Here is a 72,089-nt window from a genome sequence, read left to right on the forward strand (position 1 = left end):
CAGGCTTCCATGTCCTCGGCATCTGTTTTGGAGTTTATACAACACAGAATAACACCTGGTAGAACATAGTGATGAAATGCCTTGCAGGTCACACCAGCAGCATCACGGCAGCCACGTGAGCTCGAGAAGAGCCCCACAGATCTGACAGAGTTCATTGTGCATCTCATGAACACAGCTGGCTTGTATAAGACTGATCCTGTTATAAATAAAATCTCACTGTGCTCCCGTGACGATGCTCATTATTTCACCTGAGTGAACGCGAGTTCAGCGGACTCTACGGGATGTAGATCTTGTCATCTTGTGACTCTCGGCTTCTGGGTCACTGCCGTCCAACAGCTGAGTGTCTGACGAGCCTGCAGGAGTAACATGCAGCGAACATCATCATCAGTAGACTCAACCTCAGTAACATCTTTCTGCCTCATCATCATCCCTCCCTTCACACACCTTGGAGACCTCTTGTCTAGGGCGTTCCTTCGATTTACGCCCAACCAGCGTCTGAACGCAGACCACCTCCTCATCCACAGAGTTTTGTGATGATCACAGCTTGAACAAGGAAGCAAATGTTGGAGAACAGCGTGAGGAGAAAGAAAGAGAGGAGCAGCAAACCTGGGCACACATTTTGTTCGATTACCGAATTATTTTGCTATGTAGTGAATGTCTTGACACCCTTTTAATAATAAGCAGTTGCACATAAATCATCATCAATAATAAGGAGAAGACGTCTGTTCTCACACTATGTAACTTGTGGGCTCCGGGTCGGGAGAAGTACGTAACGCTTTACGGCACTAAGTCACACAGCAGCAACTATTTCACTGATTCTGGTGAAACTGGATCATATTTTAGGAGGAAATGTTTTCCTGGTTTTCCCTCTGATGTCCTCCGGCTGCTCGCCTCAACTCTCTGTGATTTACAGAGTTTATGATGGACAGTGAAGTAAACTGCTGACAGCTGTAGCTGCTGTTAGCTCAGTTTGTTAGCCGGGCTGTGAGCTCAGAGCACAGGGGGAGTGAAGAAGAAGAGGTTTACAGGCCCGGAGTGAACCCAGTGTCCGTGCCAGAACTGGAGCAGGGTTTAGAGGCCAATGTAACCGGGTTAGCAGCCTCTATGGACTAATGGCAGAGGAGAAGAGAGGAAGAGGACTGACGGAGGAGGAATAAGGAAGAGAAAAGAGAGAGTGTGAGCTGAGGCTGAAAGACAGGACGCTGAGCTGGGCTGACTGCTGTTGGACTAGTCAGTGATATCAGCTGTTGTTGACTTTAATTCAGGTATTTTCATCATTATTGTGAAAAATGAAAGCAGGCTCGTTAAATAGTTTTTATTGGGTGTTGGGTGAACAAACCAACCAACCAATCACCAAACACTCAGCACGTTCCCCTTGCTGCTGTCTTGCACAGAATTTGTTTATAACACATTTATCATTTAATGAATCAAACACATAAATCTCAGTGAAGACATTAACATTTTATTTATTCGATTTAAAACATGTTTTACATCTTTATGACGTGATTAGCATGCAGTTTATATATTTACATTTCAAAATGTAGATCACTTCAATAACTGGAGTCGTTTTCCATTCACTAGTTAGTCCCTGTTTATTTTCAGTTTGAAGTTTTGAAGCCAGGCTTATCTAAAATCGACAGACGCCTCACACTGTGAATATTTCACCACGTTTGTCTCTCACATTCCCAATCCCACCCGCGCCCCCTTTGTCTCCTCATACAGGAATGGGGCGTCCGTCATGCTGTTACTTTCCTTCCAGAAACACCTTTTAGTGGAGAAACAGAAGTTATGTCAGGAATTACAGACACCAAACACCTGAGTGAGCAGGCAGAGGTGAATGACCCAAGGTTTTTATATGAGTTTATACAGTTTACACCCTCTGTGATCGCCTGTCTGTGCGTTGTCGGGGGACGTTTACTGGTCTGACCTGCCGCGCTGTCCTCGTACTGGTCAAACTGTGTGTTGTGAATTATTGGACACGGCCTCTCATCCTCAGCTCGGCACACTGCCCGGTAAATCCTCCATCACCTGCGCTGCCACTGGGACCCGTCTAGGGCGTAAGGACACTCGGGTCCTCGGGGCAGGTCGACCTGTTAGTCGTCTCCCAGGCAACTGAGAAAATGAAACAAGTAGATGGAGAATGACGTGAAAAGCAAATTCAGATACGCAGTACAAAGACAAACAGATGAAATACGTTAAGATAGAACCATAGACTATATGTCTACCTCTACTGTCTCCTGTCTAATCTAAACTGTCAAAGTCGTGGATCCGCCCCTGGAAATTCAAGCCTGGTTGCTCAAACGAGCCCCTGATACACACCCACTGTCAATCAAAGCGTCACGCTCTTAATCCGCATAACTTTAAGCCTTAATATAATGTGAACAGGTGAGTTTATATAAATTCACCCTCAGTACAGTTTGTCATGAACGGGGAAATTAGCTACAGAGACCAAAACTGTTTTTTGTACCAGGCTGTAAACATGTTTATTTCTGCTGTGAAGTTGGACATTTGGACATGGGGACTTATAGAGACTGACTCACTTCTGGAGCCAGCCTCATGGACGTTAGAGGAACTGCAGTTTTTTAACACTTGTGCACTGGTTTCACTTCACAGCCACAAAGGTTGCCATTTGGATAGAGCAAAATATAGATCGATATAAGACAATTTAACATTTTTAACCACTGACAAGACGGTTAGGTGAACAGTTTCAAAATAGCTGCTGCAGGAGAACAGATATTAAAACATCTGGACAGAAGATGATAAATGCAGAATGCATGCCAGTCTTTATATATCCATAAGAACCCACAGGCCTCTGTGTGCATGTACAATACACATGTACACATATATAAGTGTATATAAAGCACACTCAAAACATTTCTGCTACAGCTGGACTGACACCAGCTGTTTTGCCACTGACAGTAAAAGAAACGTGCACACGCGGTCTGTTTTGCAAATGTGGTTTCAGTAGACCCGGCTGGCCTTCGTATCCAGATCTCCAACCGACCCTGTCAGGAACAATGAGTTATGTTTGTTCTGCTACATTGAGTGCGCGCTGCTTCACAACGGAGGCAGCCAAGCAGCTAAAAATTTTAAACCTCGTCTAACTTCACCTGTTCATCACTCAGTGCGGCTTCTTCAACAAAATAACTCTGATATCTGATACAGAAATGAACATATGGATGTCACGCAAACACCACATGCAATGAACACGGCCGCTGTTGTAGATGTTTATTAGTTGTTTGCTGGTTTTGCACTCACGTTGTTTGCCTGCGGGGCCACAGAGTGATGTCTCCCTACTTTCTTTCCCAGGAAGGTCAGTGCATATCCATTCTCAGCCCGTACATTGTGAATATGAGTGGTGGATGCTCTTTGGTGAGCAAATATATGCAACTGGGTCAAAATCTGCAAAGAACAGAGAGTTCAAATTTTTAAAACCATGACATGCTAATTTTCAATTTATATGCAACTGAAAAAACCCAGTAATACTCAATCTATGATAAACTCTTGTTCAACCCTCAAACTATTTGCAGATGTCAAGAAGCTCAACAGCACATTCACTCAGGGAGCGTAATCCTTTTGTCAGCCTCTCTCCAAGCTGCTTCAAGCTTCTGAACAGGAAAAACCCAACGTTTGTTCTTTGAAATTTCCTGATTCATGCCGTCAGAGCACAATCTGGCACGAATTGGCACCATGCCAGTTCTTTTACAAACAAAGTGACTTGAATGGACTGAAATCTGCATGACACGCAGTGAAACTGACCTACACGATCTAAAATATCAAAATATACACATGGACATCATTAAACAGTGTTACTTTCAAGAGTCCATGACAAGACAACATGTTAAAATGAATACCTGGTCTGGGAGCAGTTCAGATCCGTCCGGTATGATTCAGTGCAGCTTGTGTGCTGCTGTGCTGACCAGCACGCGTCAGTCCTGATCTCTAAGGGGAACCAAACTCTCAACAGTCTTTAAATATTAAACCTGCAGAGATGGAGTTTCATTAGTTACTGGCTTAAACCCCACAGAGCTCGCTGCTGGTAAAAAGATGCCCCAAACAGTCCTCAGGTTTCTCGTGTGTAAGATAGAGATTGTAATAGATGCTCTTTCACACTCACTTCATTCTTGTATTTGTTTTCCGGGAGACCCCACACATCCCCACACTGGGTCACCTACATCCAGGTGAAGCACTGAGGAGTGCGGCCTTTGTGGAGGTTGTGTTTGTGATGAAGACAACATCATATGACATATTTACTGAAGCGCAGTCTCCATGTACCTCCTAAAAAAGAAGTGTTTACAGTAGCCAATAGCAAGTAGCGTTACTCCCCACTGCTATGCATTGACTAGCGCTATGAGCTAATGTCAGCCTCTACCTTCCAGACACAAACTGCAGGCCGGGACCATGAGGACTCAGATGCGAGTTTAGGCTGAGAGTAGCTTTATTCAGGTCTTCTCAGAACCCTCGAAAGAGTGAGGCTCTAAAAATAGGCCTAAACTAAGAGAAACAAAAAATCACTCAGAGGAGGAAAAAACTCTGAACTAAGTTTATCAAAGATTAACAAAATCAAAATCATCACAACGAGGAGAAAACCAAAAGGCTATGAAAACATTAACTAAGGACGCTCCTACCGATGGCTGACAAAACACTAGGCTAAAACACAGTGAGAAAACAAAGGGCTCACTAAGAATGATACAATACAACAAAAAAATCACTCTTGCGAGGAAGGAAACAAAAGAACACTAGAGCTATAAAGCTATGGCTGAGGCTATGAAATTACAACAAAAAATCACTCTTGCGAGGAAGAAACAAAAGATCACTAGAGCAAAAGCTATGGCTGTGGCCTAAGGAATAAGGCTTTGGTGAACGCTGCATGAGACGAAACACTTCGGCACGGGACAAAGGGAGACGCAGACAATATATACACCAGGTAATGGGGAACAGGGGGAAACAATCAGGGCGGGGAAGACAGTCAGACCGGTGACACATGAGGAAGGGCAAGTGACCTGAAACGAGAGGAGAGTTATCTTTCAAAATAAAACAGGAAGTGACAAGACAAGACAAAAACCCAGCTTGACCTCACCACGGTGTGACACACACAACTTCCGAAACCATTGGTTTCCGAGGTGGTTCTCTTGACGGGTTAAGCTCCTGGCATGTACCACCTTGGTAGTGTAACATTTTTCCCTGTTGGTCTCAAAGGCTGTGCTCAAACCTGGTCCAGTCTGGCTGCTGAGCCCAGTTCTGTTCTTCTAGCAGCAGATTCAGTTAGAAGCAGTTAATTAGTGTTTAGTTACTTTAGACATTGTATAAAATATGATCCAGTTTCAAAGTCTGGTTACTTTAGACATTGTATAAAATATGATCCAGTTTCAAAGTCTGGGTCGTTAAGGTCACCTGTGGGTCGTTGAGGTCACCTCTGGGTCGTTGAGGTCACCTGTGGGTCGTTAAGGTCACCTGTGGGTCGCTGAGGACACCTGTGGGTCGTTAAGGTCACCTGTGGGTCGTTAAGGTCACCTGTGGGTCGTTAAGGTCACCTGTGGGTCGCTGAGGACCTTGTGTGGGTCGTTAAGGTCACCTGTGGGTCGTGAGAGTCACCGGTGGTTTCGTTGAGGACACCTGTGGGTCGTTGAGGTCACCTGTGGGTCGTGGGTCGTTGAGGTCACCTGTGGGTCGTTGAGGTCACCTGTGGGTCGTTAGCTGAGCCGCCAGAAGAGATCAGAGGGAAAAGCACATACATAGACTATATCAAACAGGAAGCGCTCTGCTCCGGCGGTGTCAGGCGAGAGATAGCGCTTCATTGGATGCAAAATTAGTTCACGCCCCCCGGGTACAAGATGACATCATCAACAACTTTTCATGGTTTATCAGGAAATGACAAACTCTAAAATACCATGACTCTGTGTCAGTGTTGGACAGACACTGGAGGACAGAGGACAGATGGACTCATGAGGACTTTGAAGACTAACCCACCCATGTTGCCACTTTTAATTAACATACAATCCAAACCCTGCTCTGACGTCATCAAGGGCCTGTGAAGTTTGATTGTTTGGACTCTTACCTCACAGTTCAATGACTCAAACTATGATTGGGCTCGAGCGATGTAGTCATCCGTCATTATCCCGGCTCAGTCTCAGCTGTGTGAAAGCATCACCCTCTGTTGAGGCACGTAGCCTGCAGGTAGCGCCAGGCCCAGGGCTGTGCTGTCATGACAACCCACCACACCTTAAAGAAACTCATTACCTCATCACGCCACAGGCAGACTCTTTTGAGGAACACGGGGCGCTCTTTACTCAGTCGTACCTACAGGTATTGTTCTGCTGAGATCAGGGGTCCTACAGATCGATACTTAGTGGAGTTATACATTCAGTAACCTCCTGATAACATTATTGCAAGAGGAGAGATAACAGCAGTGTCAACAACCATTCATCAAGGTTGGATTCCAGCAGTGAAAACATTACCGAGACGTGGAGGAGCACATATCTATAAAGTGTTGCTAAGACGTGTTGTAAAGTCTGTACTGCTGTCAGCTAATGTTAGCTCAGTTTGTCAGCTGGGCTGTCTGGATTGTGAGCCAGACCTCGGGTGCGTGTTGTTGGAGCCTGTATCATGCCAGAACCGGAGCCGGACACTTACTTGATGTTTGGCTGTTACCAAACTTGTTGATTTGCCAGTTTTTGATCATAAGTAATGTAATCAGAACAAATACTCGAGTACAGCCGTCCATATTTACCACAGTGGGATTAAACTCTGAATCTGGGGGCGCTCAATTGTAAAAAAAATACTATTTTGCTTCAAACTATAGCTATTGCATCAATAACAAACAACATAGTAGATGATAGTAAGCAGGTTAAATATTAGAATAAATTCCGTATGTTGCATTAAAACCTCATTATAAGAACCCAAGAATCAAAGTAGAACAAAACGAGTCATCATAAACTTCTTCACACGTGATTTTCCATGAGATTTCCACTATTATGAAACATTACGAGCTAAAACTCGGTCAGCATGTGTGACCGCTTCGAGTCAGCTGGAGAAACTCTTCCTCGTTTTTTACGCACGGCTGCGCTCTGCTGCGCGCACGCATCCAATGGCAGCCTTGTGGAGAGGTGGATGGGCTGCACCCGTTACTAGGTGGGGTTTACCACCAGTATAAATATACTCTCTCGGTCGCTACAACGCCCCTGGAAACTCAGTGAGACAAACCTCTTCCCTGTAAAGCCAAACGGTAAGTCACTTTTTTCTCTCTCTCTCTCTCTCTAAAATATAAATGTGCAGTCTGTTCTGCAGCTTTTAGTTTGTTTTGGAGAGTTTGGTGAAAGTTTGGTTCCAGATGTGATGACTTTAGGACGCCTCTGCCTTTAGGTCCTGATGTAATCTGTGAGGGTGTGGTTGGGAAAACAGCATATTTGACGCAGGCAAAGTGTGGAGCTGGTTTTATTAAACATGAATAAAATGAAAGTAGAATGGATCTATAATGTAGCCTACAGTCTACCTATATATCTGAGTTGACCGTGGGTGTGGCCAGGCTGTCTCCACATGCTTGCCATTATGGAAAACCACCTAACATAAACCTAGAGTAAACATGCAGAGGCTTGAGGAACATTTTAAGAAGATAAGAACTCACTCGGCTCAGTGGAATGAATAGAAGACTGATTATTTCATCTTGCACTTTGTTTCTTTCTCATGTCAGAGTACTTTCTAAATGTTACACGTCAGTGTTGACATCTTCTCTACTGTCCTCTCCCCCTTGTACAGACAGACCCCATCGCCCCACCATGGCTTTCATCAGTGCCTTCCTGGAGCAGACGATCTATATGGGCATGCCCGATGACTCAGTATGTAACTCTGTGGTTGTGTTCCAGTTGCTAAGGCCAACCTCGGTGTTTTTTCCTTTTTTTCCTCTTCCTGTGGTATGTTCGGGTGGAAAGAATGATCAGGCAGAGTACGAGGGAGGAAGAGAGAGAGAGAGTGTTAGAGGATAGTGAAGGAAAGGAATGAATTAGTGGGAAGTTTGAAGGAGGATAGAGGGAAGGGAAAGGGAGTGAGGGCAGAGAAGAAAGATAAGATGAGGAGTGTAATAAGTGAAAGGCCGTCTGCACTATGAAGCTTAAATGCAATGAGAGAGATGACCATACTAAGCCGTGGAGTGTGCGTGACTCATAGAAGCAGGAATTTGCGCCCCTCCCTTTATAAACTAGATAATATACGACTTCTGCTTTCCCTGGTTTCGTAAAACGAATATGAGAAAATTGCACAAGGTTCACAAGAGTCTGTGCTGTCTGACTCTGCTGTTATTGTTGAGTTCAGTCCAACAGGGAGTGTGCAGGCATTTTAAAGGGCACCATCGTGGTTTCCGGAGGCGTGAAGCTGCCAGGCGGCTAGGAAGGCAGAGAGGCACAAAAACTGTCACTCATCATGTATCCAAGGCATTTTAAAAATGCACACACCTCACACACACACCACCAAAGCAGAACTCCATATTATTACCAAACACACAATAATCTGTGCTGTGTGTGTGTGTCTCTCTCAGGTCCTGAAGAAGGAGGGGACGGTGACCCCGGCGGCCAATTTCTGTGCCAATGGAGACGCGGCAGTCCTGGAGAAGGCCATCAAGACCAAAGGTGGACTTTAAGATTCCTACTTTGAAGCTCTGCAGCGTGTGTGAACACGTCTCGGCTCTGCTCTGTTTGTTCGATGTTGTAAGAGCTGTGACACCCTCTGCTGGCAAACACGCACCGTTACTGTGAACACAGCGACTGTGGAGTGGAAAGTCTGACTCCTCTCTTTGTTTGGGCCGGCGCACTGAAATTACAGTAAAGTAAAGTACCCTCGCCTCCTGCAGGAGACTGTGGAGACCTTAAGCAGCTTCTTCAGTGGCAACATTACAAGAAGTGGCACTGTTATATCCTCATAAACATCTGACTTATTAATCTACACTGTACAGTTACCTCCTCTGTGTATTACCATTCTTTTACAGATGATACAGCAGGAGGCGACTGTCCAGTGTAAATAAATAAATATATTTTAGTGTGTGTATTTAGTAACCTGCACATGATTTCTTCTTCATGCATATCTGTCTTTAGTATATGTTACATTTTTTCTATTTTATTTTCAATCACTTAGACTTTGTATTTGTACGACACAGCAACGTAAACACAGGTTGAATAAACCACACTGATTAAATATTAACCAACGCTTAATATTAATCGAACACATTAAAATGTGTAAACAGACAAACTAATTAACTAGATAGATAATAGTAGTGATTAAAATCTGTTAGAAATAGACAAATAAATAAATCTAGTAAAGTGAAAGCCAGACTAAAAAGATGAGTTCATATCTTATATATTTTTTACTTCATGAGTATTTCTCGGCTGAGGTTTAGGAGGTAGAGCGGCTCGTCCACTGATCAGTTAATCAGTAGTGGTGCTGGTTCGATTCCTGGCTCCTCCAGTCAGCGTGTCGGAGATGCTGAGCCTCAAATTGCTCCTGAAGTGTGTGAATGTGTCTCATTTCATCTCATGTATTTATTTCTGTCGTACAGATGCACGATAACAGAACTGATCTTTGCTTCACGTCCTCTGTGCAGGTGTGGACGAGAACACCATCATTGAAATCCTGGTGAAAAGGAGCAACGAGCAGAGGCAGCAGATCAAAGAGGCTTACCAGCAGGCCAGCGGCAAGGTGAAGCACACCTGATCAGTACACACACACACACACACACACACACACACACACACACACACACACACACACACACACACAAACACATGATCTCAAACACTGTGTTTATTTCAGCCTCTGGAAACGGTGCTGAAGAGCGCTCTGAAGGGAGATCTGGAGGACGTGGTGTTGGCTCTGCTGAAAACACCGGCCCAGTACGATGCTCAGCAGCTGAAACTGGCTATGAAGGTACACACACACACACACACACACACACACACACACACACACACATCATCTGTTATTTTTGTGCGTGGTGACATCCACCCACTTCCACATATTCATCTATTGTTTTCTTAACGGGACGGTGGAAGATGTGTTTTGTTTGAGTTGGGCCAGCGTTGAATAAACTCTCTCTCTCTCTCTCTCTCTCTCTCTGCATTAATCATATTAACAATGCAATAATCGATCCATGCGTCCTTCCTCAGGGTCTGGGCACAGACGAGGACACCCTCATAGAGATTTTGGCTTCCAGAACCAACAGAGAGATCCTGGATATAAAGAAAGCCTACAAGGAAGGTGCGTGCCGACAGATGTTGTCTGCCTTCTCTGAGATTTAAACACATTTTTAAAATCTCGAACATCATCGTATATCCTTGATTTTAATGTTACAGAATACAAGAAGGACCTGGAGGACCACATCAGGTCTGACACGAGTGGAGATTTCAGGACTGCCCTCCTTGAGCTCTGCAAGGCACGTACTGTCACACTTCTTTACTCTGCAGACGCTTACTCGGTCACCAGGATGCATTAAGTTCTGAGACAACATAACACACCCTGCTGAGGTTTATGATAACTAAATAAACTATATGCATGTGCAAATACACAGTTAAAGACTGGTGGGTGGAGACGTGTCAGCCCATCTCAAATGTCAACTTCTAGCAGCCAAATGAATCTCATATTCAACCTTTTTTCTAAATGCTTAATCTGCTTTTTAAAGGGGAAGTTCACTCTAAAATCATCTCAGCTGTAGTGCTGTTATTATTTTTTTAACAATACCTTTATTGAACTTTTTATATTGAGACTCCAACAAGAGAAATTTATGCAAAAATACAAATCTCACTGCAGAGACAGCACTGAAACCTTGATGATCGATGTCAGAGACTTTTAAATATTATATCAAAGAACGTCTATCCCACTGACACTGTTGTTTTTTATTGTTTTATGCAGAAAATCAATAACATTTTGAGTTAAAACAGCAGCACAGAGAAACACAGTACTCAGACAGTAACAAAGAAGGGGTAGTCCGTGGTACACATCCTCTCCAACACTACTACTATTAGAGGACGACCCGCTCTACCTCCGAGCCACAGTAAATGTAATGTTTGTGATGTTATGTATTCATACAGTGTTGGCTCATAACTGTAGTCCGCCAAACCCTTCAACACAATGGTTGGCAGTCTAGTACAGATATATTTCAGGTATCGGCTGCAGAGGCGTCTGCTTCCTCTTGAATGTGATGTCACTAAATGGACTCGTAGAAATCACGATACGGTTACTCACACATAACCCACAGATTGTGAACAGTTTCATGCAGGAACTATTTTTTTACCAAACTACACCCGCCCACCACACAACCACGCAAAGAGAAGCATGCACACTGAGCTGCTTAACGATACAGTTCAACTGAAGAGGACACAGTTAATGTTTACAGCCTATGTATAGAATAGACATTTAACATGGATTTCTGTTGCCTTTCCCACTTTTTTCCACCGTTTTCATGCACAAAAAAACAGAAAATTATGTGAATGAACTGTTAAAACTGAAAGAATAGCAACACTCAGCATACATTTCAGGGTACTAACACTCATAATGAGGACTTCTCTATAACAGAAATAGAGTAATGACATCTTACATCTGTTTGTCTTCATCGCAGGCCGGCAGGACTGAAGGAGTCAATGAGGTGCTGGTCGACAGCGATGCCAGGTCTCTGTACGAGGCCGGGGAGGGCAGGAAGGGCAAGAACTGCTCCGTCTTCATCGAGATCCTCACCAGCAGGAGCGCCCCTCATCTCCGCAAAGGTTAGCTGCCGACTCGCCTCGGTAAAATCTGTTTTTATAATGTTTTACTGTTGCTGTCGGATCTGACGCGTCCCTCTCTCCTTCAGTATTCGAGAGGTACTCAAAGTACAGCAAAGTGGACGTGGCCAAAGCCATCGACCTGGAGATGAAGGGAGATATTGAAAACTGTCTCACAGCTTTAGGTAAAGGCACAAACTTTATTATACGCACATTAATCCTGTGATTTATGCACAACTTTAACCCTTTTTTTTAAAAATAACTACAGTGAAGTGTGCGGGAAGCAGGCCTGCGTTCTTCGCTGAGAAGCTCTACTTGTCCATGAAGGTACAGTATGAACAGAAAACAAATATTATAAAGAGTTAGGGACCTTTCTTGACTGACTCCCTTTGTGCCCAATCAGGGTAAAGGTACCCGCAAAGCTATCCTGACTCGCATCATGGTGTCCCGCTCTGAAATCGACATGAAACGGATCAAGGACGAGTACAAGAAAGCTCACGGCAAAACACTGTACCAGGACATCCTGGTGAGCAAACACGTGACGACGATGAACCATCGCACATGATGTTATTTATGAGGTCTAAATGCATTTTTTCTGTCCTGCAGGATGACACTAAAGACGACTATGAGAAGATTCTACTCGCCCTCTGTGGGGGTGAAAATTAATCGCCAATCATCAAGACCAGCGCTCATACATGTCACCTATAATCTCCTGACACCGTATGCTCTTATAGAGAACCGACAAGAGTGTCTTTCTTTGTGACTGTCATGACATTTAGATATTTACAGCAAAGATTAACGTGGAATCGACACGGCTTCAGCGGATAAAGTTATTCCTTTTCATCCCCAGCACTTTTAATTCAGCATATTTCTGATAGCAGTGCAGCAGCGGGACCAAATCTCCGGGACAGACTTAGCTTTTACACTCAGAGGAAGATGAAGTCCCTGATCTCAGTGCAGCTGCTAACAGATGTATGCAGATCACCATGTGCCAATCATATTCAGTGGCCTACCCCTTGAAGGAGCTTGGACATCTTGCAAATAAAAGCTTTTTGTATGAAGGCTGATCTGAGTTTTCTTTGCACACTGGTTATGAGATGTATTGGCAAATATTTAAGCACCTGGCATTCCCATGAGCCAACTATAAATTATGACGTATGATTAGTCACAGCTAAGTATATTTACTCAAATAACTCACTACACGAGTACAAATTTGAGGTACTCGACTATTATAATATTTTCTAGTCATGCCACATTGTTCTTCTACTTCATTACATGTCAAAATATTCTAGCCTAGAGGAAGTGGCATCTTATTTTATTCTTATCTTACCTTTTTTTTGATTTTTGCATATAAAACACATGAAGAGTTTATAATATATGATACTTATAAATGTTATAAATTAAACTACAGCTGGTTCTTCAACCAAAGTCATTTTTCATGATTTCAACTTCACAGATATAAGCTGCTTTTCATTTTTTTTAGTATTTTCATAATTACGTTTTCCTAAATAACTTAAATTTGAGGTTAAGGTTTCACTTTGGGTAATTAAATCTAACTGTGTAAATGTTAAGTGACACATGTCACTGAGGATGAGTTTGATTTCTTTAGTCCTGTTTTCAATAAAATAAAAATGTTTTTAGAGAAAATTTTGATTTTCAAATACTTTCCACAATTATATGGCAACAATTTATTATTATATATTATTATTACTATTAATTTAGCAACTTTTCAAGTCATTTAGAGCAATAAAAACACATTAATCTTTGTTCTGTCATGTCTAAGTAATACTTATAGTACATTTCTCTGATTATACTTACATATTTTTACTCCAGTAACATTTTCAATGCAGGACTTTTACTCAGAACAGTGTTTTTAGAGTATGCAGTATTAGAATCACTTTATTAGCCAGGTGTGTGTACACACACGAGGAATTTGTTTACTGTACATGTATAGACATACAGTTTAACAGGCGCACATATATGTGCATGAATATAGATATGTGTGTCTATTTATAGACACTGACAGAGTAAAGGACTGGTGTACATGAGGTAGGTGGATACACAGTATATACATACCCATGTACAACTACATGAGGATAAATAAATAACTTATAATAAACAGGTTTATTTAAATAAAGGGATTTTAGTGTGATTGGGGGGATAGGGTTGCCAGGTTGTGTAATAAAATGTGTTCCCTGTATTATGTTGCAGTAATTAACATTAATTAATGACAGTAATTAAAGATAACAGACAGAGCAGGCACTGTGGGTGTTATTATATTACATTAGACCCCCCCCCTGATCTGCAGAAGGGGGACAGCTGTCACAGGACCTGGCAACCTCTCACAGCTCCTCCACTATAAACAAGCGGAGCAACGTGCTAACGAGCTAACAGGCTAACCTCCTCCTCCTCCTCCTCCTCAGCACCTCCTCCTCAGCACCTCCTCACCTCCTCCTAAGTACGTGTTTAAGATTCATAACTACCTGTTTCACTGCAGCACGCGGACTCGCTGTCACGCGCCGCTGTGACGTGTTTTTAAAGCTGCTTAGCTTAGCTTAGCATCACGGCTAGGCTAGGCTAGGCTAGGCTAGGCTAGGCTAGGCTAGGCTAGGCTAGCTCAGCAGTTTAAATGTCAGTTTAAAGTCACGTGCGTGTTCTGGTGTGAATGAAACGACGAGCGCACGTGAGACAGCTGACTCATTAAACATGTGTGTGTGTGTGTGTGTGTGTGTGTGTGTGTGTGCTAACATTAGCCTGGAGTCATAGAGGGTAGTGTCCTTTTAAGGCTCCTTAAAAGGGTTAGGACTGCAGCGATAATAACAACAGCAACAATAATAATAATGATACATTTTATTTCATAAAAGATGAAGATACAGTCACATCTCCCTTGATGAAAACTCTGTCTGTCTCTCTCTCTCTCTGTCTCTCTCTCTCTCTGTCTGTCTGTCTGTCTCTCTCTCTCACTCTCTGCCTGTCTCTCTCTCTCTCTCTCTGTCTGTCTGCCTGTCTCTCTCTGTCTGTCTCTCTCTCTGTCTGTCTGTCTCTCTCTCTCTCTCTCTCTCTGTCTCTCTCTCTCTGTCTCTCTCTCTCTCTGTCTGTCTGTCTCTCTCTCTCCATCTGTAAACATACCTGTCTCATTAATGCATGTTACCTGTTAAAGGTTTTTTTGTGGGTGTCACTCCCTGTACAGATTGTAATGATTGTGACTTTGTGACTTTGTGACTTTGTGACTACACAAATAAAATCTGATTTGATTCATAGGCTCCTTTCTGTCACCTGTGAATAAAGTGGGGAGGGGACAGTCAGGTGGATGGAGGAGGAAGATCTGAGGGAGCCAGTGTAGCTGCTGCAGGACAGGAGTGATGTGGTGGATGGAAGAGGGTTCTGGTGATGATGCATGGACCAGTTGGAGCTTATGGGGAGATTTGTGGGTGAGGCCAAGGAGGAGGGAGGTGACGAGGCTATGAACCAGGCTGGCAGTGGAATGAGGAGTAAGGAGGGACGGAGGCAGCTGTAGGTGGAAACAGGCGGACCGGGTGATGTTGTCGATGTTGCCGAGATGGAGCGATAGAGAAACTGTCGGTTTTGGTGCCAATGAGGAAAACCTCAGCGTTGTCACTGTTCAGTTTAAGAAGAGTTGATTTTATTTCTGTCAAGCAGTCAGTAAGGGATGTCTCATGTCTCCTCTCATGTCTCCTCTCATGTCTCCTACCTGTCTCCTCTCATGTCTCCTGCATGTCTCCTGCATGTCTCCTCTCATGTCTCCTCTCATGTCTCCTCTCATGTCTCGTCTCATGTCTCCTACATGTCTCCTCTCATGTCTCCTACATGTCTCCTCTCATGTCTCCTCTCATGCCTCCTACATGTCTCCTCTTATGTCTCCTCTCATGTCTCCTACATGTCTCCTCTCATGTCTCCTCTCATGTCTCCTCTCATGCCTCCTCTCATGTCTCCTCTCATGTCTCCTCTCATGTCTCCTACATGTCTCCTCTCATGTCTCCTCTCATGTCTCCTCTCATGTCTCCTCTCATGTCTCCTCTCATGTCTCCTCTCATGTCTCCTCTCATGTCTCCTCTCATGTCTCCTCTCATGTCTCCTCTCATGTCTCCTCTCATGTCTCCTCTCATGTCTCCTCTCATGTCTCCTCTCATGTCTCCTCTCATGTCTCCTCTCATGTCTCCTCTCATGTCTCCTCTCATGTCTCCTCTCATGTCTCCTCTCATGTCTCCTCTCATGTCTCCTACATGTCTCCTCTCATGTCTCCTCTCATGTCTCCTCTCATGTCTCCTCTCATGTCTCCTCTCATGTCTCCTACATGTCTCCTCTCATGTCTCCTCTCATGTCTCCTCTCATGTCTCCTCTCATGTCTCCTCTCATGTCTCCTCTCATGTCTCCTCTCATGTCTCCTCTCATGTCTCCTCTCATGTCTCCTCTCATGTCTCCTCTCATGTCTCCTCTCATGTCTCCTCTCATGTCTCCTCTCATGTCTCCTCTCATGTCTCCTCTCATGTCTCCTCTCATGTCTCCTCTCATGTCTCCTCTCATGTCTCCTCTCATGCCTCCTCTCATGTCTCCTCTCATGTCTCCTCTCATGCCTCCTCTCATGTCTCCTCTCATGTCTCCTCTCATGTCTCCTACATGTCTCCTACATGTCTCCTAAATGTCTCCTCTCATGTCTCCTCTCATGTCTCCTCTCATGTCTCCTACAGCCTTTGTTATAAGTCCTTCTGAAGCTCACACTCTTCTGTCTCTGTGTTTCAGGTCACCTGGTTCACCTGTCTGTCCATTTGTCCCCCCTCACAGCCTGATATTACAGACAATGCCCTGACCGATGGACCAAAAAAAGGTAGATCATGAATGACAAACTAGTCTTCCTGGGCCTGCTGTACTTCGTCCAGGGCATCCCCTACGGTCTCCAGTCCTCCCTGCTTCCTGTCTACCTGCGTGGAGCCGGTCACTCCCTCACCCGCATCGGCTTCACCAAGGTCCTCTACTTCCCCTGGGTCCTCAAAGTGCTCTGGGCTCCTCTGGTGGACCGGGTTGGCACCAAGCGTCGCTGGCTGGTGGGGACCGTCTCTGGGCTGGCTCTGACATGCCTCTCCAGCGCCACCCTGGCTCCAGAAGCACATATCTGGGGGGTAGCGGGAACTCTGTTGGCCATGAACAGCCTGGCATCCGTCCAGGATATCGCTGTAGACGGGGCGGCGGTGGGGTTGCTGAAAGGTCGCGGGGAGCTGGGGCTCGGCAACACGGCCCAAGTCGTGGGCTATAAAGCCGGGTCTGTGTTTGCGGGAGGCGGGCTGCTGGCTGTGATCGACGTGGCGGGATGGAGCTGGATGTTCATGCTGCTGACGTTCGTGTACGCAGGCGTGGCCCTGTTCGTGTGGGGGGCCCCCGTGCTGGACGATGAGAGCGTGAGGGGCCAGCAGCCGGACGGCAGCAGGAGGGGAGGGCAGGGAGCTGACGCCGTGAGGCCGTGGAGGGTGTGGAGGAAGCTGCTGGCCGTGCCCGGCACGCCATGGACCGTCCTGTATGTGCTGACATACAAACTGGGTGAGTCTGATATAAAGTTTCAAACAGTTTAATCCCACCGTGGTAAATATCAACCAGGTCCCCAGCAGCAGCTGATATCAGTGCCTAGTCCAGCAGCAGTCAGCCCAGAACCAGAACCAGAACCAGCAGCAGCTGCTATCACTGCCTAGTCCAGCAGCAGTCAGTCCAGCTCGGCGTCTGTCTTTCAGCCTTTTATTTCACCAAGCTCTCACCAACCACTAAAAGTCAGTCCCACATTTACTCTTGTCCGGCGGCTTCTTGCTCGCTCACTCTCTCCTTTTCTCTTCTTAGCTTCCTCCGTCAGCGTCCTCTTCACTCTCTTCTCCTCTGCCATTACGTCCATAGAGGCCGCTCGGCCCCGGGGCCTGTAATCCTCTTCTTCTTCTTCTTCTTCTTCTTTCTCCTGGTGGTTCAAACCTCCTGTGCTACAAACACTATCACTCTCTCGGTGCGCTGAGCTCACAGTCCAGGCAGCCCGGCTAACGAACTGAGCTAACATTAGCTAACAGCAGCTACAGTTGGCAGCAGTTTACTTCACTGTCCAGGAAACTCTGTAAATCACAGAGAGACTCCAGCAGGACAAATTCTTGCTCGCTCACTCTCTTCTTTTCTCTTCTTAGCTTCCTCCGTCAGCGTCCTCTTCACTCTCTTCTCCTCTGCCATTATGTCCATAGAGGCTGCTGAGCCCCAAGGCCTGTAAACCTCCTCCTGTTCTTCTTCTTCTTCCTGGTGGTCCAAACCTCCTGTGGTACAAACACTAACACTCGCCCGGTCTCTGAGCTCTAACAAACTGAGCTAACAGCAGCTACAGCTGTCAGCAGTTTACTTCACTGTCCATCATAAACTCTGTAAATCACAGAGAGTTGAGGCGGAGCAGCCGGAGGACATCAGAGGGAAAACCAGAAAACATTTCCTCCATAAAATATGATCCAGTTTCACCAGAATCAGTGAAATAGTTGCTGCTGTGTGACTTAGTGCCGTAAAGCGTTACGTACTTCTCCCGACCCGGAGCCCAAAGTTACATAGTGTGAGAACAGACGTACGAATGACAGAGACACCGTTCAGCTGATCACAGGTCAGTGTGGATCACAGACGTTAGATTAGGAGAGCAGAGTTATAACATGTGGCTTTGTGGCGTCCACACAAATTTTACAGACTATTCTGGCCACGATAACTGTCCTGTTAAAATCTAATCAATCAGATATATACAAAAATATTCAGTTTCTAATGATATAAAACAGAAAAAAGCAGCAAGTCCACACATTAAAGAGGCTGGAACCAGAGAGTGGACATTTAGTTTTTATTGATAAATGACGATCAACTATCAAAATGGCTTCAGATTCATATAACCGACTAATCTTTGCACCTTTAATGCTCGATTAGTTGTTGTTGTTGCTCACGGTGATGCTGTTTGTTTTGTCAACTTAAAGATAATTCAGTTTGCTGTCACAGTGGACTAAAGCAAGCAGAAAGTATGTATAACTGAGAGGCTCGAATCAGAGAAATCAGAACATATTCACTTAGATTCATCGACTTGAGTTCAGATCATCACCGACCAGAGAGAACAAGCATGAACTGGAGTGTTCCAGCACATCAGTCTATAAACTGGAGACCAGTTCATCAGAGAGAAGCCTTGAAAAGGCTGGTTCTTGTTTGTGGTGCTGAGAACTTTTCTGAACTCACCACTAGATGTCTCTGTCGGTGCGTCCATGAGGACCGAGTGCGTGGAAGAAGTTGTGTAAGTTTGTTGTGTCTCAGCAGCGGATCTTGTGTATATACATTTAAATAAAAACACAAACACGGAGCCTGCTGGAGATAAAACGTCACATTTTAATGCAGCAGTTGTAAAAAAATATAAAGTTAAGTCACTTGAACACAAGCACAGCGTTCGTTTGAGTTCACAGTTTGAACCAGTTTGTCCCAAAAAGAAAAATTTTAAAGTTTTTGGATCAGTGTGTGTGTGTGTGTGTGTGTGTGTGGGAGAGAGAGAGTTGATATGAGTTTGGTGTTTGGTAGCAGAAGGGGATTATGTAAGGATTAGGAGTGTCTTTGTGTCTGTACACAAACTCAAATGTAAGACGGTGCATCACGCATCATCTGTGTGTTTACGTGTGTGTGTGTGTGTGTGTGTGTGTGCGTGCGTGTGGGTGGTGGGAATATAATTGTCTCCTCACATTTGCATAGTCTTTACTCGTGTATGTGCTTGAAAATCTTTTGTTTTTAAATCACGTGTGTGTGTGTGAGAGAGTGTTAAGGGTGGCTCGGTAATCGGATGAACACTGCTAGACTAAATATGAAGGCCGGCTGGACCCCGTTAATCTGTCTAGGGAGTAAACCCCCCCGCTCCTAACACTCTCCCTGTCACACACACACACACACACACACACACACACACACACCGTCTGATGCTCATGATTACAACAGGAGTTACTCAAAGTGTTTTCCGTGTCCGGAGATTAGTGTCGTCCCTCGTTAGCACTTTCTCGTCGAGGTACTCGAAGTATTTCTCACCTTAAGAAAATAAATCGTTGTGTAATATTCCGTATCAGGTCTGGATGTGCTGCTGTGATCGCCTGTGTGAGACAGTATTGTTTTTGTTCAAGGGGTGTTTGTGTGAGAGACCACCACCAACAACAAGCGCAGACTCCCTCTCCCTCATCTATCCTTAATGAACTCAGAGTTTGTCCAATCACAGGGAGCCTCGTGTCTGAACTGTGACCCCCGGTGCCATCTGAGGCCACAGGCATGATGGGAGGACTGTCTGGGTTAGACCGGGACTGGGACTGGGACGGGGAAGGGGGAGGAAAGTAGGTGGAAGTCCTGGAAAGAGACAAAGTTTCCAGTTGGATATAAAAGGTTTTGATGAAGCCTGTTGTTGTTGTTGTCGTGGAGACACAAACTCCCGTGCTCGAATGTGAAGCTGCTAAAATATAATGCAACAACGTTATTCTACCTCCAGGTTAACACTTCAGCTGCTCTGAATTAAGACCCTTCATACTGTAAAGTGACGCTGCACATCAGAGCGGGTTGTTTTTTTAAAGTCGGCAGCCTCGTTTGTTTTGACAAGAGATGTGAGTGATGGTGAAAAGAGGCGGATCCTGATGGTGTCTTCCTCTGGGAACTGACCAGGTGGACGGAGGAATGGATGGATGAACACAAAAAAAGAAAGGCTTTGTCCCACAACACTCCCCTTTAATGACAGTTCGTAGTAAAAGAGAGATATGAGATATTTTAACAATAAACATGAAAATTCACCGGAAAATTAACAACACTTAAAAAAACACAGAAATAATTAAGATTGGATTAAGATAGATTTAAATGAGCCCAATCATCTTCTGCAAAAAGTTTATCTGTGATCGCTCAGTAAAATCGTCTCTACTTTACGGGAACTAGCGTTGCAGTGAAGAACAGATTTCACCGTATTAACTTGGCTACACCGAACCTACAATTAACGAGTAACGAGTTCAGAGTTTGACTTTGAGGGAAAGTGAACCAGCAGACTTTTCTGGATGCTCAAAGACACTTTACACGGCGAAAACATCGAAGCAGTAAAAGCATCATACATCCAAAAAATGTGTGTTTTTGTCGGTGGGTAAGTCAGTCAGAAAGTCTTAACACCTGCATAATAGATGTCCTCACAAATAAACAAGATGCTCATGTGATATTATACCGTTATGATGCGTTATAATCATCTATAATCCATCAAACATCAAAATCTATAATCGTTGCAGCATGTTTACCTTTCACTTGAGTTTTATTGAGGCCTTGTCTTGAGCTTACGAGGGTAAAGTGAAGCAGTACAATAAAATACAATAAAATATATTGTGCCATTAATTAATTGATTAAAAGCAAATGCAGGATTGATATTAGTCTACAGTTTCAGAGACGTGGCTGGGCGAGGTGATGGGAGATGAAGGGAGAAGAGTGGAAGAGTGGGAATGAGAGAAACTTGAGTTTTCCTGCAGGGAGGAGGGAGGCTGAAGGAGGCGGATGAATTAATGAACATCCACCACATGGTGCCCGGAGAGAGGAAGAGAGCACTTGTCCATGCAGAGACACAGAGGCTCCAAGATCTGTCTGCAAGTCTTACATCAAGAGCTAAATCCAAATCCAAAGTCGATTCTGTGTCTTAACGGATCAGTTTGGAGGATTTGGTGACACCTAGTGGTGAGGTTGCAGATCGTAGCCAACTGAATATCCATCGACTCAGAGGAGAAACTAGCATGCCTGCAAAGAACATGGCGGTTTAACATGTGGAAGAGGTTTCAGGTGATTATACACTAATGAAAACATGCATGTTATATTACATTTCTAGATATTCCCCTAAATCTGACACGCCGGATCTTTTAAATGATCAGAAACCAGCAGTAATCTTTATTTTGGATCCCCAATAAGACAACAAAATGACAAGAAAATAAGCAAAAATATAATATTAGACATAATGTGTTCTATACTCATGACAAAAACAGTATATATTTAGTTATTTTTCTAGTTTTCTAGATGTTTTATTTAAATAACTTTAGACTAGGTTTTAGACGTTGATCGTTTATGAATATCAGCACGGAAAGAGCGATGAAGAACGAATCTGAAAGGTGTTTTTTCAGCAGCAAGTGACCAAACTACATCATTCATAACAGAGAAACACATGCAGCACATTTCTTTTTAAATAGTGACGCCCTTCGCCGTCATGTGATCGCTCTGATCAGACGGAGGCGGTGAATGAATCTGGTTTCAGTGACCTGCTCAGCTCTGATTGATCCGCCTGTTTTGTTTGTGTACTTAAATATAAATAACTGATGTTAGAAAACACACAGTAGCTCATTAAATTAATTATTATAAAGTGTTTCAGACTTTTGGTAGTGTGTTGAGACTCTTGCACAGATTGCACCTTCAACTTTAACTTTTTTGTCCACTGCTCAAACTGGCTGGTGAATGTTTAAATGTTTCCAGTCACTCGGTAAATTACCGTTGTTTCGTGGGTTGGTCTAGCCACTTGTGCACATTTTTCCAGCATTTGTAAACTAAATTTACGACTTTTTTTGTCCAACAAACTAACATATACGACTAAATAGGTGTTTGTATTCGCTTTAAGACCGTCAGTAGACTTTAACATTATAGAAAATGAAACGCAGTGAACCCAGTAACCTTGCAGGATCGCGGCAAAGACTCGTGCTGTGCGTGTGAATATGTCAGTAGACTAACATGGATATTATAAAAGTGTGTGCAGACAGTCTGTTTAGTCTTGTTTGCAGAGACGCTCAAAGGTGTGCCGTGCTCAAATAAGTTGTACCATGCTCCCTGCAGGCAGCGATGATGTTGTTCTGCCGGAGGACTGCGTGTCCTCGGTGATCTCTGCTGCTCTGCCAGCTCTTTTGTCTAAGCTGCAGCGTGGATGTCGGGATTTGACCCCGCTGTCCTCATCGACCTCTGACACTCACCCTAATCCCTCTCTGATCCCACCACCCAACCCCCTTCTGCCATGCATACATACATTTATACTCATGGCCATGGATGTGAAGTGTAGACAACAGCCAAGATTAGAGAGATACTGTCTGTGTTTAATCACAATTAAAAAAGATGTTCGGACATTTACTCTTGTCTTTTGCTTTCCTGATAAATAAGCTTCAGTCTGTGTTTTTCTGCTGTAAATCACCTGATGTCTTATGAAATCCACTAAACGAATGTGTCAGTTAATAAATTAATTTTAAACGCCTAAAGCTTTGTGTGTAAACTTCAGTAATTATCCATAACATTGAATATTCATAACTAAAGTAAACAGCTATTACAGTGTCTAGAGGTGAAGAAGAACAAAAAGGGCCTAGAGGCAGTGAGAACATGTCAGTTTAACAACACACATACACCGATGAAAACAGAGTTATGGATGTTATATGTAATAAAAGAGAGTCGCCTAAATCCGACACAGCGGACCTTTTGTTGTCGAGAGTAACATCTGAACCAATGACAGTATAAAATATGGACAGTGTATGGTGCCAACAGAAACTATTAAAGGTCCAGTGTGTGTGTGTGTGTGTGTTTTCATCAGCGTATAACCACCTGAAAATGAGAATCGTTTTGTTTTTGTTACCTTAAAATCATCAAGTCCTCTCCTCCAGAGTCTGGCATGTTGAACCGCCACGTTTCTACTCCTTGCCTACTACTACTACAACAAAAGCGAGAACTAAAACGCAGAAATCTGTGACGTGAAATCACCGAAACTCCTCGATCTTCATCTTTAAATATGATTTCAAGGCCTTTTCATAGTAAATCATTTTATTTACTTTCGATATCTTGGACGCCGCTATAGTTGTCTAGTAAATAATCGCTGTTGCCTTTTTCCAACCTTCAAGAAAACACAAGAAACAAAAGCAAGAACTAAAACACAGAAATCTGTGACGTGGAATATGATTTTTATTTCATTCCTTTCGACATCTTGGACGCCGCCGCAGTTGCTTACAAGTCTCGTAAATACTCGCTGCTGTCGTGAAGCACCTTTTGAACGCTGAGGACGAATCAAACATCCCTCTCTTCCTCTCTTCCTCCTCTGTCTGTCACTCCGTGTTACGTTGCGCTGTCTGTCTCTGATGTAAACACAAACACAGAGTTTTCTTTGAGCCTGCCATCCCTGCTCTGTTTCCTCTTCACTAACCTCCTAACAATGTCTCTGTTCATCTGCCTCCCTTCCTCCTCCTCCTCCTCCTCCTCCTCCATCCCTGCTGCTCTCCTTTCTCTCCACTCATCTTTTATGATTATTTCCTCCTCTCTTCTCCTCTCTTGCCCTTCTTCACCTCCTGCCCTCGCTCCTCTGTGTTTCTTTCTTTCCTTATCGTTTCTCTCGTTATCACCGACTTTCTCGTAATCCTCCACTCGCTCATCCTCTCCCCCCTTTGCTCTCGTTCCCCCCCCTTCACTCTGCTTGTTTAATCTTTGCGGATGTCTAATGAAATCCCTGCTGAAATGGACAATTGTTGCTTTGAGAATATTTATAGAAAGGAATAATCAGCCTGGTTGTGTTTGTCTGCACGCCCTCCCCTCCCCACCCCGACCCGCCGCCCCCCCAGCCCTCCTCTTTAAAGAAATAATTAGTTGAAGGCAGGACTGTGAAAGCTCCGAGCTTTGAGCTGAACAACAGGCAGACAGGATCGAGAGCACAGAACCACGGGTAAACAAGACCAGGCATCACGCGCCGCCGCCGCTGCCAATGTTTACTTTATTATGACTAATATGCTTACCGCACGGCTCGAAACAGTTCAGCACGGAGGATGACAGAGATTAAAATGTGAATAATGCACAGAGAGGGTGTAAGTGTATCAGACCGGATCCCTCTGTGTGTGTGCGCGGTGGTAATAATGTAATGTGATATATTATAAAGGTTTAAAGTCCGCCGCAGATAATCCGCAGTTTCACGTCGTGATTTGTTAAATCTAAAATGTTTCAGATTTCTTCATCTCTTAATTTCAGAAACTAGTTTTTCTTCTAATGTTGCTGCCACGTTTTTACCTTCATTCGATTAAAGGATCTTTTCTTACGCGTGTTCCCGACACAGCTCACAGATTGATCACTAACCGTAAAACTCACCCCTGTGAGCTTTATTCATTTATATACAAGATGATTCTTGGGTTGTCATATCTGCGTTCTTCTGTTGGACACATGAACTTGTCGCAGTTGAGAGACTTTTACATGTTGAACTCTCACATAGCTTGTACTGCACTTTTATTATTGTTTGGACTGCTCCGTGTTTTAATATGATATATATATATATATAGTTTTAATTATATAATAATCATTTAAAAAAAGGTGTTTCTGTCAGAGATTTGCATGTTGGAAGGTCGGTACAGTTCCAGAGGGAGGAGGAGCAGCTACAGAGAAGAAGGCTCCAGGTTCGGGTGCTTGGTCCTGGGTGGTGGTGGTGGAGTCAGGAGGCCCGGTTCTGGAGGACAAAGGGTGACGTGGTCACGGGCGTGTGTGTGTGTGTGTGTGCAGTGGTCGATAGGTGACGAAGGCGTGAATCAGCAGAGGAGGAGAGTGATATAAAATATTATATAGTATAATTCATTTGTATTTGTTTTAATTGACATGTTCTTAGTTTGTGCTGCTGCCCGTCTCGTCTCTGGGTTTTTGGTTAAATCAAAAATAATCTCATTCTGCTTTATTTGAACGTTCATAAAAATTCAAATGAAGCAAATAAAAAAAGTGAAATAAAACCCTCTAAGGCATTAAAACCACTGCCAGACAGATCATCCTATTAAAACTCTTTGATACAGTGTGTACACATTCAAATAAATCCGTGTGTTACATGTTAACATGTATACTTATATTTTACATATTTCTCTGTCAGACGGGTAGATATGTTTTTGGAAAAGTGGCGTATTTAATTAACTTGAACATCGTCCCTGTCTGTGTGCACTCTGTGTATGTTTCCTGCAGTGACAGAAGTGAGAATCCACATTTTCTGCCGGGTTGTCACTCCTCTCGTTCTGCTGCTGCTGCTCTCCGTATCACTGGGAGCTTCTCAGCTTTCTCTTCTTATTATTATTTTTTATTTCATTTATTTATTTCATTTCATTTCATCTGTCTTTTCTTTCTTTTTCTCTCTCTCTTTCTCTATTTTTGTTTGTCTCCTGGCTGAGTGAGTGAGTGAGTCGTCGGTCGTGTTGCGTCGTCTTTGACAGCAGTCTGGGAGCCGAGCTGTCACTCACGCAGCTCCTTGGTCCCACTGTCTTTCTGAAGTCAGTCTCCATTAATATAATAATGGCGTATAGTCGGCGCCACTGAATATTTTACTGTAATGTTCAGCAGAACATTACCCCCACACTCGACGCCACACAGAGAAAGTCTCACCGCCTGACAGAAACTTTTTATTTTGACTGAAAGGTCTTTGCGAGGTCTGTTTCATCTGCGGAAGTTTTTGTGTTTTTGTTGTGTCTTCCTCTTTGTGCTTTAGGAAAAGTGCGAGGCCTCCGTTTGATAAAGTGACGGAGGGTATTCTTTTTCTTGTCAGGCATCTATTATTGACACTTTCCAGGAATAGGCCTAGGTGCGCTGCGTGTCGCTGCCGTATCCGTATTTGATTCTGCAGTTGTCATCTCATGAAAAGCGTGTTGTTCAGACTTGCAGCCTAAACAGTTTGCTGCATCCTCGTCGTATTTGACTGTGATTGGAAGAGGCGCGTGCATCCAGGAGGTGTCTCACATGTTTACAGTAATGCTTAGTCATAAAACTCGCAGGATTGATTGTATATTTTACTCTCTCTCCTCTCACACAGGTGAGCAGGGTGCGGTCACCATGTTTCCTCTCTTCCTGTTGGATCATCACATGACCGCCAGGGAGCTCGGCTTCTGGAACGGCGTCATCGCCATGGGCTTCTCCATCTGTGGGTCGTCTCTGGGAGGCCTGCTGCTCGCTCAGTTCAGGTAACCTTCATCAACACTGGCTTTAAAATTAAATGGGAAAGCAGAAGAAAACACCCTTAAAAGTGTGTAACACCTGTGAAAGTGCACGTTTTTTGAAACGTGTACAATACTCATTAACCTCCTGTTCTGGTTCCAACACAGGATAATCATTCGTTTTGTAGCTTCATCTCTCTCCATCTCCACGTACAGCACATACACTAGAGACAAAACAGTTCACAGTTTTACGTGACGTCACATCCCTGCAGGATCGCTGCCCGCCAGCCAAGTTAGTGAGCGACTTCCAACGCAGATCGAGTTCGTTTTAAAATAGCGGATAGTTGTTGTTCAGTCGGACGCGCTAACAGACGAGGAGACAAGTCCGGGTTGACCATGTTGAAAGAACCAAACTCTTTGACAGAATTTGAATTTAGGATGTGAAGGAATTTCTTGTCCTTCATGATCCCAAATGGGAAAATAAAAAAATACATATAACTATCTGGTGGCAGTGTACAGGATTTCTGCATCGCTCTGGGTCAGGTTTGAAATATTACGGCGAGGCGCACGTGACTAAAATATTCGTGGGTTGAATATTTAGATTATTTAGATGCCTTTGGTCCTGCGGAGTGTTCGGTGCTTGTCATGTTGGCCTCCAGGGCTCCACGCCACAGTCACATGACTGAAAACAATGAATAAAAAGACGTAAAGCTTCTCTTTGTCACGTTTAAATCCATTACTGTGACAACACTACAAGAAATACATAAAAATGGCTTTTATAATTTCCTAGTGACGTCTTCGTTTTCTTTGTTTTGTCCGAACGACATTTGAATATTCAGTTTACTGAAGAGCACAAGCAAATATTCACATTTCAGAAGCTGCAGGCTGCTCATATTTGGTGTTTTTATTCATTAAGCGACTAATTAAGCTCTAATAATCACAGGTCTTCATGGTCACAGCTGTAAAAATCATTAATAATCACAGGTCTTCATGGTCACAGCTGTAAAAATCATTGTTCTTCCGTTAAAGTAGACGGTAAGTCACAGTCGTCTGCAGCACGTGAACGTGAACTCAGACGTTACAGTATCACCACCACCATCATCTCCCTCCAAGCCTTTTGTGTACTGACTCCTTCTCTCCTGCAGCTTTCTCTATCCTTTACTTCTTTTTTGTATTGCTCTGTGTGTGTGTGTGTGTGTGTGTGTGTGTGTGTGTGTGTGTTCCTGTCTGACTGTGTGTGTGTGTGTGTGTACAGTAATTTAAGTAAACATAGCCTTGTTTGAGAGCTCAGGGACCCCCTGTGTCGGGTGTGTGGTGTGAGAACAGCATGAGCAGCAAATCCAACACACACACACACACACACACACACACACATGCACACACATGCACACACAACACTCAGGGTTTGTTTGCAGAGGCAACGTGCAACTGTAGCTGAATTAAACTCTCAGACACGAAGACGTCAGACTTCTTCCCGCGTTAGATCAGATTTATGGTGATTGGACGTGATAACCACGATCTTCACGTGCAGGTATACGCCGTTAAAAAGCTGCACACACACGTAACCTTTACACGTTTCCCCTTCAGCACATCGACTCTTTGTGCCCGACCATCGTTGCGTAAGGTTTTTTTTTTTTTTTACGTCTGCTCGTACTCGGATCACGTCATAGCAGCGTCCTGCCTGTGGCCAGTGTGATGTAATGTCTATAAATAACAACAATGCCTTCGTGGGGGGATAGTATGTTAGTTCCCACAGCGTGTATTACTGTACTCTTAACAAAGCATCCGTCCATGTGTGGATGTCGGCTAACGTTGTGCCTGATTATATCAGGATGGTTGTGGATGATGATGAAGTGCCCGTCGGTTGATGTCTCCGCGCTTTGTCACGTCAGTCTTTTTGTGTTTTCAGTCGGCTCCCACGTTTTCTCCTCTTGTAAAGTGACACTAGCAAACACGCAGCGAGCCTCCGAAGGCAACATTTTTGTTTTGTTTTCGTGAAAAGCGCTTTCAAAAGATGTCATTGTCATTCTCTTTGGCTTTGGCTCTTTCACTCTTTCTCTTCCGTCTCACTTGTAAAGGAGTCAAGTTGTAAAGGCGGTAAAATGTTCACACACTGACAAACAGTCTTCACTGCTTTCAGTTTAAATGTGTGAGAACGGCTCTTTCCTAATTTTAGAGCAACACTGTTTGGTATTTTTTATGATTGTATGTCCCACTGTGGTAAATACGTTCAGCTGTACTCGAGTATTTATTCAGATTATATTACTTACTGATGAAAAACTATCCAAACATCACCAGCAGCAGCTGATATCACTGCCTAGTCCAGCAGCAGTCAGCCCAGCTCGGCGTCTGTCTTTCAGCCTTTTATTTCACCAAGCTCTCACCAACCACTAAAAGTCAGTCCCACATTTACTCTTTACTCCGGCGTCCTCTTCACTCTCTTCTCCTCTGCCATCATGTCCATAGAAGATGCTCGGCCCCGGGGGCCTGTAAACTTCTTCTTCTTCTTCTTCTTCTTCTTCTTCTTCTTCTTGGTGGTCCAAACCTCCTGTGCTACAAACACTAACACTCTCTCGGTGCGCTGAGCTCACAGTCCAGGCAGCCCGGCTAACGAACTGAGCTAACATGAGCTAACGGCAGCTACAGTTGGCAGCAGTTTACTTCACTGTCCATCAGGAAACTCTGTAAATCACAGAGAGACTCCAGCAGGACAAATTCTTGCTCGCTCACTCTCTCCTTTTCTCTTCTTAGCTTCCTCCGTCAGCGTCCTCTTCACTCTCTTCTCCTCTGCCATCATGTCCATAGAAGCTGCTGAGCCCCAGGGCCTGTAAACCTCCTCCTGTTCTTCTTCTTCTTCCTGGTGGTCCAAACCTCCTGTGGTACAAACATTAACACTCCCCCGGTGCTCTGAGCTCTAACAGACTGAGCTAACATGAGCTAACAGCAGCTACAGCTGTCAGCAGTTTACTTCACTGTCCATCATAAACTCTGTAAATCACAGAGAGTTGAGGCGGAGCAGCCGGAGGACATCAGAGGGAAAACCAGAAAACATTTCCTCCATAAAATATGATCCAGTTTCACCAGAATCAGTGAAATAGTTGCTGCTGTGTGACTTAGTGCCGTAAAGCGTTACGTACTTCTCCCGACCCGGAGCCCAAAGTTACATAGTGTGAGAACAGATGTAGAGAACATCAGTGTGGATCCACAGGAGGTCGATTATCAGAGGAAAGTTGCTTTAATTTCACCTTGTTTGACCTCTAACAGACACTCCTCTGTGTGATACGGGTCGATACGACGGCTGATAAATCAGAGTGTGGAGATATAAACTGACAGATTTCTCCAATCTTTGTTAATTATTAGATTATATGTACCGTCCAGTGTCAGATGAACACTTCTCCCTATCCTTACCTCCACCTATCACACACTCACACACAGAGAAGGTGCTGTCCACCCCTAAAAGCTCAGTTGGAAGGTTTATCCTCCCCACCATCAGAAACGGCTGAGTGGTCAGTGAATGACCCCCTTTACAACCGCCACTGGCAACCTGAGAACATAGCTATTCTTATCTGGGCCTGGCCCGTGTGAGGTGGCAGCCAGGCAGGTTCTCTTTCTCACACACACACACACACACACACCTGCACGCACACACACACACACCTGCATGCACACACACACACACCTGCATGCACACACACACCAATCGGCATCTCTTGAGAGTGCGTGATATGAAAGGCTGTCATTGAGACGGGAAGTAAAGGAGCAGCAGAGAGAAGAATGTCTTTAGCATGTGAATGATGCAGGATTGGTTTTCCAGTAGAGAGGTAAGGAAAGGCTGGGCGGGGAGGGGAGAAGATACAGAGAAGGGGTGAGGGAGGGAGGGAGAAATAAAAAAAGGGAAACAAACAGAAGTTAGTTGATTTAAGGTCTGTGTTAGTGAACGTTTGTTGGATGTTTTATATCCTCAGAAATGCAAAGTCAAAGGTGTTCTGCTTCCCCTTGACTAAACTCAAAGGGATGAGTTGTTTCTGGGTTTTTTCTTTTTTAAAATCTGTATTCGCTCGAGCAAAAATTTAAGAAGCACATTCTCGGCGTGCTGCGACCCCCCCGCAGTTCCCTTCTGTCTTCATCAGGGGTGCTGTCAAAAATATAGATATCTGAAATTGCAGACAATAAAATAAAACATGACCACAGGTTTCAAAAGAGCCGTCTTGAAGCTCGGTGACTCTTCTGCCTCTTTGGCCAATTAAAAATATTGTCAGCAGACCTGAGGCGGAGCTGAATGACTCTAATAAGCCATCTGTAACAGCACTTTCATGTCAATCAAAGCGTCCCCGCTCTTAATCCTGCATAACTTTAAGCCTTAATATAATGTGAACAGGTGAGTTGTATATAAATTCACCCTCAGTACAGTTGTCATGAACGGGGAAATTAGCTACAGAGACCAAAACTGTTTTTTGTACCAGGCTGTAAACATGTTTATTTCTGCTGTGAAGTTGGACATTTGGACATGGGGACTTATGGAGACTGACTCACTTCTGGAGCCAGCCTCAAGTGGACGTTAGAGGAACTGCTTTTTAGGATTCATGCTTTTATTAATACGAGATTGGATTACTGCACCTTGCTTTATTTTGGCCTGCACCGCCTGCAGCTGGTACAGAACGCTGCTGCCCGTCTCCTTACCGGCAAACGCAAGCGTGACCACATATCTCCTGTCCTGGCGTCGCTGCATTGGCTCCCGGTTGTTTTTAGAATAGATTTTTAAATTTTACTGTTTGTTTTTTTGAAGCTCGAGCTTCTTCATATCAACGCCAGAACTCTGAGATCCTCGAGCCAGCTGCTACTGGTCGCCCCTAAATTAAAACTAAAAACCAAAGGTGGCCGAGACTTTGTGGCCACGGCCCCTCGGCTCTGGAATGATTTCCGATCTGCCGGATCATTTGAGGTTTTTAAATTAAGTTTAATTATCTTCTAATTATCTATATCTAATTATCTTAGCATTTATCTAAACCTTTTGTAATCATGACATTATATGTATATTATTTGTATTAACCTGTAAAGCACTTTGGTCAACCTCAGTTGTTTTTAAATGTGCTTTATAAATAAAGTTTTTACCACTTGGGTCACGAGCGGTGTGTGTGTGTGTGTTGTATCATGGAGAAACTTTAAATGTTCATCGTGGACTCAAACTGTTTGTTACTCTCATGACATAAATAATTACATGCATAAAAAACATAAACAGACACACACCCAGTCCTTTTGAGTGGCAGGCGTCCTCTGAGTGATTGGCATTGTTAATCCCTGATGTGTGTGTGTCTGTGTGTGTGTTAACAGTGATTAATTATCGTCTTCATGCTGGGGATCTCCTTAGGTTATTGATTACGTCATGAACCAAACCCACAGGGGGATGATTTCCTTGCACTAACAGCGAATCAATTAGTGTCTGGGGACTTGTTTACTTACATACGTGTGTGTGTGTGTGTGTGTGTGTGTGTGTGTGTGTGTGTGTGTGTGTGTGTGTAATTGTGTGTGACATGAAAAAAAAAAAAGTCTCCAAATTTAATGACACTAGCCTTGAGCCACTGTCACCACACATCACACTGCTCATAAATAACACTCGTACCTAAAAAGTTGGTGAATGTATGTCTGATACTCGGCTTGTTTTTTGCTCGTGTCTCCTCAGCATCGGGGCTCTGATGCGACGCGTGTTCGTGTTGCGGACCATCAGCATGGTCTTCCAGAGCTCGCTACTCACCGTACTGGAACCATCACCGCTCATGAAAGGTGAGAGACGGACTGAAAGAACCACGTTTGACTGGAACCCAGTGTATGTTTGTCCTCAGGTTGATGCAGGTCCAGGTCCAGCGTCTCCAAAACTGCAGCTCTGCTTTTGATAGACTGGGTGCAACGGTTTGTTGGACGGGCGCTCTCCATCCAGGAAAGACTGTCTGAAAGTGTGCACCATCTTATCTTTACCTTGAAGATGAAGCGCTGTCCTCTTTTCAGCTCAGATCTGTTTGTTTTCTTGTTGGTAGATCCAGACGCTGTGCCCGCTCATATTGGATTTCAAAGTGTGTTTGACATATTTGACACAAAACATGGGGAGAGAGAGAGAGATAGTGAATGAGCCACAGGTTGGATTCGAACCCTGGGCCGCCGCGGTAAAGGACTGAGCCTTTTGTACATGGGGCGGATGCTCCGTCCGAGCGAAACGACACCCCTTCAAAGTGTCTTTTGAGTCACTCGGAACAAAGCCCATGTATCACCTCATCACAGGCTGGAAACGTCTTTGTCCTGTGAGCAGTTCTTACATCATTTTATGTCGGTTTAAATGTTTGGAGAACTTTTTAGGACAACAGTTTGCCGGACGGTTTCAAGTCACCCGAAAACAAAAGAGCAAACAAAGTAAGTGTAAAACCCTCTTTGTGCAGATGTTACATCACTTTAATATCTACTTACACACCTGCCAGCCGACCCGACAGTAATCACCTGACATTAGAAAAATGAACGCCGCGCACATTATGTCACGAATAGCGAGGCGTGATCGTTTTTGATTGGGTCATTGTTCCTGGTTTCAGCAAGTTTAATGCAATTTAAGATCTCGTTAACGTCCACGCTGCTCAGAAAGTATCAAGGATATAAAGAAAATCAGAGTCCGAGAATTACTTGCAAGCGGTTAAGATTTCTGACTTCCCATGCGACTCCGTTGTCTTCATACCCAAAGATCCTAACGTGAACTTGAACGTGTGTTTACACTCGGAGCTTGCACTGAACTCGCTGAACTACTTAACTTTGTTTAAGATAATACATTTTTCTTTCATAGGTGCCTTTCTGTCACCCAAGGACACCTTACAATAAATAAAGGTAAACAGCAAATAACAAAAACAAACAAAAATATGACGTGTTCCACATAAATACACAATGTACACATGACCTTAAGCCGTGCATCTATATGTACATGCATGTACATCTACAGAATAAACATAACAACATGTGGTGTGCTTATACACGATTCATGGAGAAGACCAACAGGGTCACTGCAGAAACAGCCCTGAGCCATCGAGGCGTGGACTCCACTCGACCTCTGAAGCTGTGCTGTGGCACCAAGACCTGGTAGGAACTGGTAGGACAACAGCAGCAGCAGCAGGGTGACATGTGACCTTTTGGGTTGATTGAAGACCAGGTCACGATCTGGATCATCTGAAAGGGTTTCACTGTGCAGGCTGGGAGGTCCGTCAGAGGTGAAGTAAGGCCTCAGTGGCTGAATTCACTCGTCCGTACAGTCCAGGTCGGACTCGGCGTCCGAACCTCTGTCCTGTCGTCGAATCTTTTCAGCCAGATGTTGAGTATTTTTTACAGAATACAGGTGGATGCTGCAGAGGACATTGATAGACAGGTGCTCGCTCTCTCTCTCGCTCTCGCTCTCTCTCCAGAGAGCCATTGAGTTATTAATGTCTGAATGACACATCTGATTCAGTTACACAGCCAGTCGCAAAGCTTTTGGGATTCAGATCTGCACCATTCATCTCCGACTGAGTTGTCTGTTCCCCTATCAAACCTCTCAGACTGAAAGTTGAGGCCTCCTCCACCCTCCTCCACCCTCCTTTTTTGCTTTTTTAAACCCAGAACAAAGATTTCAGTAAAAAAAAAGTTTCAGATTTTTCAATATTACATGATAACCCTCCCGCTTTCCCCGCTCTCTCCCAGTCTGATCAGTCGGTGCATCTCCAGCCTCGTCTTGTGTGTCGCTGACTGAAGCGTCTTATTCAGGAAAAACTCTGGCGGCTTGAGTGAATAATTCAGCATCAGCGGGAGTTAGAGACAGATAGGCAGGCGCTGTGGTTCCTCTGTGTTTCCCCCACCGACGCCGCTCTGCCGCTTCCCCTCAGAGGAAACACTACATGTGTTTTGGGGACGATACGGTGGGGGGATGGTGGTGAGAGACGCTGCAGCATCTCACCGTTTCCCGCTCGCTCGCTTTGACGTCTTTTCTGCCTCTTTCAGGAAAACTTCTCAGTCTGCGCTCTGTCTCCCTCCCTCAGGTATGGCCGTCCTGAGCATGAGCGTTCAACACTTCCTGGGCGGCCTCATCACCACGCTCACCTTCACGACCATGATGCACTGCACTCAGAGGGCCGAGGAAAGCATTCAGGTAACCCGGCTGCTGTTACTTAATATTAATTAATAATCTGTCGGGTCATCTCCTCCTTCCTCGCCTCCTTTCCTCTCTTCTGTCTCGGTTTGATTGTGCTGTTATATAATTTTAGGTCATTTCCTTTGGTCTGGGCCTGGAGAAGGGAACTCCACACACCTATCATCACCTATACCTGACACTTCTCATCAGCTGTTTCCACCTGGAAAATATCAGCGCCTCTATTCATCCTTGCTCCTTTTTGTCCCCCTTCTTTCCTCCTCCTTGATGACATTGTCCCACCTACTACCTCACTCTATTTCTTTGTCATTCTCCAGTCCTTTAAACCCTCTCTCTCTCTCTCTCTCGACTTTTTCTCCTCTCTCGTTCTCTCCTCTTTGACATAACTCCTTTTGTCCTCCGTCGTAAACTGGGCCATCGTTGCCTGGAGGTGATCGCTGTTCACACAGCCATCCGAGACGTCACTCAGTCAATCTCTGAAGGTGACAAATTATCATTTAAATTGCTGTCACTCTTAAAAGTGGAGACGAAGAAGCAGAAGCAGCAGCAGGCGGAGGCGCAGGGTGGAAATCACAGGCTGCAGCACAGATATCTGGATCTGGCTCCTAATAAAATAAATAACGGGAGCGAATCAATCACGACATGTGGCGATGAGAACCACGGTTCATTTGAGAGGTTCTCATGACACATATACTGTTTGCTTTTTAGTGTGTGGATCAGTGTGAGTGTGTGCACACCAGGAGCATTAGTGCATTAGTCCTCCTGTGCTGTGTGTGTGTGTGCATATGTGTGTGTTATTGAAGGTAGTGCTATCCAGTGACAGAAAGCTGATACTGTGAGTGCTTGTTAACGATCCCCAGGAGAAAGAAACCGAATCTGTTAAACAAGTTGCTCAGAATAAAGGCACTCCACTTAGCTGTGGTCACACAGGCTCTCAGAGCTCTCTACCTCGGTGTGCGGACCACAGTCGCAGTCTCAGATACTCACCACCGGTTCCTCAAACTCTCGTCCAATTCATATCGTCTCTGTGAGAAATGTTCTGTGGTTTGGTCCTAAATTACAAAGTGCAAGGAGAAGCACATGTGGCGTTTGTGTCAGCTCGGTTTTGTCTCCGTGAAATTTATTTCAGTCCATATTTATGTGACGCAAAGGCTGCAACACATCCGCGATTAATCTGTAGATTTATTTTAGTTTTGTTTCGATTATTTGACTTCAGGACGACAAAGAGATAAAATCCTCACATCGTAGATTGTCCTCTTTGATGAATCTAAAAATGATGCAGAACAGTTCACCCTAAAATCAGAAATAAATCTTTCTCCTTGTGTTATTTATCTGTCTGCATTGTTTCGGTTCGAGTTCCTCAGTTTTTAGATTTATTTATTTTCCTCCTGATTAATCTCTCGGATCTATTTCACACCACCTCATAAAAATGTTTGGCCTCCACCATCATGATAGACATTTAAATCAAGTCGACCCTGTTCAGCTGCAGGCGGCTCGCACAGGATGAATAAAAAAGATTATTCATTGTCAAGGTGGTCCTGAATGGAACCGGTTCCAGAACCAGATCTGCACTTCTCTTCCTGTTGTGAAGCAGAATTTTTGAACCATTCATTTTTACCTCCTTACTGGAAATGCACATTTTAAATGACAGTCCTGTGATCTCAAAGTTTTAACTAAAAAGGTTGTAGTAGTTTGTTAGTTGTTTCTAAATTCATTTAGTTTAAGATGTTAGTGATTTGTCCCACCACTCGCATATCACCAGCGATACTTGTGCCACAGTTTGAGAACAAAATGTTCAGGATGACGTCGGCACAAAACTAAAAGATGTTCAGTTAACAAAGCGAGTAAAAGCAACAAATTCATAGAAGAGATCGAAGTGTGGCGACGAGCGGAAAAACTCAACAGCAGTGTTTCTTTACAGAAATCATGACTCTTTCATAGTGACTCTTTTCTTTCTCACCAAACTACGTCCAACATCTCCACACAAAAACATGTAGATCTGTAAATGACACGACAGGTACGAGGTGAAAGCACCTTCAGTCCTTCATGTTTATGGATATGCAGCGGAGAGGTCTGCCACCTTTTTACAGATGAAATATTATTTTATTGCATGTAAGGATTTAAAACAATCCCGAGCCTGATGAATAAAGATGCTGGGTCGATGGTCTAGGTGTCACTAGAGTCCTTCTGTTGTGTCGGACTTACCTGCCTCACCTGATGTTGTTCTCTCGGGCGGAGGGGAGGAGGCGTGGGGAGATTAGGTAATCTCTCTCTCTCTCTCTCTCTCTCTCTGTTGAAAGCCTGAAGGCTGCTCTCTCTCTCTCTCTCTCTCTCTCTGTTGAAAGCCTGAAGGCTGGGATCAGATACTCTTCTTCGTTTGGCCTCCATCCATCGTCTCAGGCCATGATCTCACGCTTTCTCTTTCAGGCTTCCAGTCTTTCTTTTTTATTTTTCCTCTTCTATTGTTTCACACTTCTTCTTCTTCTTCTTCTTCTTCTTCTCTTGTCTGTTGTTTGGGATTATTCCGTATTACCGGTTCAAAAACTTCATGATAAGTTGTGCTACAGGAGAGGATGAAGTGTCACCTTTTCTACTTTCCCATCTACTGCTCCCTCCTTCTTACAATGTGTCTTTATTTTCCTCCCCCCGCCTTCCCGTCTCTCTGCCTCTCCTTTGACTTCCTCCTCTTACCTCTTCCTCCTCGCTCCTCCAGGCGACCCACTACAGTTTCCTGGCGACTCTGGAGGTTCTGGGGAAGCTGACGTTCAGCGCCCTGGCCGGAGGCGTGGTGGACTGGTTCGGTTTCCAAGTGGCCTTCCTCTTCTTCCTCACGCTGTCCGCCGGGACGGCCCTGCACGTGTGGACGGCCACCTTCACTGGTGCTCTCAGGGAACACCAGCTCAAAGAACAGCCCAAGTGAGATCAGGACCGGGGGGTGAAAAGGTCCTGACGTAGGGCGGCGGGGAAGTCCTCCAATCACATTAAATATAACACTCACGACTTCAGCAAATCATAAAATCTTGAATAAGTTGACTTTCTTGTTCTGCCATGTTTAAAAGGAGAAATCAGCCATGCGGTTAAGTGCTCTGCTCAAACACTGGCCTTACGTTGTGTTTCCGTTGGACAAGTCTTAATATTTACAGCGTGACAGATGAGGACTGTATCTGTGTGATGAATCGACGTGTGCTGGGCAGTCACAGCTGTTTTTTTGTTTGTTTTAATCATCTGAGCCATTTTAATGTTTTATTAAGCCAGCAATAAGAGCTGTAGCCAAAAGCAATATCGCTCCTTCCTGTCATATTGTACTGCGTGTGAATATGTTAAGTGGTTATCCTGAGTTTGTATGGTTTACAGGATCTCTACTACCTCGTATCAGCACTGTACGGCACGATACACGTGAGGTGAATGCACAGTGGCTGCAGCAGGTAGAGTAAACGCTCATTCTAAGTTAGAAACAATAGGTTTGTAGTCATCAGGGGTGGGCGGACGACATCCTGATCACACGAGCTTCCTTCTTACGAGTTACACATAACAACACACAGCAGCAGCTGATATCACTGCCTAGTCCAGCAGCAGTCAGCCCAGCTCGGCGTCTGTCTTTCAGCCTTTTATTTCACCAAGCTCTCACCAACCACTAAAAGTCAGTCCCACATTTACTCTTGTCCGGCGGCTTCTTGCTCGCTCACTCTCTCCTTTTCTCTTCTTAGCTTCCTCCGTCAGCGTCCTCTTCACTCTCTTCTCCTCTGCCATTACGTCCATAGAGGCTGCTCACCCAGCTCCGATTCAGCAAGTGCAACGACACGAGACATGCAGACGGGCGACTAATTAAAGGAAAAACCTGAATAAATGAGTGTAGAAACGTAATGAAGCCAGATGACATCCAGGTCACGATATTTTTGATGAGTATGAAAAGTTTCAGAGCACATCAGAGCTGTTCTGGCAGCACAAGGAGGCCCAACACTTTAGTAAGACACTTTATCTGAGTTTTTCCTTTAATGCGTCGCCTGTTATATCACAATATCACGTACTAATCCAACAGCAAGAGGCGTTTTATGTCACCAACAAACTTCTCTGTCCATCATAAACTCTGTAAATCACAGAGAGTTGAGGCAGAGCAGCCGGAGGACATCAGAGGGAAAACCAGAAAACATTTCCTCCATAAAATATGATCCAGTTTCACCAGAATCAGTGAAATAGTTGCTGCTGTGTGACTTAGTGCCGTAAAGCGTTACGTACTTCTCCCGACCCGGAGCCCAAAGTTACATAGTGTTGCTTTAACGTAGCATAAAGAATTAGCAGATTATTTAGTGGTTATACATAGATATATATATATAATATATAATATTTCGCTCTCTTACATGATTGTACATTTGATGCTCTCGCCCACCCCTGTTTCATTTTAACGCTGATCATTTGATTGAGTTTGTTCAGAATGGGTCGACCTCCGCCTTACACTCTGCACGGTGCCATCTCCTCAAACAATCAGCTCTTCTTTACGAAACTTGAAAGTCCAATACCTGCCCGCGCTGGCATTGGCTGCTTCACATTTCATGTTTTAAAATAATTAATAACATGTACTATAAAATATGCTGTAACTCTCCATGGTACTGTATATCAAATGATTTCCTCCAGGCTTAAAATATGAATGAATCAGCGGCGTAGGATGTTTTTCTTCTCTCACCAGGCTCTGTAGGAGAATGTATTCATAGACGTAACTTTAATAATTGTGTTGGACGGAGACAGACAGGGATGGATTAGTTTGCCATAAATAAAGGGACGTCGTACCAACACATCTCCAGCTCCTCTGTCATGAGATTCGCACAAAAATAAAGCTGCTGAGTGAACCTGACGACTCGCCTCTTTTTGTCGTGTGACCACCATGATTTCACTACCCCCTCCTCCACCCTCGAGGGAGAGCTCCTGTGTGGCCTTTGAGGACGCTCCCACCTTTTGAAAATCCACCGTGGCTTAAAGCTCCTCCGAACACAACAGCGGCTCGGCTCTGTCTCTGCGAGCGCCACTGGCTGACGGCTACAGGACTGAATAGGGCTCCGTGTCACAGGATCCACAACCCATACAGCTCTAATGACACAACAAATGCTGTGAAGGAGGATTAGGCCAGCTTACACGGCCCCTCAATACACCTCCACTTTACACTTTCTCACCCGGCCTCATTATCTGGGCGTACTGTTTGTGTAGTGGGAGAGCAGAGGGAGGGTTTGAGGAGAGAGGCTTATGTTTTATCCTCTTGTCTCTCGGCAAAGACGAGAGAGCGATCGGCCAGTTTAGCTTCTTTAAACCACGAGCTCATGTTTTCTGGGACGTTTGAGATCCTGTCAATCATCGAGAAGAGACACCACCTTCCTTTACTTACAGAAAGTGTTTCTTATTATATATCTTGAATCAAAATGTCACCTTGAATCTGGAACATGTTGCTCACGTGCACACTGGAGACTATTTAGTGGCTGTTCTGGAGCTTTTGATTGTATCGCCTGATCTTCTTCTTTGTTGTGAAATTATAGCTCTATAGACTTCTGACTGAAGTTTGAACTGTGCAATTTTAAAAAACATGTTTTACTATCAGAATACTTCAAAGTTTCTGAAAAATTACTAAAGTATGGGAAAATAAATTTGGTATTTTTGGTTTCCTGACGAGCTCAGATGTAATAAAAAGACGTGAAGCAGAATGAGTGGTTTAAAAACTTTGCTGCCAACTGGAGAAAATGGGAAATGTAAGTGTGGATCAGGAATGCTGCTCTCCAACAAATGACGGTGGTGGAGATCCCCTCAGGTCTGCTGGTCTTTATTTACTATCCTGGAAGTCAGAACAAAAACCCACGATGAGGTTCATGTCTGTGGAACATCCTGAAGACCCGAAGGCATCGACTCAAGATTATACTCAAACTTTATACATTTTAACGTGTTTTATTTTTATTATTTATTTTGTTGTTTTTGTTTTCTTTTGTGTTATATGAATAAAATCTGACCGGATGATTGAATCAACAGCTCCGGATCAGGCGTCAGAAGGCCGAAGAACGTTCAGTCATCATAGTGTTGGAGATTTTGTTCTTGTGTCTTTAGGAAAACATTTTAAAGGGTTTAAAAATTCATTTTCCTCTCGTGGTTCTGAGGTCCGAGACTATTTTCACCCCCCAAACAATGAAGATGGAGATGAAGTGAAAACATTGCATCGTTTTGCAAACTCTATTTTTAAGCCTGTGTTCAGACGAGAGAGTGAGAAAAAAAAAGAAAGAGGTAGATGAGTGGTCTGGATCCTACTGATGAGAGGGAGACCTCCCACTGTGGTTGCCAGATTGGCAGAAAACCTCCCCCCTTTTCCTCCCCCTCCCCCTGTGGAGAAAGAGAGTGCATGTGTCGGGCGGGGGTCACCCTGTAATGATAGGTTGGTTGGATTGGATGTAGGCTACAGATAAATAATTGCATAAGACTCCGTAAAGTGGCAAAATGTGCCACACCTGGACGCGTTGCACCAATCAGGTGAGCGACTCGGTGCACATGGCGCTCGTGTTTGTCCATGTGTTGAATTCCTGAGCTGTTATCGTCCGAGTCGGATTCCCCATATGGAAAGGTAAGGCCGGGTATTCTTTTATGTCAGCACCTATTCAGTTTCAGTCATTAACAATCAGGCTGGGGCACAAGTCTGGTCACACCACCAACTTTATACCCCGTATCACACAGGAGGTACAGCAAAAGGATAGGTCTGCTCATTCACCCCGTGCCAAGGCCGATCCGCTAATCACAAACGTCACCAGACGCAACCACAATGACACCCAAACAATAGGCAACACAGCGATAATAAGGCAGATTTTTTGAGCTGCCAAGAATGGAGAGAGCGTTTACTGACATCTCTCTGCCCGGTAGAGTTACCTCTGGGGAGGAGAGGGAGGAAGGCAGAGAATGCAACATGTTTTAATCTCAGCAAACAAAGGTGTTGTATCGCTTTTTTTCCAGCCATTGTCTGCGAGCGCCCCGGGAGGAGAGAGGTGTTGGCTTTTTGCGCTGCTTTTGTCCCGTGGCAGGCAGAATGGCCTTCTGGGAAACCTGAGTGGGCAGGTGGAGGAGCGATCAGCAGCATCGAGTGTCACAGTGTTTCCTCCACTGGTGTTTACTTTTTGTTTATTTGCAGAATGAGAGACATGGACACCTCTCTCTCTCTCTCTCTCTCTCTGTATCTCCATCTCCTCTCGTTCTTCCCACCGCTTTGTCCTCCGTCTTTGTTTTCCCCTCCTCTGTTTTCTAACTTCATCGTACACATCGCTCACATGAAGGCTGCACAACTTTTTTTTCTTTGTTTTTGTTTGTTATTGTGCTCTGGGACATTTCTCTTCTTTTGTTGGTGAGAAACACACAAAGATTTCTGGGTGTAAAGAGTATCAGGTACAATGCAGTCGTCTGAGGTGATTAAAGAAAGAAAAGGCCAATAAATAATCACCTCAGCAGTACCGGAGATCATTTTGATTGTGAAAATGTTGACATGGTCTGCAGTTTAAATAAAAAAACTTTAAACTTTTTCAGACACCTACATGTCAGGAATTATGTTTGATGAACCAAACGTTTGGTCAGCACCTGAGGACGGCCCAGGAGAGTAAAAAGTTTCCAAAGGTGCACGGACTCAATGTCTTCAGAGTTAATCCAGTGTCAACTTTATTGTACAAGACACACGAGTACAAAACATGCAGAGAATTTAAATACAGTTTCCCTCATATCTCTGGTGCAAACAGCAAATAACATGAAATATAAAGTATACAAGTTTAAAGAGATCTAAAAAAAATACAGTAAATATAAAATATTAAAAGATATTTTCAGGTCATGAGGTTAAATGCAAACAGTCTGATGGAACACTGACTCATGTTTTCATTCTGTACCAGACTCCACAAATTCTGGTCACAGTTTTTTCACATGAAACATTCTCTGGAGAGCTTTGGAGATCCGGTATGGGACGGTCTTTGGAGTTCTGCAGCACTTTCTACACGGAGAAGATCCGAGTCGTTGGGAAAGGCAGCCAGGTTTCTCAGAGTGGACGTCACAACACCTGAACTACTTTTGTTTATTGTGTAATTCTACATTTTGAATAAACTGATGAACACAGAAAATACGCAGACGAGTACACAATGATTTTTAAAACATTTTATTACATTTACATTTAATTCATGTATGACATGTGTCTCTATCTCTCTCTATTTATCTACCCCCCTGTCTGCCCCTCTCTGTCTTTAACTCACCAACCGTCTACCAATGAGCTTGGGTCTGTTTGAGGTTCTGCCTGTTAAAAGGAAGTTTTACCTCACCACTGTCACCAAGTCTGAATTTTAAGAAAGAAAGAAAAATCACAATAAAAAAAAAAAATCAGAATTTTAAGGAAAAAAAATCAGAATTTCGAAAAAAAAGAGTCAGAATTTTAAGAAAGAAAAACATAATAAAAAAAAAAAGTCAGAATTTTAAGAAAACTAAAGTCATAATTTTAAGGAAAAAAATTAGAATTTTGAAAAAAGGCAGAATTTTAAGGGAAAAGGTCAGAATTTTAAGGAAAAAAAATAGAATTTTGAAAAAAAAGTCAGAATTTTAAGGAAAAAAGTCAGAATTTTAAGGAAAAAAGTCAGAATTTTAAGAAAAAAGTCAGAATTTTAAGGGAAAAAAAAAGTCAGAATTTAGATAAAAAGTCAGATTTCAAGAAAAAAAAATTGAATTTTAAGAACAAAATCATAATTTTAAGACAAAAAAATTGAATTTCAGCGAAAAAAAGTCAGAATTTGAGAGAAAAAAGAATTTTCCAAAGGTGCTGTATGTCATCGCCCATCTCCTCTCAGATTGAGGAAAAAAAAGTTGGTTAGCTACTGGTTGAGGATCCCACTCCATGTTGCAAAGGCCCCAGGGTTTCGAATCGGACCTCAGTTTAAAAAATCAATTCTTGTGCCCTATCATCTATATATATAGAGAGTATATTATTATATAGTATAGAGATATATATATATATATCTTATATATTATACTATATATCTTTAAATGTATGCTATATATGTATATATATATATAAATGATAAAATATTATATTTTTAATTCTGACTTTTTTTATAAAAGAAAAAAAAAGCTTTCCACTTCATGCTTTAAAAACTTTGTCACATTTTTTTATTCATGAACTTCATCATCAAATTTCTTCTATTGTTCGCGCAATGTCCTAAAGTGAACAGTAAACAGATACATCTTCTAACTGTGGGGAATCTGGATCCACCTAAAAAAGTTATTATGTTGAAACATTGTTACATTAGCGCCATAATTCATGTAGTGGTCTAACCATAGGGCTAATATTCGCACGCGGTGCGAAAGGCCAAAAAGTCAGCAATTAGAGAAAAAAATAGACATTTTGAAAAAAAAGTAGAAAATTTGTATCGGAAAAAAATCTGAATTTTAGTAAACAAGTCAGAATTTTAGATAAAAAAAATCTGAATTTTTAAGGAAAAAATCTAACTTTAAGGAACAAAGTCAAATTTTAGGAAAAAAACAATTAGAATTTTTAAAAAAAAGTCAGAATTTTTAAGTGCGAAAAAATCCTGAATTTCTTAAGTAAAAACGTCAGAATTCTTAGAAGAACAAAAAATCTGAATTTTAAGCGAAAAAAATCAAAATTTTAAGCGAAAAAAGTCCGAACTTTTTAAGCGAAAAAAAAAATCAATAATAATTTTAAGGGGAAAAGGTCGAATTTTAGAGGAAAAAAAAATAGAATTTTGAAAAAAAAGTCAAGAACTTTTAAGGAAAAAGTCAGAACTCTTAAGGGACAAAATCTGAATTTTTAAGGAAAAAAAGTCCGAATTTTAAGAAAAAAGTCAGAATTTTGAAGAAAAGTCAGTGTTTTAAGAAAAAAATCAGGAATTTTAAGAAAAAAAAGTCAGATTTTTTTTTTAAATGTCAGATTATAAGAAAAAATGATTTTTTTTTTTTTACAGTCAGTATTTTAACAAAAATGAATTTGAAAAAAATGATGTTAAGAAAAAATCATATTTTAAGACAAAAAAAATCTGAATTTTAAGAAAAAGTCAGAATTTTGAGAAAAAAATCTGAATTTCAAAGGCTTGCATGTCCTTCCCCATCTCTCTCAGAATTTTGAGGGAAAAAAGTTTGGTTATCTATAAATGTATGTATATAATGTTTATATATAAATGATAAATATTTTATTTTAATTCTGACTTTTTTTATAAAAGAAAAAAAAAGCTTGCACTTCATGCTTTAAAAACTTTTGTCACATTTTTTATTTATGAACTTCATCATCAAATTTCTTCTATGTGCGGCAAATGTCCTTTAAAAGTGGACAGTAACAGCTACAGTCATTAAAAATGTGGGCGCCGAGAAGAACTCTGGGATCCACCCCTTAGTAAACCAGCCTATTATGTTGACATTGTTACATTAGCCGGCCCTAATCATTGTTTGTAGTGGTCTAACATTAGGATAATATTCGCCACGCAGGGAACGGCCAACAAAAGTCAGGAATTTTAAGGAAAAAAATTAGAATTTTTGACACACTAAAATGCTAGAAATTTTCAGGTAATATAAATATTCTGTAATTTTAAGTTCATCTAAAAAAGTCAGAATTTTAAGGACAAATAAATCCTGAATTTTATAGGGAAAAAAAACTCATCAACATTTTACCAGGAAAGAAAAAGTCAGGCACTTTAAGGCAAAAAAAATTAGAACTTTTGAAAAAAAAGTCCGAAATTTTAAGCAAAACGTCAGAATTTGAGGAAACAAACGTCCTAGTTTTCTAAGAAAAACACTCAGAATTTTTAAGAAAAAAAATCCGATTTTTTCATGTCAGAATTCTCCGAAAGAAAAAAAATTGCTTTTTTTCAAAGTCAGTATTTTAACAAAAAATTGAATTTTGAAAAAAAATGACTTTTACAAAAAATCATAATTTTTAAGCCACCAAACTCTGCCTTTTAGGAAAAACGTCAGAATTTTGCGAAAAAAAGTCTGAATTTTCAAAGGCTTGTCTGTTCATTCCCCATCCTCTCGAATTTTGAGGGAACAAAAAAAAAACAACACAGTTGCGTTTCGCCTCTGTTGCGGATCGCCCATGTTCAACGGCCCCGGGTTCGAATCTGCCCTCAGTTTAAACACTCTCCCATTCTTGTCCCTCACCCTCTGTTTGAGTGGAGTTTCCTGTGTGGCCCTCCTAATTCAAAAACCATATAATCACAATGGACTAAATTCAATATCATGTCATGTAGAAAATTTTATCAAATCAAAGTTTTTTTTAAATATACGTATATTTGTCCGTTTGTAAAGATTTATCTGGCCACAGGGCACAGAGTATTGAGTGAAGGATTATGCGTTGTTACAATAAGAAAACTAGAAAAAAATACCAACAAAAGTACCCAGCAGGAAGCAGAGTAGTCAGTGTTACTTTATTTTATTGTTGTATAATTAACTTTTTAAAAGGTACACTACATTTTAGGTCAGTTTAGTCTGTCACAACACATTACATTTTATCAACTGATCATATATTCAAAGTAAGAAGTGACTGTAGCTGTCAGATAAATGGTGGAGTTGTTGTTGTACACATTTTTGTGCACCTTACTATTTTATAGATAGTATTACAACAAAAAGATTTTACATCAAATTGTCTAGGAGGTGACACATCTGTGACTCAAATTGCTATAAAAAAACTGCTACATTTCACATATGTAATACTAATTTTAAATATATTTAGGACATTTTTCCTGGCTTAGGTAAACATAAAATGTTTTGCACCCTTTAAGTCTCTGCCCATTCCTCACACTCTGTAATTAACGCTCTCCTGCTTTTCTCACGTCTTCCCACATTGGGTGGGGTTGACTTCGCAGGTGAGGTGTGAGCCCTGTGACCTTTTGACTCACACACTTTTACCCCCCTCCTTCTCATTGGAAAGAATTTATTTTCAGTTCCTTATTTCCTTTTCATTGCCCCTTTTTCCAGCGGTCCCGCCCCCTCGATACCCCCTCGTGGGGCAGTTAAAGTGCAGCTGTCGCTCTCAGCTCTCTATTATCTGGCCCGAGGGGTTGAGCAGGGCAGGGGCAGAGGAGGAAAGCAATGGAAAGAAAAAAAAAAGAAAGGAAAGTGTGGGATGATATTTTAGCATTTCTGGGAAGCCGTGGGTGTAGCCATGGATTACTTGAACAGGTGTTGCCCAGTTTCTTTTCTCCGCTCCTCTCACACTTAAAAACCTACGCATTTACAGTGAAAACCAAAGAATCAGGCGTTGTGCTCGCAGGTTAGACACTGCATCAGTTGTTTTGTGGACCTTAAGTATCCCATCACTTATCATGTTTACTTTTACTTTTTCACTGGAGAAGAATTAGTCAATGATCAATATAAGGCTCGTGGCTTGGTGGGCTCGATGCTATGGACAGTTTGGTACACAAAATACATTGTGATCACAAGAGGTAAAAATATAGGTACATAATAAAAAAAGAACAATTTTGTTTGTTTCTTAAATGGCTGTGATTAAAAATGTGGATGTCCTGAAATTACTCGTGTAAAACAAACCTTAACAGTAGATTCAATTATGTGTTTAGTTTTTGTTTATATCAGAATCAGAATCACTTTCAATTGGCCATGTATGTGTACATATACAAGGGATTGTATGCAATTAAACTACCAGATGATATTTACAGGTTTAAAGAACAAAAACAGGAGAATAAATAATTTACAGGTACAATAGATCTCAGGGAGACTCAGGGTTATTGCACCCCAGTGGTGTCATATGTCATATTTCTATCCCAGAGAGAACCCTCTCTGAACACTCATGTTGTTCAGCCCTTGAACATCACAACCCATTGTTGAGAGCCCATGGGTACTTGATCTTCCAGGAAAACATCTTCAGTGATGACCTCACGCTGCACTATTAGGTAGGCCTTATGAAAACACACTGCCTTTCTCTCCCTAACTCAGGTCTTTGCACTTGAGTCTGATCCCTCACTGACCAGCATCCCACTCTGTTTTGTTTCAACAAAAATGACACCACATTGTTCTTTCATCTTATGTACTGCTTCTGTGTCATGATGGAGCACCCTGCAAAGCTCAGAAACTCTAGAAGCAGCATGTTTGACCCTGATTTAGCAAGAAAATGTGAACATGGAACATGTTGAGCATATGGGTGAACAGTGGAGAATTAGTTTGAGAGTTTTCCGTAGATGTTTTGATATTTTTCCTGAAAACTTAGGGGTTGCTTTTGTTAACTTCTCATATATTTAAGCTGATCACAGCCATTTTCCTGTGAAGAAAGAGACTACAAACTTTTTACAATCAATCAATTTTGGGTGGAGTATCACTTTAAAGGCAGTGTGTCCAGTATTCCAGTCTTTTATTTCCTCTGTTATAAAACAAAGGCAGTGACAGCAGGCTAACGCGGCTGATATTCACTCCACTAACAAGCTATTTTACCTTGACCAGGAGGAAACCACCACGATAACTGATCTCCATACGCCCGTCTGTCTGTCGGCTCACCCGCCATCCTATCCATCTCACTTCTCAGGATCAATTTGGCCGAGTTGAACGAAGGGTCAAGGCAATTTAACACTCCTCCTGCATTGTAAAACAGGAGAGGAGGAAGGGTCAGGGCCAGGCAGGTGGCGGTCAATTTTGTGAGGGCTGTCTGCATTCCTGTGGGGGTGTGTGTTGGGGTGGAGGTATAGAAGGGATGACAGGAAGCAGAACACTGCCTCTGCTTAACATCATCATAAAATGGATTGTTTTGTTTGTAGTTTTAGGTTGTGGGTGCCCTTGTCCTTCTGAATTGTGGGGAATGATTTGAATTTAAGGCTCTTAGAGTGACTTTTGTCTATCCTTAACTTCTTTAAACAGCAATTAGAAGCTTGAATAATAATAATAATAATAATAATAATAATAATACTTTTATTTATATAGCACCTTTAAAATCAGCATTCACAAAGTGCTTTGACAGACAAGCATGAACAAAATAAAAAGTACCAACAACATTTAGAAGGAAAATAAAAAGTGATAAAAAATAAATAAAATGAAAAGTTAAGAAATGCATAAATTACATAAACAACCACATAACAAAATAAAATAAAATAAAACACAGTTAAATAGAATGATTTAATTTAAGTTAAGTAAGTACAATTAAAGAAGTTAAAAAGACAAACATCACAAGTCTATGTTTTAAGAAGTGACTTAAAAGAATTCACTGGTTCTGCGAGCCTTCAGTCCTCAGGCTGGTGGCTCCAAAGTCGAGGGGCCCTGATGGAAAACGCCCAGTCACCTTTAGAGCCTCGACTTGGAACAGCCAGAAGGAAATCACCTGAGGACCTGAGGCTGCGTAAGGTGTCGACATCTCTGATATGTAACTTGGAGCCGCTTGACGTGTCTTAAAAGTGATCAGCAAAATCGTAAAATCAATTCTAAAACGAACAGGGAGCCAGTGAAGAAAAGCTGAAATCTGTCGTCTGTTAAAACCAGTAAGAAGCCGAGCTGCGATGGTTTCGAATTGAAGGAAACAAAACTGAACTACTTTATTGATATGTTGTTTTTTTTAAGCTGAGGTTTGAATCAAACATTAGTCCTAAATCACGGGCAGTGTGCGTTACGCAGTTGGCATAGGGACCAAGAGAGGATAGAATGGAGCTGGCATCAAGCAAAATGATTTCAGATTCTGAGTTGTTGAGTTTCAGGAGAGTTTGTGCCATCCAGCAGTTCATGTCACTAAAACATAGTGTGAAAACAGACAGAGACAGCATTCACCTGATCACAGGTCAGTGCAGCATCAACAGGAGTAACAGACGTTAGTTTAGGAGAGAAAAGTTCCATGGTGTTTCCAGTTTTATGGTAACTTTTGAATGCAGGGCTTGCCAGGATTTGAACAACACTCATTCTCTTTGCACGTCCCTGCAGCGAAGGCTCGGAGAGGAAGAGGAACAGAAACCTGAGACGTGTCAGGCCAGGATCTATGGAGGAAGTATAGGAGCGAGATGCAGCCTTAATGCCGGACGGACAGAGGAGCAGTCAGGGTTCAGTTTGCTGTTAGCTAAGACACAACGACCGGGCCGTAACTCTAGCCCCAGGAGAGGCGAGCGCCGGTGTATTTTCTTCCATTGCAGGCGGGCGGATATCTTTACCTGGTGACAACACACACCTGTGTGTAGATCACATGACCTGATCGACACTGTGGGAACCGGCGGTGAGGACGTACTCGGTCAGCTTTTATGCAGATTTAAGGATCCTAAAACAGGAAGGTGACATTCACACTGTGTCTGTGCATGTCTTTATTTGTCTTTATCTGTCTTTATTTCTGCCTCACACACACTCTGCTAAATAAATCCAGAACATAATCGTGTTTTTGAGAATTTCTCTTTTTTAGGGGGGAATTACCAGCGTTTGAATACAGTTAATTTAAAAAAAAATAATCCCTTGCACTTAATTTTAGAAACATTCATTTTCCATTTCGATGAGAGCCTGAGTGGAATATTCACCGTCACATCCTCTGAGCAACAACCACAAGCCGCCGCTGCCTAACATAACATAACATAACATAACATAACATAACATAACATAACGTAACGTAACATAACATAAGAATAAATTGTATGTTCTTTACTCATTTCATTAATAATACACAAGCCATTTTCATACAGGATCTCTGCTTCCTGCCAACAAAATCATAGTTGGCTATTTTTAGGCCCGGGCTTTTAATTGGCATGAATATTCCAATGAGAGTCAAAGAAGCGAAATGTTGAAGATGGCAGCGTGAAAAGGAGACGCAGGATAGTAAACAGACACACCGTGAGTTCATCTTCTTCATCACACTATGGAAACTTCCTGCTCGTGTGCAGAATCATGTAACGTGTCGTTTTTACACTCCAGTTGGGGTTGGACTCATTTTTTTCAATAATTCTGGTTTTATATGTATGCAAACATTTAAAATTTCATCCACATCCAACAAGTATATATTTGTTTGTTGTATGTTCAGAAGCTCTTGCTATGCTTACGCAGACGCGTCCAGTGTTTACATACATACATACATATGCATCTTCACTTCCAGGCTCATGCGTACCCTTATGTATACATCTTCTTGTGACCCGTGAGTCCGCTCAGCACAAAGACACAAAGACACAAAGACACACTCATGACCGGTAACCTTTTAGATATTTGAATTCGTTTGGGGCGACACATGAACAGATGTGCTAATCATCTCCTGCAGCTGATGCACCAACTGACTTTGAGATCAGTCTTATGTTTCTGTTTCTTAAAATAACTGTAATAATATCTGATGCTGCAACTTTCAAGTGGTGGCTAATTAATGGATCGGTTTCAGGCAGGTGTTTGTGTTTGTGTGATTTATATCTTTTGAAATCACGTCATCGCGTCTCTGTCCTCGTCGATTATCTTGAATTATAGATCGGATCAAAATAAATTGGTTAAGCTAATAGTGAACTTATTTATTATTTTGGTGGAAGACTCAGAAGTCTTGGGTAAGTTGATACGGGTACACTGAGACTTGGTGACTTTCTCGAGGGACTAGAACCTTTGTAGGAACTCAGTGCACATCCTCCACAGGGACAAGAGTTCGAATCAAATTCCTGAGAAATTATTTCCCCCTCCTAAAAAAAAAAAGTCCCTGCTTTGGAGGGTAGGACTTTCAAAACATGCAGGAACTCTCCGAGCATTTCTGATCAGGTCCATCGACCAATGGATCGACAACAAAGTCCAAAGTACAACAAAGTAACATTTACACAGGGGGAATTCACCGAATCTTCATAGGTCATTAGACCGTGATGCAGACAACAAGAGGAACCTTTGAAACGTAGTTCCTGGAACCAAAAGTTTGGGTGGAAACGTGCATGAGCAACCCGGCAGCATTTGTCAGGCACAACAGGTTTCCTTTGTACTTCAGTTTCATTAAATAAAGAGTTCATCGAAAGGACAACAATTTCACAATTCATTCAAAAGAACATCGTCTCTCGTCTCAGACCTCTAAGTAACATCTGTGGAGGAGTTCATACACCTGCAGTGGATGGAGGAGTTCATGCACCTGCAGTGGATGGAGGAGTTCATACACCTGCAGTGGATGGAGGTCGGCACTTTCTGGGTGACTCTGGCTTGACATGAAAGTTTGAAATGTTGGTGAACGCCTTTACACACATTTCTAAAAATAAACAATAATAAACCACATCGTGTGTGTGTGTGTGTGTGTGTGTGTGTGTGTCTGCTATCCGGTCCTCCTCGGTGATGGTCTGGGATGTGACAAGCTGCCAGCTCATATGGTGTTGAGCCTGAGTCACTTAGCTCTGGTCTGCCTCAGTCTCCAGGCTCAGACCCCCTTCAGCTCAGCCCACCCTCAGCCTGCAGTCCCCCCTATCCGAGCTCTCTCCCCCAGCCTCATTTGGACCATTAGGGCCAAGACAGGAGAAGCCTCGTTCTTGTGCGCACACCCCACTTCTCCTCTTTCATTTTCTGTCATCTCTCTCCCGACGCCTTCCGTCCACTCGTCCATCTCGCTGCTCTCACATGCAGACAACCCGTCGGGACTAGTTGTTGACGGGGGAGTTAACAGCGCTTTGTGACGGTGTTTAAAGGGTTTCCTGCTCTATATGTCTGTCTGTCTATCAGGATGACTCCATGCCTCCTGGTGATGGAGCCTTTTTTTTAGGTCATTTAATCCGTCCATCCATCCGTCCATCTATCTGTGTTTTGCTGCTTGTCCTTCGCTCATTAATAACAAGTGAAAAATCTCTTCCTAACTGCTCATTGAGGAGCTCTTGGCAGACGCGATCCTATCGTGTTCCAGGCCTGTATTGTTTTCAGTATCTCTCAGGGAAATCATTCTTTGCCAAAGCTTGGCTGAGAACAAACTCTATTGTTTCTTAGAGTGCAGTAACACAAGAAAGACTCATATTTCTCTTAATCCCGTATCAGAATATCTGTGGTATGAAATCCAGGCTATGAATAAATGGGAAATGTCAAATTTGTCATACTGGTATCACTTACAGAAGTTTGTGAGATATTATGCTACAGAGAGACACAGCTGCTGGCCTGCATACAGTTTCTTTTCTGCTCTTCGGGGAGCGTTCACGTTTGTTTTAGCTTCCTGAAGGTGAAAAGGCTGAAAGACTGTAACCTGATACAGATTCTTATAAAACATACTGTTATTTTAAAAAGTTCTCGTTCACTAACTGCAGGAACTGTTTTTTTGTTCGCTTGTATGCTCGTTTACAACCAGATTACGTTAGCAATTAATTAAAAATTCTCTGGATCTGAAGCGTAGCAATTAAACCCAATCTTCTTTCTTATAATTAGCACCAAACTGCTTTGTTCTTTCTATGAAATATCTTCGGAAATTGTTAGAAAATCATTAGGAAGCAACAAAACAGCAAATTTTCAGGTTTCTATGAATGTTATTTTGAACTTTTTCAACAGTGTTACACAAAAACAACATGCAGAGATACGCTGTGGATCCAAGGCTGCAATGATGCTCCAAACATATGTATGTCTGTGAGTCCATCACGGTCCAGAAGTCAAGAACAGAGGGAGGGACACAAACGTCAACACATGCTGCTAAAATGCAGTTTACTGTCTGAAATGATGAGTCAGGGTACCGAGAATCTAAATGAAACAAGAGTCAGACATGCAGCGTGATGAGATGATGCATGAACGGGTTTTATTCCCTGAATCCGTTTTCACATTTTCACTTTCTCAGCCTCAAAAACAGGAAGATACATCAGTGTTCACCAGACTTGCAGGTTCAACCTTAAATGACCTTCCCCACTTGAAAAAGGCGAGACGTTTTGAAGTCGGGTTAGTGTATCCGGTGTGATCGCAGACACTCCCTGTCTCAGGAGTTCAAGTTGCTTTTGTCTGGCCAAGATGCAGGACCAATAGACTCATTTGTTCCGGCTGCCACTGGCCTTTTAAATAACTTTATGTGATCTTTGTATCGTGTTTATTGTTGATTGTTTGTTTACCTGTACAACAAATTGCCCTTCGGGGGATAACGGAGATATCCTAGATCCTGGACGAGCACCCGATCTCGTCCAAACAACCGAAATCATGGAGGTGCGAGACATTAAATCCTGCGTGGACTCAGTCGGAGCTCTCACCTCATTCTCAGTTTTTTAATGATAAAAGTCGGTTCGATCTGACAATATCACGACTTCCAATTACAAAAAAAAAAGAAAATGATGATGGGTGTGTTGATGTGGAGAAAACGTGAAGCGACGAGGTGATGGAGCGAGGAGCGCGAGGAAGGGTGGAGATCTCGTGGAGGAAGGGTGGAGAGGACAGAGGAGAGGTGGAGTGAGAGGGTGAGGGAGGGGGATACAGGACCATTACTGCACTGTTTGACATCATCAGGGATTCAGCCTCGGGCCAGAGAGACACTAATGGGGGTCTCTCCTCACACACACACACACACACACACACACACACACAACAACAATCACATTCAAAATACACACTACATGTACGGATATGAATTCATGCTTCAGTGCTCGGAGCTATACAAGCAGACACATGTGAATACACATGTGCACAGCGATGCACACACACACACACACACACACACACACACTCTGACTCTGTACTACCTCCACCCGTCCCCATCTTCATTCTGGTGCACTGTGCATATTCGCCATTCTCCTGTTGCTTCACGGCTAAACTAAATCTTGTGTTCTCGTCCATGTAAGTGTTGATGTGTCATCTGTGAGACAAAAGCAGGGAGCAGTTTAGCTCCTCTATCTCACCAAAGCCACGCCGTCTTTGAGAGGAGGGAGAGAGAGAGAAAAGGCTTACAGTGCCACGCTCGCAGAGAAAAGCCAACTCATCCCCACCAGCATTTGTTGTTGTGCTCTGCTTAATCTAATTCAACTGCTTAAAACCCCTGTGACAGCAGCTCCTGCGCTTCAAGCGCCCGAATCACAGGCAGCGGAAAATAAAGACGAGAGGGAGAATGAGCAGAGAAGGTAACGGATCCAGATGAAAAGAGATGGATGTGAGAGAGAGAGGGAGCAGTGGTGTATCAGAGAAGCAGTGTGTTGACTGATGTAGACAGCTGGACATGGATTTTTTAATCTGTCCAAATAGGATGTGCCCAGTGGAGGTTTGTCTCCCAAACAGCAGGACTAACACTGGGGTTGTGACAGCCAGGCGACAGCATGGGACCACAACACGGAGATGACACCACTGCTGTCTGTGTGTGTGTGTGTGTGTGTGTGTGTGTGTGTGTGTGTGCAGTATGTGTGAAGAAGAAGAAGAAGACAGGCGGTCAAAATGTCCGACAGTCGTGTCAGATAAACTTTGTAGCCGTGCTGCAGTTTGTTGTGGCCGAGCTACGTTCAGCTGTGATGTAACTCCGACACAACAGTCAGGTTGTCAATCCAAATGTAGCAACAAATATATTATATTGCCCAGCTCCTGTTCTGGCACGACACTGGCTCTCTTCCCTGGGCCTGTAAAGACGAGCACACATCATTTCATCTGCACATGCTTCATGTGTGTTGTGATGAATTCACTGAGGCTCTAAGTTTCTATTGCACCAACCAGGGACGTCACTAGGTTTAAGAAACTGGGGTGGCTTAACCCCCGTAGAGGTGGAAAATTTTCAGCGTGCATAGCGCACGCCGAAAATGTTTTCAGAGCACCAATTAAAGCTTTGTCAATCAATTGATTAATCGCCCTGGAGAAGACGGATCTCCTGACCACGGTCAGGAAACGAATAGCGGGAATGGTTAACAGAAGTCATCTCAACTAGCTAGCAGCAGCTAGGAACTTTCAGAGCTGGCCAGCTGGGATTCAAACACGGAACATTTTGGTTTATTAATTACATGGAACTTTTCTGCTGTTAGCTAAGTGTTACTACCAGCAGTGATGAATGCTTACTTTCTTGAAAAAGGCTCTAATGTCCATCCTTCACCCATGCGTTCGCGCTCTGCTCTTGCCGCTGTGAGGTTCGGCTCTGTGTACTTCAGAGGTAAACACGCAAGCGGCAGTGAGCAGGGTCGCATGGAAAACATGGACTGGAATTTCAGTGATGTGGGCGTTCTCTATATGAAAAAGTGGAATGGATTGTATAATGACGCACTGAAGGGGCTCTCTCTACCGTACCCGATGAAATGAGATTTATGATCATATTTAAGTGAATAATGACAGTTTATATGATTATTGGTTTAAACTCATATTCTGGCCACTTTGTATTGCATAAATAGGCATTTTTTTGTGAAAAAAAAATTTAATAAATAAAAATAATAATAAAACACCACCAAATTATTTAGGGGGGCTTGCGAATAGGCCTAGTGACGCCACTGGCACCAACTAAAAGTGTAAAAGCGTGAAAAACAGTTTTTCTTCATTTCCACTCTTCAAATTTGCAAGTTGCACCTGAAACAGCTCGACGGAAACCCGAATCCCTCCCTGCACCATCTCCTCTGATAAAGATACTTCACTTTGTCTATGATTTATATTTCTTCTGTGCACAGAGGAACAGTTTATTCAAATATATGTTTTTGTTATTTTAACGTGATTCCAGGGTTTTTGCACATTTTGATGGACTTTAAACTTCACTGTGTCTTTTATCATTTGTATGCATCTGTGAACACATGTTTTGTTTCACAGCGCAACATAAACTTTCCAATTTGTTGTAAATGTTTCCAGTGCAGAAAGTTTCAAGAACCAAGTCGATGGCTCGACTGGTTTTATAAGAAAGTGAGATTGTAAGGAACTTATCCTGGTGGAGATCCTCCCCAGGGTGTGCTTCATGTGTGTGTGAGTGTGATTAGTTGACTGGGTGTGTCAGCCTGGCCCATTGTTGACTCTTTCAGACAGGCTAACAGCCTCTCGGGGCCCCGGGTCCCAGAGACGGTGATGGAAACACTGTTTAATTGGGGTAATCGGCGCGCTTTTAGGGACCTGCTTATTAAGAGAAACCCCTCACACACACACACACACACACACACACACACACACACACACTCGCCTCAGCGTGGACAGACAGGCAAAGTGACAGCTCTGCCTCTTCGCCCACATCCCTGCACCAAAGACCCCGAATCATCAGGCGTGGACGCGGGATACGATCACGTCAGTAACACTAACAATGTTTAACAACACTTAAATGTGTCAGTGATACAGCGCCTATGCCAGGAGATGGAGACGGGGTGAAAGGTGTGGTGCTGACGGGAAGCGCTGAGCTCTGAGCGCCGAGTTAGTTCAAGAAGAAAAAATAAAAATAAAATATTATCACGGATCAACTTTGCTAACAGCCAAACAGCAGTCAGCCCAGCTCGGCGTCTGTCTTTCAGCCTTTTATTTCACCAAGCTCTCACCAACCACTAAAAACTTCTTAGCTTCCTCCGTCAGCGTCCTCTTTGGCCTCTTCTCCTCTGCCATAGAGGTTGCTCCGGTTCTGGCACGACACTGGCTCCACTCTACATCATCATTCCCTCTGCGTTCTGTCTAAAAGACTTCCTCTTTTTCCAGTGGTCTAAACCTGTGGCACAAACACTAACACTCGCCCGGTCTCTGAGCTCTAACAGACTGAGCTAACATGAGCTAACAACAGCTACAGTTGGCAGCTATTTGAGGCGGAGCAGCCGGAGGACATCAGAGGGAAAACCAGAAAACATTTCCTCCATAAAATATGATCCAGTTTCACCAGAATCAGTGAAATAGTTGCTGCTGTGTGACTTAGTGCCGTAAAGCGTTACGTACTTCTCCCGACCCGGAGCCCAAAGTTACATAGTGTGAGAACAGACGTACGAATGACAGAGACACAGTTCACCTGATCACAGGTCAGTGTGGGTCAACAGACGTTAGATTATGAGAGAAAAGTTGCACGGCGTCGCTTTATATTCACATATTCCTCCAGAAACAGAAGGCGGACGGATCTTTTATCATATTTAACTCACACGTTAACCTCTGTAAAAGTTTCAAAGCGGATTAGTAAATAAGTAAGTATGGAATTGTATCTTATTTCCAGTGAGCGGTACACCTCAGTGCAGTATTACTCGCTCACTGAGCATGCTCAGTGCTCGGTTCAATTCATTGTCTGAGGCAACAATGACTGAGATTGTCTTATCTCGTGTCATCCTGCGTGAGGATTAGACGCCGGCTGACTCCGACTGAGCCCAGATCACAACTTAACCTTCTAATGCTAAAAAAAAAGATTAAATCACCTCACTTTATTATCTATGTCCTCACACTGAACTCCTGCCCTCACGTTATCCATGCATCCTTAACTTCAGGAAACTCGTTTACACCCTCTTGAGAGCGACGAGTTGTGAATTCCTGATTCCTCATCGCTCGCTCATCCTGAAACAAAAGGCCTTTTATGTTTTGTTGTGTTTTCGAGCTGGTCTTTAACATGTGAGGGAGACGTCGCCCTCGGCCTGACGGACGGGTCAATACATATTGTTTATGAAAAACAAAAGGATGATGACGTGATGTCATGTCTAGACTCCATGCAAATGAACGAGGTTCATGAAAGCGTGCTTACAGTATTTTCAAAGACACGTGACGACGCACACACCCAAATAAACCACACACACACACACACACACAGAGTGGGAGACAAAGTGGGAATGATTATGATAATGATAATAATCATGGCTGTCATCACCGTCTCCTCCACCATGTTAAAAATTAATCTGAGTTAACGGTAATCCACGTCTCCTCATTAGATTACTGGTGCGGGGAGGGGAGACTCACAGGCCATCTGCACATCATTAACAGAGTCTCAGTGACAGCTCTCTCTCCTCCAACATCAACTTCCTCCATCCATCCCTCCATCCCTCCCTGCCTCCGTCTCTCTGCCCTTTCACCTCATCCTTCCATCGCGTACCGCCGTCGCTCAGCCTCCTTCCTTCCTTCCTCTCTCTGTCTTCTCTCTGCATTATTCAGCGTGTCAGTCTGGATGTGCATCACGTTCACAAACAGGCGACAGAAAAAAACGCTGATGTGAGGCTGTCTCTCAGTGTCGTCAGTGTTATTATTATTATTATTATTACCACATCTCACTCCTGTTATGTCACCGAGCAGCCTCTGATGCTCCTTCTGTTCCCTCTCCACTCCTACACACAGCACAGGCGACCGAAGCTTCGACTTCTGTGCAGATATCATGTCTTACAGCAGAGGTCAAAGGTCACGGGCAGGAACAGCAATTTATTTTTTTACATAACTGCCAGACAGACATTGAAAAAGAAGAGAAGAGACAGACGGAATAAAGCTCGACACAGTGAATCACGTTGCTCAGAATAAACAGACGCTGAGGGGCACGGACAGGAACGTGACAATGAAAGGCACAGAGATATGGACCGGTGTGAGTAGTTTAAGGAATAATTCAACGTTTTCTTGCCACGAGTTAGATGAGAAGATTCATACGATACACCTAAAAGAGAGAGTTAGTGTTTGTACCACAGGCGGACTACTGGGAAGAAGGAGAAGGAGAGGAGGTTTTCAGGCCCGTGGCGTGGGGGACTGTTCACGGGAAGAGGAGCCGGTGTCGTGCCAGAACCGGGGACATAATGGCAGAGGAGGAGAGAGTGAAGAGGACGCTGACGGAGGAAGCTGCTGCTGGTGATCATGTTTGTGCACAGACGTGAGCGTGCACTCTGCAAAATGAGTGCAGACTGGACCGGACTGTAATTAAACTAACAGACGAGGTGATGAGTGCAGTGAATGACTGCAAGGCGTTCGATATTGGAAAACATCTGTGCCTTTGTTTCAGTCTGTCCTGCTGTGGGCGAACATGCACAGTGTACAGTCACTACAGTACAGCGAGCTGCGTTTTCCTGTGACTTGTTTTTCCGCCCGAGCGTTTGAACTGTCAAGACTCAAAGAGGAATCTCGCACGGCACGACAACGCGAAGCAGCCGCTGAACGAAATCGACAGTGGAGTCCTCGAGTCTCAGGTGTGGCTTCACATCGCTTTAACCTCAGCTCGTCTCATCCTGACAGACGTGCGGTGACGAGAAGCTCGTCAACTTTTACCGTGACATCTGCCGGAGAGAAAAGTGTGGAAACAAACAAAAAGTTCAGCTGCTCGTCCTCCCAGGCCTTTTTTTGTCTCTCTGTCAGATCTGCATCGATTTTTCTGCTGACTTTATAGACAGCTTGGAATATTGTTAGGAGGCGGAGCTCACAGCGTTTCGCGGTGTGTGTGTGTGTGTGTGTGTGTGTGTGTGTGTGTGCGTGTTGACAGATGGTTGTCATTGTATGAGAGCTGGTTTGCACATTCATGTAATGGAGGCGGAGAAACACAGCAAACATATGTAGTGGACAGCAGGAATCACTGACTGGAACTAAAGGATGCACGTTCACAACACACGCCAAACACACTTTGACTGCGTCAATCACATGCACGCTCGGTTATATATGAGCACACATGTCGGTGTCGAGTGTGTGTGTGTGTGTGTGTGTGTGTGTGTGCGACGCAGGATGTGTGACTCATAGAAATTACGTTTGGATGTGAGGATTTCGTCTGGCAGGAATTATGTGTCTTGTTTGCGCGGGATATGTGTTTTAAAGTCAGAGCAAGGCGAGGGAGTGTGTCAGTGTTGGTGTGTTCGTGTGTTAGTGTTAGTGTGTTCGTGTGTTAGTGTTAGTGTTAGTGTCAGTGTTAGTGTCAGGGATGAAGATGGCGTGCAGACAAACACGTGGTTAAAACGTCAGGAGGCGACAGGAAGAGGAACACGTGAAGACAGGAGTGAGACAAACTTCATGAGAGGAGACTGAGCAGAGAGTTTTGTGCTTGACCAACTCACTCTTCATCACTGTGTGTGTGTGTGTGTGTGTGTGTGTGTGTGTGTGTGTGAACCCCCCCGCCCCCTCCGCTGGCCCCGCCTCTCCATGCGCAGCAGCCTAACCGTTCCTGACAGCCAATGGCTCATTAGAGCTGCTGTTCTATGTTCCTACCTCCATCCGCTCGCTCCCAGTTTCCTGGACACAGCCGCCTCCGCCCCCAAACAATATGAGTGTGTGTGTGTGTGTGTGTGTGTGTGTGTGTGTGTGTGTCAGCTGGCTGCACTCAGGCCTCAGTCGGGACAAGGGGTGGGTGTAGGAGGGTGGTGGTGGTGGTGGGGGAAGATAGAGAGAGAGAAGGGGGGAGTCAAGGCCTATTCACCGGCACAAAGACATAATTAACCAAATTGGCAAATGGTTCGAGAAACCGCCTCTTGAACATTGTGTGCTGGCCATCGGTCGCTATAGCAACTCTAAATTTGTGGCTACATTTGTGTGTGTGTGTGTGTGTGTGTGTGTTGTTGTTGTTCGATGTCCAAAAGTCACAACTGATTATCAGTCACATCATCCAAGAACGCACACACACACACACACGGACGTCTTTTATACAGATGAATTTTCAGTTTTTCCTCGAGCTGTGTCATCCTTCACTCACTCACTCATCCAAATATGAAACGTCTCTTTCTGTTTGAGACATAAAACCCTGTCTCCAAAATGCCCCGAGGGCAGTTCAGGGTTCAGTATCTTGCTCAAGGACACTTCGAGAAGTCGGGGATCGAACCACCAATCGTCTGATTAGTGGACGACCCGCTCTGCCTCCTGAGTCACAGCCAACCCGACTACAGAGCCATGCTGTTGGAAAACTTGCAGACTGTGGTTTGACGTTTGACGTCGTCTACTCGGCTGCATGTTTCTCCAAAACCTGTTTACATGGTTCAGATGTGCAGGTTTCCCATCCTCACCATCACGGTGCAGACACAGCGTCCATGATTTCCAGACTTCTCCACTTCGCCTCGGTCACCATCTTAAACGAGCTCAGCATCGCTTGGAGGAAGAGTTTCTGGATCCGGTTCATATCCGGTTGCCTCTTTGCGTGGTCGAGTTTGTGGGTGCAGCGATGATCCTGTCTGGTTTTTAAAGCTGCTGTCTGCAGGGCCTGAAGATCGCAGCCATCCAACACAATCCAAAGTTTCTCCTGATTCTCTGAAACTTTTAATAATATTATGAACTTCAGACGATGAAATCAACGAATTCTTTGCAGTTTTATGTTGAGAAACTTCTCAGCCTCTCTGAATTCTCTTTTTATACTCGATGTTCCACCAGCTGTTGTATTCACAGGCTTTTGTTGATCCTGTTCGATGTTTTTCATTCAACATTAAATCAATTTTTAGGATTTTAATGTTTTGCACGTCGTCACATTTAAAGGCTTCTTAGGATTTTAGCAGCAACCTTCAAAACAACAGATTGAATCAGTGGGGAGGATCACGGGGAAGGTGATGACAGTCACACATCTTATTCATCACAGATGTGTGTGTGTGTGTGTGTGTGTGTTAGTGTGCTCATCAGCTGACTCTCCTCCCTGCGAGTCAATGAGACATCGATCACAGTGACAGTGGGACAGACATGAAGGACAAACTGCTCGGCGATCGATAGCTGCACGGCTGCTCTCTGCTTTTCCTGCCATAGACGAAAACATTTCACATCTAAACCACGGCTGCATAAGACATCACTTTATCCATCAAATATAGATTTCACTGCAACACAAAAGTTGAGTTGATTTGTACTTCAGAGCGGCACTAAGTTTAGTCCGTAGAAAAAGTTGCTCTTTTTTCGGTTTGTTTGTTTGTTTCTGCAAAGCTGTCTCCGACTCCAGCCCCGTTTTGAGGTTAGTTTCTGTAAAGTTGTGCCTTTTGGCACCGAGCAGCATTGTGGTTTGGGAGCTCGAAGCTTGGTTAAAGATAAACTTCAGGTCTGACTGAAGAGTTCACTCTTTCCCTCTGCCTCTGTCTCCCCCTCTCTCTCTGTGTTTCTTCCCCTCCCATCCCTCGTTCGGCCCCCAGAGTCACAACAAGAAGCAGCAAACAGCTTGTGCATCCCTCGTATCAGGAGAAAATGCCCCATTTTCATCTGTTTGAATCTGACATTTTTGGCACATTAAATATTGGACATTAATAAATTAAATGTAATGAACTGACATGAAAGAAGAGAGGAGAGGAGAGAAAAAAAAAAGTCCAATGGTACAATGCAAGAAAGTATAAAAGGCAAGAGTGCAAGAGAAAGAAGCAAAACAACAACTAAAAAGAAAAGCTCAAACTTTGTTCTTTAATTCCAATTAACTATTGCCTTCTGCAGCCATTGGAGATTATTTTTCATGTTCATTTATTCAAACAAATATTGAATAATTTATAGCAGCGGGGATAACAACATGAGGAATCACAGGCACTTGGTGCCAGTGGAGGGAAAGAGGTCTGTCTATGAGGAGCGTGGCTGAGCAGCTCGGACTTATTGGTCATTTAATATAATTAGACCTCCGCTGGGTGCTTTGTAACATTGAAATAATCATAACTGCTTGCAGCTGATCTGTGACCAGCAGCTGCATCAGCGTATTCAATTTATTCATAACAATCAATTATTCAGTTTTGATTGGCAATTACGGGAAATAAACTTCCTCTTCGATATTTTTTCAGCGTTATCGGCTGTAACGTTACACACCGCCGCCGCCGCCATGCATTTTTAACACCTGCACGTACGCCGTGTCCGAGCTTCAGTCTTATCTGTGTCAGTGTGTGTATGTGTGTCACTGGCCTGTATGCAGTATGTAGGTCGGTGTAAGTGACACCAGGGGTCACACCCTATGATTATGTTGCATAACACATTGACTTCCGCAGATCCCATAGCGCTGCTCCGTCCACTGGGATTCCTTCAGAACCGACTGACTTCTGTTGTCCCATTACAAAAGTTTTTAAGATTCAACTCTTCCAGCAAGTCGTCCAAATGAAAGGATCGGTGCGGTTAGAGAAACATTGTGGTTTGGGTTAAACTGCTTTGTTAGTTGTCAAAGGTTTAGTTTGTGTTATTATAAGTGATTTATAGTCAGTGTATTACCTGTGGAAGCGTTTATCGATACTCCATTGACAAAAACAGTAACTTTACCTCACAGAACATCTGAGTTGCTGATCCATCCACTGCCTCAATCAGTGAGTTTGTTCCTGCTGTTGTGTGACTTTTGTTTCTGGTTTATCCAACATGTTAGCTCGGATCTAAACTGACATGATATCAACCAGCAACTCCGGTGTCCTGCAAGTGTGGTGGATTTGGAGAGAGCAATACAGAATAATAATAATAATAATAATACCCATACAGGACTTCTGTTTCCTGTCAAGTCTTCCAAATTAAAGGGCTACATAGATTGTACAAGATTGTGTGTGGTTAGGTCTAAGGATTAAAATTTGATAAAGTTACAGAACATTTTTCATGCTTTAATTCTGTAAGCAGTCTGTTGTTAAAGGTTTAGTTTGGATTTCTATATATATATCTTGACTCAGCCTTGCCCTGCATTAGTCCTGGTCTTGACTTGGTCTTTTTTGACCCTTCAAAGTCTAGGTTTTCAACTCTGGTCTTGACAACAACGTTTGCTGCATGTAGCAGTCTTCTCCATCCATTCTGCTTCTCCAAACTGCCATCTACTGTCGGTAATACACAGATAACGGATCAGTACCTCTGTTGACCAAGACTGCTGGTGTAAATCATGCTTGGCGCTCACAACTTGAGGAATCCATCTGTACCAGCGCTGGAGTCCAATATGTTTCCAATCCCAGGCAGATAAACACGCACAGAGCTGTCATTTAACAATGAATGAAAACAACAAACCTGATGTATTTTGCATCTATTCCTATGAGCAGTGTTGTCCCTGTTGAGTACAGAGTACTGTGATTTACAACACCTTGTTAAAGTGAATAGGCGTGAGATCTCTCAGCTCGCCTCGGCCTCTGAAGCGCCTCAGGACCAATTATCTGTTCCTCTCATCCTCCTCTCTAAGCAAAAGACCCTATTAGAGGTCCATGAAGATATCGCAGATAGACCAGAGACCAATTACGTGTCCCTGAACTAATAACAGCAGGTAGACCAAGTGACAACACAGGGCGTCCAATCTGCATCCTCATGCTCTCACAGCAGCATGTGCCGCAGTAAGTTAACAAAGCCCTGCAGGCCAGGACCAGGTCTCTGCAGACTGCCTGATGCAGGATGCAGTTTATGCACATTTATTAACAATCAAAGAACATTTTAGAAACAACAACTGATGAAACTGGATCATATTTTATGGAGGAAATGTTTTCTGCTTTTCCCTCTGATGTCCTCCGGCTCAACTCTCTGTGATTTACAGAGTTTATGATGGACAGTGAAGTAAACTGCTGACAGCTGTAGCTGCTGTTAGCTCAGTCCGTCAGCTTGGCGGTGAGCTCAGAGCGACGAGCTCACCGCCAAGCTGACGGACTGAGTGTTTGTACCAACAGGCGTTATGGACTACCAGGAAGAAGAAGAGGAGGTAACCAGGCTCAGCAGCCTCTACGGACATAATGGCAGAGGAGAAGAGAGTGAAGAGGACGCTGACGGAGGAAGCTAAGAAGAGAAAAGGAGAGAGTGAGCGAGCAAGAAGCCGCCGGACAAGAGTAAATGTGGGAGAATCTAATGTTTTCTTTGAAACAGCCTGATATAATGTCTTGTTGACGTTCTTTACTTTCAGACGCAGCACATCAAATCCAAATCATTCCCAAAGCCCGCTGTGAGCGAGCACTCCTGACTTCACTGAGAGAGAGAGAGAGAGAGAGAGAGAGTTTGGCACCAGCTCATATCAAACTCCGATGCCAAAAAGTGGCACCAGAACCCCAAACCTCACCACCCCCTCCCCATCCGCTCCACCCAAACCTCCCCGTCACCCTCCTCTGGATTGGGCATCCGCAGAGGGTTAGGCCAGGTCGACTACGCAGCGATGAAAGAACCACGAGACCCAAAATTCAACGACCGGACCGGAGGGGAGGAGAGAGGGGAGAGACGAATGGCAGCGATGGAGAGGAGGAGGAGACAGAGGGGGAGGAAAGGGAGTTCAAAAACAACAAGAATAACAGCAAGAAAACAAACAACAGGGAAAAAGAGAGAGAGGAGAGAGAGAGGAGCAGAAGAAGCTCAGAGGCACCCAAGGTCCTCCAACTAATTAAGATGATTTGCATTTATTTATGAGGTTTAATGAGCAGCTTTTCAATAGTTTGTTTTCGCCTAATATGAATATTTCCTTTTCATTATGTTACACAGATGAAGAATCTCATTCTTTCCAATAATCACATCCTGGCTTTTCTTGTTTTCTGCACATACTGTAGCTGTTTGTTTGTTTGCATGTGTCCGTGCAGAGCGCCGGCTTTTTTCTATTAAACCAGCACAACTTCTGAGGCAGCACTGACCTGCAGACTATAGACATCTTTGCATTTAACAAACAGTAGTTCCAGCTTTTATCGAGTGAAATTAGGACATTGGATTCTGCGAGGGAACTAATCATCTCACTTGCAAACAAAGTGTAACAACTATTCGATGGATCACCACGAAGCTGTGTACACATATTCTTTGTCGCCAGAGGATGAATCATAAAGTCCCTTAACTTTTCCTCTGGTGTCAAATATTTGGTTTAAATATCTGCAGCCGCACCTGAACAGCAGCATGGAACATAACATAAGACTTATAGGATCACTCACCTGTCCTGCTCCAGATGTGCAGGTGTAACCCTGTGTAGAAACATAGCAGGTTCAAAAGGGCGAACCCCGTACAAGAGGACCATGAATGTTGGAGAACTGCTCGCCTGTTACAAACAAACAGACTTTTGACGCTCTGAGGTCCTGAACTTTTGTGGATCAAAGATTCATGTTCAGGTCGAGGTGTCTTAATGACAGTTCACCGCTTCGTCTTCTTTGCTGAAATGCAAACAGAGCATTAGCAGCAACATTTGACTGCCACAATAATAAATATACAACATATGTACAACTTATATTTGTTTACACTTTGTATAACCTCTGCAGCTGCAGCATCTTCTGCTACGTAACCGGAATGACAAGCACTGAGGGTGAAAAGTTCAACACTAAACCTTATGACCGGTATGCGTGCACCATCCGCGTACTTACAATACACTGAGTTTCCACAGTGTAAACAGACTTATGTGTAAGTATAGGAGTATGTGAATTAAAACACAGCAATAGAGAACCTGCTTAAATATTCAGCAATAATCGTGAGATGATTTGATTTTGGATACAAAACATCAGAAATCAGCTGATTAAAACATGCAAACACATGTTCGTCTAAGCTCCGGTCAGCTATGAATAACCAATAATTCTACTTGAAACAGTTAATTTCCTTTAGAACAATGTGTACCCTTCGTGTATCTCAAACGAATCCCAGTTTGTTTGTTTCTTTTGGCTTCACATGTGGGACACCAGGTCCATGGATCTGTCCGACTCTACGTCAACAGCGGGACAGATTGATTGTTTCCAGCAACGTTATAATTACCACAAAAACAGGAGACAAAATCAATGAGTAATTCCCAGCAGATGTTAATCAGAATCCTGTTTACCTCCTGCTGTATGCAGAAGCACAACTTTCTGATCGTCATTAACAAAGGCCATATTATCCAGCCATACTGGCCTGTACGCCGGATTTCACTGGGAGGCCCTGTGGCTGCACACAGGAGTATGAATCAATGAACGAGAGAATCCACAACAACACTATTGAGTGTTTATTCTACAGTGTGTGTGTGTGTGTGTGTGTGTGTGTGTGTGTGTGTGTGTGTGTGTGTGTGTGTGTGTTCCTCAGAGCTGAACCCTGTCAGCCTGGCTAACAGTCGCCATGACCATATGGCCGACTGTAATCATACATAATGTTCTTCTCTGTCAGGTAGGTTTGTTTGTTTTTGTATGTGTATGTGTGGGCATGCATGCACAGTGTGCCATTAAATCAGTTAAAGTTTATTAGTTTTATATTTATTCTCATGAAAGTGCTGCCCGATGTTGAAAAAGGTTTTTGGTTCGTAGACGGTCTCTGCTTGTGTTTGTAGCAAGGTTGAAGATGTTTCATTTAAAAAAAAACTATCTTTATTTGACAGATTAATCCCTGAAAGAAAAATAAAATTGAAGGTAATCTAATTTCAAAAACTAAGAAATAAATATTTTATTTCTTTTATATCTGTCCAATATTCAGTTCAGGAGATTTAAACAGACGTTTCACTGATAATAACAAACAAATTATTTTACTTTGTTTTGCCAGAATAAGAGAGTTTCACCAAATATCATCCACACCACGGCTGTAAAAAAAGAGATGGTGTAGCAAGGGAGATTAATTTATGACAGTGGACACCATCACAGACATTTCTGTACTGCAGTTTAAATAATTTTCCACTTGTATAAAGAGTTTAATCGTCTAGGACGTGGAAGAGTTCCCACCGTACTCTGACAGATTCATCGTAACAATGTCCAGGTGGTCCAGGAACTTTCGACATTTAAAAGAAATCCTGATGTAAAAGGTCACGAGAAATCTCTGCTTGTGTTTGTAGCAAGGTTGGAGATGTTTCATAAAAAAATAAAAAAAAATCTTTATTTGACTGATCCCTGAAAGAAAAATAAAATTGAAGGTATTCGAATTTCAAAAAAATATTTTTTATTTCTTTTATATCTGTCCAATATTCAGTTCAGGAGATTTAAACAGACGTTTCACTGATAATAACAAACTAATTATTTTACTTTGTTTTGCCAGAATAAGAGAGTTTCACCAAATCTTCAACCTCATTTCCTCTTGCATTAATTTTTCACTAATATTAAAAAACAAACTCACAATTTGTGACCGTCACCGACATCCGCCATCTCTTCCAAACATATCACGGTAAAAATTAAACCACAATTAACCTGATGTGTATAAATAGGAATTAAAAGAGGAATATGTGTATATATGTAATCCTCATATTCTCTTCCATCTACAGTCAGCGCTTAGAGTCTCACTGACCAGTGAAAAGATGTTTTGTTACATCAGGTATAAAGGACAGAAAGAAGGAGAATAATTAACATTTTGTGTTTTGATTCTAAAAAAGCTCGAGTCCAACGTCAGCATCAGGCCCTTACCCTGAATCATGATGTGCTACGTCAAAGCATTTCTAAAAAAACAATCCATGTGAATCTATTAATATTAAACAGATCACTGATGACCGTGTGAAGGTAGATTTTTCACTTCTGATGTTTTTGTTGGCTTATTTCTGAGAAAAGGAGTTTTTTTCCATCCTTCATGTTGCACGTTGGATGAACTCTGTATATATATATTTAATAACATTTACACTAAATTCATGGAAGAACTTCATAATAAATGGTTCTCTGAGAAAACGTGAAGAACCGCTTTAAGTTCTAACTCGAACCTTTATTTTAAAGGGTGTGTGTGTGTCCATAATGTGTGTGTGTGTGTGTGTGTGTGAGGGTGATGAGTTGTGACAGGTGTTGTGGCCGCTAGTGCTGCAGGAGAAGGCGGAGGAGGAAGAGGGGAGGGAGTAAACGAGAGCAACACAGATGATTATTTAATTACTGTCTAATACTGTGTTCCCCTTCTACTCCTCCCTCCTCCCTCTCTCTCTCTCTCTCTCTCTCCCCCTTCTCTCCCACTCTCCTTACCCCATTCCCCCTCCCTCTCTCCTCTCCACCACCTCCTCCTCCTCCCCTCATACACATAAACACACCCCTCCACCTCTCCACCCCGTTTTTCATCCTCTCTTTATTAATGAACAATCCGGGCCTTTCTACAAATCCGCCGGGGCTTACTGTACCCCCCAGACACTGTGTGTGTGTGTGTGTGTGTGTGTGAAGGGGGAGGAGGGAGTCTCGTTGGCTTCTCCCTTAGGAGGATACCCCCCTCCCCAACCCACACACACACACACACACACACACACACACACACACACACACACACACACACACACACATTTCCAGACTAATCAGCGCATTCACTCTTTCCATCTTACTTTGTCTTGTATTTATGTATCCAGTATGTGTGTGTGTGTGTGTGTGTGTGTATTATATTTACATTTTGACATGGTCAACTGCATCATTTCAAACTGTCCATGTTAAGGACACAGTTATAGGATCTGTGATTCACATAGAAATATAAAAGTCCACAGAATGAAGGAACCCCTCTTTAAGGACAGGATAAGAGTAAATTAAAATTAGTGCACTCGTGTAATAATAAAGTTTATATGATGAAGTCAGTATTTATTCCTAATACTGCAGTCCTTAATATTTCTATAAGTTTCTACTGATATACAAGTAAAATATCAAGTCAGTGAACCGAAGATCAAGGTGCTATATTAAACATGAAACATACAGAATACACAAAATAAAACAAAGTGCATAAAGTGCAAAAACAACTGGAAGGTGTCTGTACATATGCTTATATACAGTATGAGTATAGTGGCAGAGATAAAAGATGCAAAGTCTACATGGATATAAGTGTTTTTATGTTTTGTTGTTGTTTACTCTTAATTAAAAGTGGCCATGATTATTTTTTGTAATATCTGTATTTCACATAAATGGTAAAATATTAAAAATATTAAAGTTAAATTGCACATTTTTGTCTTTGCAGTAAACAAACACACTGGATACAGGCAGTTACACTGTAGTATAATATAATCAGTATAATTTGAATGGTAGAAATCGCTAAAGGCTGCAAGTCCCCACTTTGAAAATAAAAATACATAGCATTTATAATAATAATAGTTATTATTATAAAATAATATTGTGGTAAAAGACCTTAAAAATATTTTTTTAAATTCTATTTCTGTTTATTTAAGTCCACACATGGTCAGTGTGATGTGACAGTCCACTGTTAATTTTACGTGTACATGAATAAAAGAAGTAACGTGCACGTATTGTTTTGTGCACCTGCTTTATATCACATGGGACACGTCTGTGTGTGTGTGTGCTGTGTGTGTGTATGTGTGTGTGTGTGTGCTCAGGTAACTGTCACTGATGTTGTTGACACTGACAGTGTGTGTTGCATCACTGTAACCTAATTATGTCCTTATGGCGGCACACAGGAGTAGAGTAACGGTGTGTTAATTGTGTGACGTGGCACCGGGACCTGTCAGTCTCCCGCAGTAACAACAGAGATGTGATCACTCTGAGACTGTACAGTGAAAGGCAGTGGGTCACTGAAGACAAGAGTATCAGCTTTCCACATCATCCACACCACCGCTGTACTGCAGCGTGGAAAGAGACGGTGTGACAGGTGAGATTAATTTAACCTGAGATATATGACAGTGGACACCATCACAGACATTTAAAGAGTTCTTAAGAGTTCCTACCGCACTCTGACAGGTTCAAGTCCAGGTAACAAGGTCCAGCTGTCCTGATATAAAAGGTCAAAAGAAATAATGAATAGTATTACAAGTTCATCAATATTAGAGTACAACGTAAAGACACCTGTAGTCAAAGCTGTGGTCGTCTAACTGTTGTAATCTATTACTTATCACACAAAAAGGGTAAACTGAAATAAACAGTTTTAATATTTAACATGCACAATTTACAATCTTTCCATTAGAGCCTGCTGCAAAGACTTCATGCAACTTTCTGAAATAAACCCCTCCGCTATTTAAACATACGGCAAACATGTTCATATTAATAACTGTAGGTGTACTACTATTCTAAACAATAATATTACTCAGTCATCTTTAAAGGATTGGTAACCGTATCTAAATGTTTATTAGCGTGTATGTCGGTTAAATATTTCAAACAGTTAACAAATTAAATAAATAATTATATTAGTATTATATGTATCTATAAAGTGTTTTCTATAAAATTTTGTTTCGTTCAATCATTCCTTCACTGATCCAACAGGTCTAGCTGTTGATAAATACATTAATATACACTGCGTGTAGTTGTATTATAAATAATTTACCACTGTAAATGCTTAAATTGTAATTGCAAAGACTTGATTTAATGATGATTTAATGATCAATCACATTATTAAATTATCAGTTTTTGTGTCTTTCCTTTGACGCACATCTCAGCTCTTGTTTGTGTCAAAGCAAACACAGGTCTGTGGTGCAGTGCAGGTTAAAAACCTGGTGGCTGATCATCACCAGTTGAAGCTTTAATGGTCTGAATGAAACTACTGTGAAACCTTTACGCCGTCCACTCCTCATCGCTGCCTCCATCACCCTGCCTCCATCACTCTGCCACCTCTCCTTGCTCTTCTCACCTCACCTCTCACCTCCCCTACTACATCTCCACACCTCTCCTCCTCACCGCCACACTCTGAGCTCTGCCTCTCACTTCTTCCTCTCCCCCCCTTCCTCCTGAACCACCTCGTCCTCCTCTCACCTCCTCCTCCTCCTCCTCTCTATGCTCCCATCGCCTCCCTCTTCCCTTATCTCTCTCGTTAATAATTCAACAGCAGTGCACACATGAGTGGTCATCGTGGTGCTTCACATGGGGGATCTGGAGGACAAATGAACCATAAGGG

At 43.0% G+C, this 72,089-nt stretch overlaps 2 protein-coding genes across 2 annotated transcripts; both read left to right on the top strand.

Annotated features, from left to right (window-relative positions):
• The first annotated feature begins 7,073 nt into the window (after positions 1-7,073).
• anxa1a (annexin A1a) lies at positions 7,074-12,806 on the top strand. Its single transcript, XM_027278308.1, has 12 exons — positions 7,074-7,225; positions 7,756-7,835; positions 8,531-8,621; positions 9,590-9,684; positions 9,799-9,912; positions 10,152-10,242; positions 10,338-10,417; positions 11,600-11,744; positions 11,831-11,926; positions 12,010-12,068; positions 12,145-12,267; positions 12,348-12,806. Exons 2-12 carry the CDS (start codon positions 7,776-7,778, stop codon positions 12,405-12,407), a joined length of 1,014 nt encoding a protein of 337 aa, XP_027134109.1. The 5' UTR covers positions 7,074-7,225; positions 7,756-7,775; the 3' UTR covers positions 12,408-12,806.
• A 1,250-nt stretch (positions 12,807-14,056) lies between these two features.
• mfsd3 (major facilitator superfamily domain containing 3) lies at positions 14,057-38,474 on the top strand. The gene is made up of 6 exons (XM_027277993.1): positions 14,057-14,199; positions 16,503-17,294; positions 26,557-26,704; positions 32,358-32,458; positions 34,717-34,826; positions 37,540-38,474. The coding sequence occupies exons 2-6, from the start codon at positions 16,595-16,597 to the stop codon at positions 37,744-37,746; spliced, it is 1,266 nt and encodes a 421-aa protein (XP_027133794.1). The 5' UTR covers positions 14,057-14,199; positions 16,503-16,594; the 3' UTR covers positions 37,747-38,474.
• Positions 38,475-72,089: the final 33,615 nt, after the last annotated feature.

Source organism: Larimichthys crocea, chromosome III (assembly GCF_000972845.2).
Source record: "Larimichthys crocea isolate SSNF chromosome III, L_crocea_2.0, whole genome shotgun sequence".
Classification (NCBI taxonomy): domain Eukaryota; kingdom Metazoa; phylum Chordata; class Actinopteri; family Sciaenidae; genus Larimichthys; species Larimichthys crocea.

Bases quoted from the DNA above. Each gene is read 5' to 3' on its own strand.
- anxa1a (XM_027278308.1), top strand. From the start codon at position 7,776: ATGGCTTTCATCAGTGCCTTCCTGGAGCAGACGATCTATATGGGCATG. The intron at 7,836-8,530 runs GTATGTAACTCT...TGTCTCTCTCAG, and splicing joins TGGGCATGCCCGATGACTCA to GTCCTGAAGAAGGAGGGGAC. The intron at 8,622-9,589 runs GTGGACTTTAAG...TCCTCTGTGCAG, and splicing joins GAAGGCCATCAAGACCAAAG to GTGTGGACGAGAACACCATC.
- mfsd3 (XM_027277993.1), top strand. From the start codon at position 16,595: ATGAATGACAAACTAGTCTTCCTGGGCCTGCTGTACTTCGTCCAGGGC. The intron at 26,705-32,357 runs GTAACCTTCATC...GTGTCTCCTCAG, and splicing joins CTGCTGCTCGCTCAGTTCAG to CATCGGGGCTCTGATGCGAC. The intron at 34,827-37,539 runs GTAACCCGGCTG...TCGCTCCTCCAG, and splicing joins GGGCCGAGGAAAGCATTCAG to GCGACCCACTACAGTTTCCT.